This window comes from Odontesthes bonariensis, chromosome 1 (assembly GCF_027942865.1).
Source record: "Odontesthes bonariensis isolate fOdoBon6 chromosome 1, fOdoBon6.hap1, whole genome shotgun sequence".
NCBI classification, from domain to species: Eukaryota; Metazoa; Chordata; class Actinopteri; order Atheriniformes; family Atherinopsidae; genus Odontesthes; species Odontesthes bonariensis.
The window spans coordinates 45,803,230-45,867,117 of NC_134506.1; the positions used below are offsets into that span (position 1 = coordinate 45,803,230).

The 63,888-nt window shown below is 43.6% G+C and overlaps 5 protein-coding genes across 5 annotated transcripts; all 5 read right to left on the reverse strand.

Moving 5' to 3' along the window:
- Positions 1 to 3,230: 3,230 nt before the first annotated feature.
- On the reverse strand, positions 3,231 to 18,117 carry LOC142382562 (uncharacterized). Its single transcript, XM_075468584.1, has 3 exons — positions 17,873 to 18,117; positions 9,113 to 9,481; positions 3,231 to 5,384 (listed from the first exon to the last, which is right to left on the reverse strand). The coding sequence occupies exons 1-3, from the start codon at positions 18,042 to 18,044 to the stop codon at positions 3,736 to 3,738; spliced, it is 2,190 nt and encodes a 729-aa protein (XP_075324699.1). The 5' UTR covers positions 18,045 to 18,117; the 3' UTR covers positions 3,231 to 3,735.
- Positions 18,118 to 23,194: 5,077 nt separating this feature from the next.
- Positions 23,195 to 35,385, reverse strand: LOC142382503 (uncharacterized). The gene is made up of 2 exons (XM_075468435.1): positions 34,855 to 35,385; positions 23,195 to 27,454 (listed from the first exon to the last, which is right to left on the reverse strand). The coding sequence occupies exons 1-2, from the start codon at positions 35,069 to 35,071 to the stop codon at positions 26,103 to 26,105; spliced, it is 1,569 nt and encodes a 522-aa protein (XP_075324550.1). The 5' UTR covers positions 35,072 to 35,385; the 3' UTR covers positions 23,195 to 26,102.
- LOC142382539 (uncharacterized) lies at positions 33,270 to 34,820 on the reverse strand. The gene has a single exon (XM_075468540.1). It carries the CDS (start codon positions 34,784 to 34,786, stop codon positions 34,163 to 34,165), a length of 624 nt encoding a protein of 207 aa, XP_075324655.1. The 5' UTR covers positions 34,787 to 34,820; the 3' UTR covers positions 33,270 to 34,162.
- A 565-nt stretch (positions 35,386 to 35,950) lies between the features above and the next one.
- Positions 35,951 to 42,797, reverse strand: LOC142382534 (uncharacterized). The gene has a single exon (XM_075468526.1). It carries the CDS (start codon positions 42,529 to 42,531, stop codon positions 41,722 to 41,724), a length of 810 nt encoding a protein of 269 aa, XP_075324641.1. The 5' UTR covers positions 42,532 to 42,797; the 3' UTR covers positions 35,951 to 41,721.
- On the reverse strand, positions 42,546 to 53,991 carry LOC142383931 (uncharacterized). The gene is made up of 4 exons (XM_075469789.1): positions 53,743 to 53,991; positions 48,656 to 49,024; positions 42,650 to 42,803; positions 42,546 to 42,558 (listed from the first exon to the last, which is right to left on the reverse strand). The coding sequence occupies exons 1-4, from the start codon at positions 53,912 to 53,914 to the stop codon at positions 42,546 to 42,548; spliced, it is 708 nt and encodes a 235-aa protein (XP_075325904.1). The 5' UTR covers positions 53,915 to 53,991.
- Between the last annotated feature and the right edge of the window lie 9,897 nt (positions 53,992 to 63,888).

Sequence of the window (63,888 nt, forward strand, 5' to 3'; positions counted from 1 at the left end):
AGGAAGTGATGCAATGTCTTACCACAAAGCAAAGCGTCACAGCGTCAATCAATAATACAATATTAATATTGATTGATATTAATGTTTCTGTTTTCTTCTTATGAATGGCCATTCTCTTGATAAATATTGTTTGTAAATCCTAAAATATATGGTACTAGTAAAAAAACAAACCCACCTGTGTTCTGTTTCACTCCTTGAGCCGAATTACTAGTCTCTGATTCTAACCCGTGAACCTACAAATTGCACATTTATCTAGCACATCTAATTCATTACCTAACCTCCATCACAAATACTGGTTACAAAGACATCAGTCTCTTCCTTTAGTAAAAGGCACTCTTCTTCCTGATTGGTGTAGAGTTCCTCTTGTTCTTTGATTTGCGGAGACTCGGGTTCCTCCTGATCCAGACTGGAGTTCTTCTCCTGGTTATAGAGTTGTTGGTCCGTGAAAAGCACCTCACTGGTAAGATGCTGAGGGAGTTCTGGAGAGAGACACAGACACAAGAAAAAGATTAATAATATGATAATAGTTTTATCTTGGGCAACATATCATGAGTTTATATTTTCCATCAAAAGAAGTTCAAATCATATGGACATATGCTGTCAGAGTTAGGAGAAAGAACATCAGTTGTTCAGTCCAGACAGTACTGGGAATACAATGAAATGAAAACGTATCAAGCAAATAGCTCATTTCCATCCATCCATTTTCTATACCGTTGAATTCGTCGATCAGGTCGCGGGGGGGTTAGAACCTATCCAAGGAGTCAATGGGCGAGAGGCGGGGTAAACCCTGGACAGGCCGCCATTCCATCACAGGGCATAGCTCATTTCATTAGAATAAATTCCACATGTGGGGTTTACTGACCAAAATAGCTTTGAACTGCACTGTAATGACACTGCAAGGTAAACTACGTTTAAGGAAATGATGACACCAGTATGTTCCAGCATAACATCTAAAATGTCTCTTGAGTAGCACGTGGTACCTTGTTAAGTTCACCTGCATCATAACAACTAGAACTCCCACTACCTAACCTACTGACAACGACTAAGGTACATGTACCATCCAAGTATTAGTTCAGCTTCAGTAGCCCGTAGGTAACACAGCAAGCTGGTTATCATGTTGTACAGACTAACACTTTGTAGCTTCACCTACTTTGACATGTTAGAACTGTGCCGGTGCTAGATATTCAAATAGTCTGTATTTTCCAATAGAAATTAGAGGGAAACTTGAACTAACTCACTTTTTTTTTTTTTTTTTGGGCCTTCTATGCCTTCAATGGACAGGACAGCCGGAGAGAGACAGGAAGCAAGGGGCAGAGAGAGGGGGAAGACACGCAGCAAAGGGCCATCCGGTGCGGGACTCGAACCAGGGCCAGCCGCAGCAAGGACCACAGCCCCTGCACAGGGGGCGGCCGCCCAACCCACCACGCCACCGACCACCCCAGCTAACTCACTTCTTAACATGATTGCTCCCCACATTCAGTTGTTTTGCCTGAAACTAGTTGGAATCAAACAGGGTAGCAAATGGACTGTACTTGTATAAAGCTGTTTTAGTCTAGGTCCCACTACAGTCGCCACCGATTGGAAGGTGACTGCTCTTTCAGTGGTGAGTGGGATTTTCTCATTAGCCATTACAAGCAAGGGTTCCCTGTAAGCATTACAGGACCGTTTCACGTAGCAGGTTTAGTGAAAACTCTGAGTAGGTTAACCCTGAAATGAGGGAAACCCTGAGTTTTCTGTTTCACAAAGAGAGGTAACTCAACCTCGAGAAATAGGGGTAACTCTAGCCTGTTTCACAAAGAGAGGTAACTTAACCTCTCGGTCAGTTACCGTAGTAACAGACTCTCTGAACCTAACCTGGTCGGGACGAGGTTTTACTCAAGAAACCTTGAGTTTCTTTCTGTCTCCGCCCTCTTTCAGCCACACACGCCATTTGATTTCCTCATTCATTCAGCAGAGTGAGTTCTTCTACTTGTAGAAGTCCATTAGGCACAGTAGGAGGCGACTTTTTCCACCAACATGTCCTTCTGACAACGATCCCGTGGATGAAGGATTACTCAAGCATTACTGCGCAGAGAATTAAATATTCATCGGGAGATGGTTATCAGAGATGTTTTAGCATTTACAGACAATTATCTTTTTCAGCGGCACCATCAGAATTTTGTTGGGACAAAAGAAAAAAAAGAAAAAGAAATATTTGTATGAATAGGCTTAAAAAAGATATATATAGGCCTGTGATAATTTATAAAGGCACTTGTCTCTTGGGGTGGACTCCCTCAGCCACTGCCCTCCGTTAGAGGTGGCGGTGCTGGGCACCACCCGTTTTACGGGCATCTGCCTTCTTTCTGTTGGCTCAGTAGAAGTCTGTGTTAGTTGAAATAGGCTTAATTATTTAACAGAACATGATATAGATGAGAAGACATAGTTTATGTGTGTGAAAACAGCATTATGTTGGGGATAAAATAACTGCAAAGTGAAATAGCCTCTTAATATTTACTTTACAGTGTAAAACATGATCAAAATGAGGTACCTCCATGCCGAGGCCTCACCTGTTTGAACAATGTTTTTATATTTCATCTTAAACTGCCAAGTGCGCTTCTCCCCCACGGGATTGCACCTAAATGAAATAAATGAATGGGCTACCATTCAAGTAGTTTCCCTGTAATATTATTGTGATTGGAAAGGACTACATTTAAACTTACACTTTTGCTGCTGCAGCGGTGTTGCACTTATTTCTAAAAACGTGTTGAAACTCGCCGTATGAGCGCATTAAGATTTCCAATTTGAGGTTGGTGAAAAACGTAGCCCCTCCTCTTCACCATTGCCATAGTGACTCATCGAATCGGGGCTCCATTGATGCTGGCTTTTTAAAGTTGTGGCGCACTCGCAAAACTCAAGGTGAGCCTACTCAGAGTTGATTAAACTCACTCAAATCAGCGTTTCTGGAACCGAAAACTCAGAGTTTTCTATCTCAGAGTAGATCAACTCAGAGATCAGGAATAGACTCAGAGTTTGTTGAACCTGCTTTGTGAAACGGACCCCAGGACGTTTGGGAAGTATGTTTCTTTGACAGGGAGAATAACACCTGAACTGGCAGTAAATGCAGAGCCTATCAAACACAAGAACGAGCAGGCATTCCGGTTTATTTCTGCTATGACGAAGCTTTGTTCAAATTCAGCAGATGGTAAAACACACAAAGGAAGATGAAATTATTTAAAAACAAAACATAAACGTTCTTAGAAATGAGTTTATTAGTATAAAACATTTTACAAAATCACGTTGTTTCTTTATCAATCTGTCAACTCTTAAACATTAAAAAGTTGATGAAATCACAAAATACAAGCAAATAAAAACACAAGATGAAACAATGAGTCCAGTTGGGAGGGAGCAAAACCTGAATGCAAGAGTTCACAATCCATAAATGACTTTACATGTAAAAACACAAAGCGAGACATTAGTAGTGTCAGAACCGTCTTGTAGCCTTTGGCTAGACATCCAAATCATCCATCCTATCAATCATGAGTAACTGGTTGGTCTTTGAAACCCTCCAGATAATTGAAGAGGACTTTTAAAGAAACTATTTTTGTTTTTGTGATACAGTTTATCTGATCTCTTTTGTTGCCCCATCCCAACATTTCATGTTCTCTACAGTCTATTGTGAATAAAGATTTGAATATGAGCTTCTTAAATCATTGCATTCTGTTTTTATGTATATTTTTCACAGCGTCCCAGCTGGATTCAGGGTTGTTCTCTGCATCCATTAAAGTCATTCACGTTATTTTTTACAGATGTTTTAGGACTGTAACCTGTGTGAGTTCTCATGTGATACAACAGAGTATTACTCCGACTGAAACATTTGCCACATGTTTTGCATAGATAAGGCTTCTCACCTGTGTGAGTTCTCATGTGCTGCTGCAGATTACCACTCTCACTGAAACATTTGCCACATGTTTCACATGAGTACGACTTCTCACCTGTGTGAGTTCTCATGTGATGCAGCAGAGTATCACTCCGACTGAAACATTTGCCACATGTTTTGCATAAATATGGCTTCTCACCTGTGTGAGTTCTCATGTGATGCAGCAGATTACCACTCTCACTGAAAAATTTGCCACATGTTTTGCATGAGTACGGCTTCTCACCAGTGTGAGTTCTCATGTGCTGCTGCAGAGTACCACTCTGTATGAAACCTTTCCCACATGTTTCACACGTGTACGGCTTCTCACCTGTGTGAGTTCTCTCGTGATACTGCAGAGTACCACTCCGACTGAAACATTTGCCACATGTTTTGCATGAGTATGACTTCTCACCTGTGTGAAGTTTTATGTGAACGTTTAAGCTACTGCTGCAACTGAAAACTTTACCACATGTAGAACATGAAAACGGCTTCTCACCTGTGTGAGTTCTCATGTGATGTTGCAGACTACCACTTTGTATGAAACTTTGACCACATGTTTCACATGAGTACGGCTTCTCACCTGTGTGAGTTCTCATGTGCTGCTGCAGAGTACCACTCTGTATGAAACCTTTCCCACAAGTAGAACAGGAGTACGGCTTCTCACCTGTGTGGATTCGCAAATGCCTTTTAAGTGTTGACCTTCCAGAAAATCTTTTCCCACAGGTTTTACAAACGTAAGGTTTCTCGCCTGTGTGAGTTCTCATGTGGACATTCAACTGACTCCTTTGACTGTAACTTTTATCACACATTACACATGAATGCGGCTTCTCACCTGTGTGGATTCGGAAATGCATTTGAAGTGTTGACCTTTGAGAAAATCTATTCCCACAGGTTTTACAAACGTAAGGCTTCTCACCTGTGTGAGTCCTCATGTGGACCAACAAACCATTATTATACCTGAAAGCTTTCTTACATATTTCACAAGAATATGGTTTCTCACCTGTGTGCATTCTGCAATGGGCCCTCAACTCAGAGTGATTCATATAGACTTTTCCACAAACTTGACATATTACTGCCTGGTCACCTGTGTCGGCATTAAACTGACTCTCATTGATCACATCGTTACTGTGATTTATGCTTCTCCCACGTCTCTTATTTGGCTTCAGCTTTGCATTTTGAGTTGATTCAGACTCTTCGTCTCTCAAGTTTTTTTCCATTTCTTGTCTCTCAGCTACAGAGGAGTTCTGAGAGAGGAGCTGCTCACTGGTTAGTTCACTTTCCTCATAAGTAGGAGTCACCGATAAGATATCAGTCTCCTGTTTCAGTTCAAGCCACTCTTCCTCTTGAGAGGTGCAGCGTTCCTCCAGCTCTTCTTTAAACTGTGGCGGTTCTGGTTCCTGCTGGTCCAGACTGGAGTTGCTCTCGTGGTTAAAGAACTGCTGGTCAGTAAGAATCTCCTCCTCCTTACAGACATATTGTTGTGAGAGGTCTGGGGGAAAAGGGACAAAACCAAAGGTTAATAACACGATGACAGATGAATCTAAGATCTGACAAGAAACATTTTAGTTTGAAATGTCGACAGTGTTCGACAGATATGTGGTGAACCGTAAAATATGCAAATGAGACTAATTATATGTCCAACTGAGCCTGAAGTTTTGAAGGTCTGATGAGTAAATGAGACCTTCACACAACAGTGCACGTGATCGTACGCTCTTCCTGTCCTTTGAAGCGCTGCGAGTGGCAGGTTACAGGAATAAGGTGCATGAGCAGCCAGCACAGCATGCCGGGTCATTCCTCAGCTCCAGAAGGACGATCATTCGAACCATCAAAAGAGATACAGTGATCTCATTGATAACTGCTTTTAGCTTGATTGACAATCAGAGTCTCAGATATCAGGTTCTGTGCAGGTAACATTTATATAAAAGCCACAGGCTGGTTTAGCTCATGCTTACTGTGACAGACTGCATCAAGACAGCCTCATGACACACAAACTAATAAATAAAGTAAATCAAAGTAAGAAGACACAAAGATTTTGTGAAAGCTTTATAATCTTGTGAGTATGTCAGTTAGATGTTGACCCGTCAATGATGATAATAATAATAATAATAATAATAATAATAATGACGGGTTTCGGTCTGCTCTGGGCTTTACATAACAGTTCCAGAGGTGAAGTGATGCTACATTTCTGCAGCTTGGTCAGTAGTCATGGGTCAGAGCAGCAGTCACACCTCAGGATGATCAGAAATAAAAAAAACAACCTGACTACATGGATCATAAATTACTTCGCCAGCAGAACAAAGTATGTGAGGCCACCTGGCAGTGGGTCTGATGTGGTAGTCCGCACCACTGACGCTCTGCCCTTTTCCTTTAACTCTGTACGCTTTAAACTTCATTTACAACACATCTGTCACCTCCAAAAGCTTCATTGTTGGGTTTGTATCAGTGGGGACTGAACTGGAACTCAGAAGGCTCAACATTGACCGTCAGCTGTTGCACGCTCAGCCACCTTCACATAAACACCAGAAAAACAAAGGGGGCGGTAACAGACTCCCACGGGAAACTATCCCATAACACATCAGTGAACCGGGCGCTGTGATTGGCTGCCACCGCTCCAGGTTGGCATCTGTCTCTATTAGGGGTGGAACGGTACAAAAAAACTCACGGTTCGGTACGTACCTCGGTACGGACCCTACGGTTCGGTACATTTTCGGTATAGTGCTGAAGGAGGCGTGTAGCGAGGTTCGAGCACATGTAATAGATATCTGAATCCTGCCTCTTCTACAGTGGAATATGGGCGCGTAGCAGATGCGATGTAAATTCCAATTGCTTCGGTAATTTTTTTTGCTCTGCATGTATTCGTATCCAGGGGTTGTTGTAACACATTTGGGAGACGTAATTGGTCGGGTCTTTTCATGGTTCTATAGAACGCATCTGACGGAGGTGTGTGGTGGTCGGTAGCTACGCCCCACGTCATGCTATCACGGCTGAAATGTTTCCTCATACCACACAGACAGAACCGGCACGTGTTTAATAAGTTAAACTTACACGTTGTCTCCTTTGTCTGCGGCGCGCTGCTCTCCTTTCTTCCTTCATGAAATGAAGAAGTATCGCCTGCGCTTGATCCTGACTCTCTGTGAGCTCTTCCAGCCTCGATATTAGACGCCTGATGTGATCGTCCATGATTAATATCACCATCATGCAGACCATGAAGACGGTGGCATCCCCGCTCTCCATATTAGCTTCTTTGTGGTGTTTTTTCTTCTCTCGGGTTTTGTTTTGTTCTGTTTAGTTGTTGAATGTGGCGCTAAACGGCTAACGGCTAACACGTCACTGATGACGGATGGCTGCGCGCGGCGCATCAGTCCCGACTCATGTGCAAATGCAGACTGAAACAGCTCCGCTGGGGAAGGACAGTTATCAGAACGAAATTCGAGTAGGACAGTTCTGATAACTGCGTTCCTATAACTACTCTGTCCGAAAGTGTATATCTCTACGGACCAATCAGAGCTTGCATGTGGCAGTGTTTAAATGAGTCCTGAAGGAAACTCTTGCAAAATAACAGTTCCGCGTTCAGAAAACTTCCGTACCGTGTGTATTCTGCGTGGAAATGCGCGTACCGAACCGTGACCCCCGTACCGTGACGGTTCGGTACGAATACATATACCGTGCCGGACCTAGTCTCTATGAGTGTGTGACCCTGTGCGTGTGCATGTGTGTTCAACAGGTGCCAACCTGGATGGGTTAAAGCGGAGGACACATTTTGTGTATTCCCTGTTCACTGACATTGTGCACATTTCCTACCACATTCAAACAAGCTCGGGTTATACCGCTGCTCAAGAAACCTTCCCTCCCTCCAACTCATGTGGAGAACTATCGGCCGGTCTCTCTCCTCCCGTTTCTGTCTAAAACCATTGAAAGGGCGTCTTTAAGCAGGTCACTGATTACCTCTCACAACACAACCTCCTTGATCCAAACCAATCTGGGTTTAAAAGTGGACTCTCCACTGAAACGGCTCTGTTGGCTGTGACATAAGCCTTACAAGAAGCCAGAGCAACAGCTAAATCATCGGTTCTGATCCTGCTCGACCTATCGGCTGCGTTTGACACTGTCAACCATTGTATCCTTCTGTTCATACTCTTTAGCGGGGGCATCACAGGGAGAGCACACTCCTGGTTTGAATCATACCTCACTGGTCGGTCATTCAAAGTATCTTGGCTTGGTCACACTTCTGCAGCGCACCATCTCGCCACTGGGGTCCCCCAAGGATCAGTACTGGGACCTCTTCTCTTTGCCATATAACTCTTCAACTTCCTGCTTCTGAAGAGTGCAGGACGTGTCTCTGCTTCCTCCTGCCGCTTACTGCTTTATTCGCTTTTAAATCATTCTACTTCTTTCTACAAGTCTTGGATATAATTTTATTCTTTTTCTTTTAATTGTATATTTGTAAACGGTATCAGCCCTCCTGTTTACAAAGAGAATCGGACAGAACAATGTCTCCTAACCCTGCAGTATCAGTGAGCTGCACACAGTGTGAGCTACTCTTTGCAAAGGTAGCACAGCTCGAGAAGAGGATTGAAACGCTGCAAGACATTCGTAACAACGAGGAATTTATTGACTCCATTATAGCTCCTGTGCAGGCTGTGAAGCCTTCATGTACTAAAGGATTAACTCAGATCTTTCTGCACGGGATCTCAGCTAATGTGGACATAAAAATTACTGTACAGATTAGACTGAAGGACACAGCAGCGAGGCAAACAACCCCCAGCCCTCCCCCCTCACCAGACCCTTTACTCCACATCACCCAAGGTCTCCAAAGGATGTCTCTATCCCGCCAGGACTCCAGCGACCACCATCTACCAAGAAACGCAGGGCATCCTCCTCTTACATCATCTGTCCTGTCAGCCCAGGTAGTGTGTTAGCTCTGTGTGTTTTTAACTTTTGGACAGAATGTGAACTCCTTGATTCATCCAGAATAAGTAACATTTGTCTTGTGTACCAAACTGCCTTTTGCTAGATTTTGACTGCTAAGTAAGCTTGCTGCTGGTTTAGTTTCACTGTGTGTAACACCATCTTCAGATTATATCTGTGTGTAAGTATTACTGTACATGGTGCTGGTTTTGAGTCTGTTTTCTGTGATGCTGCTGTAACATGTAAAACCCCCTGTGGTGATGAATAACGTCTTGCTGATTCATTATTAAAGTTTTAAAGATGCTTTACCTTTCGCGGTGTTACGGTGACTTTCTGACATGGAAGAGTTGTCTCCATCGTTACTGTGACGCCTCTTCTTTGGCCTCAGCTCTGCATTTCCAGTTGATTCACGCCCACTTCCTTCCTGATCTTGGCTCTGATCATGGAGCTGGACATTTGTTGGTTCTGCTTCACTACGGTCACTTTCCTCATAAGTTAGGGTCACCGTAGGGTTATCAGTCTCCTGCTTCAGTAAGAGCTGCTGTTCCTCATGACTGGTGCAGACTTCCACCTGTTCCTCTTTAATCTGTGGAGGTTCTGGTTCCTCCTGGTCCAGACTGGAGTCCTTCTCAAGGTTGACAGGAATCTCTTCCTCACAGAGATAATACTGTGGGAGCTCTGGAAAGACAAAAGGTCACAAGGAAATGGTTATTTACACCATCACTAAATAACAAAGACTGTAGTTATAAGTAATAAAAAGGGTTCCACAGATATGAGGGTGAAACTTAATGTGAATGAGACTAATTATTTAGGTGCACAGATACGAGAAAATCTTAAGTTTTAACACTCTTAACAGCAGAGATGCAACAATCAACTGGCTGGTGAGCAGAAACGTAGGTTTGTTAGCTTGTTTCAGATACTCAACACCTTTAGCTTGAGTCACATCAAAACAGGTTGAGCATTATTCTGGCTCTAATTTAGCAATAAAATAGCATTTACGGTATTAGCACTAAAACTAATATCAATCTAACTCCAAACTAGCAATCACAAGAGCAACAAGCTAAATTAGCCTAGCATCAAATTAGCATTTTTTTTAACCCAACCTAAGAGCAGAAGCCTCTTAAGCTAACAGAGTTTAACATCAATATTAACACCAGCAGTAGCCTAGCCTAGTCATAAGCATATTTGGCAAGATCCCAATTGACCTGGCCTAATATCAAGATAGCATTAGCACGAGCTTGAGCCTAACCTAATCATAAGCGTGCAAAAAGTTTAGGGGGAATAGATAATGGAAGAAATTAGAAAAAAAGAGAGAAATAAAAAAGGTTTGTCTTTGTTTAAACATATTTTCCATGATAACTGTGAATCTGACAGAGAGGACAAAGTGATAGATAAGCTCAGAACATTAGACAGAAAATATCTTTGGAAGATGTTTTTTGGTAGATTTAATCCCAAAATTCATTGACAGAAATTAGTTTTTTTTTCAGCATCAACTTTTACGTCACTAATAAGAGACCTACATAAGAGAAAAAGAAAAGATCAATAAAGTTGGAGGCCTGGCCTGAGAACAAGGTTTCTAACTAAAGATCAGATATGCAGGCATAGTAAATAATGAATCACAGAGATTAAAAGCTCCAAATGCTTTTTCAGCCATAATGTTCCCAACTTAAGTTTATAAGTTGTTCTCTTTGTCATAAATGCTCGCACCCAAAGAGTATCTCTTCTCAACCCTGATTCCTTCTTCTCTCAGTCAGCCCTGAGAGTGAGGACAGTCCAAACAATACGTTTATCTACAGACTGAGTGATCATTGGCCGGTACTTTAAGAGCACCAGAGATACATATAATGAATTTAGTTTTGTACTAGAGCAATTATTATTAATTCATCCATCTATTTTAACATGCATATGACTGGGAGAGATACCAAAGTACGTAGAGGGCCCATGGCCTATCGCCCATGCAGATCTGCATGCAGATTACTTGGTGCACACTTACGTCATGCTGTTGGGACGGCAAACCCAAACATGACTGTACAGATTAGACTGAAGGACACAGCAGCGAGGCAAACAACCCCCATTCCTCCCCCTCACCAGACCCAGTCCGACCAGACATCAACCGAGAAAACTGTGTGAGTTCTGTGTGAGTTCTGTGTGAGTTCTGTGTGAGTTCAGAGTGAGTTCTGTGTGAGTTCTGTGTGAGTTCAGTGTGAGTTCAGTGTGAGTTCAGTGTGAGTTCAGAGTGAGTTCAGAGTGAGTTCTGTGTGAGTTCTGTGTGAGTTCAGAGTGAGTTCAGAGTGAGTTCAGAGTGAGTTCAGAGTGAGTTCAGAGTGAGTTCAGTGTGAGTTCAGTGTGAGTTCAGTGTGAGTTCAGAGTGAGTTCAGAGTGAGTTCAGAGTGAGTTCAGAGTGAGTTCAGTGTGAGTTCAGAGTGAGTTCAGTGTGAGTTCAGTGTGAGTTCAGAGTGAGTTCAGTGTGAGTTCAGAGTGAGTTCAGAGTGAGTTCAGAGTGAGTTCTGTATGAGTTCTGTGTGAGTTCAGAGTGAGTTCAGTGTGAGTTCAGAGTGAGTTCTGTGTGAGTTCTGTGTGAGTTCAGAGTGAGTTCAGAGTGAGTTCAGAGTGAGTTCAGTGTGAGTTCAGAGTGAGTTCAGTGTGAGTTCAGTGTGAGTTCAGAGTGAGTTCTGTATGAGTTCTGTGTGAGTTCAGTGTGAGTTCAGAGTGAGTTCAGAGTGAGTTCTGTGTGAGTTCTGTGTGAGTTCAGAGTGAGTTCTGTATGAGTTCTGTGTGAGTTCAGAGTGAGTTCAGAGTGAGTTCTGTATGAGTTCTGTGTGAGTTCTGTGTGAGTTCAGAGTGAGTTCAGAGTGAGTTCTGTGTGAGTTCTGTGTGAGTTCAGAGTGAGTTCAGTGTGAGTTCAGTGTGAGTTCAGTGTGAGTTCAGTGTGAGTTCAGAGTGAGTTCAGAGTGAGTTCTGTGTGAGTTCAGAGTGAGTTCAGAGTGAGTTCAGAGTGAGTTCTGTGTGAGTTCTGTGTGAGTTCAGTGTGAGTTCAGAGTGAGTTCAGAGTGAGTTCAGAGTGAGTTCAGAGTGAGTTCAGAGTGAGTTCAGTGTGAGTTCAGAGTGAGTTCAGAGTGAGTTCAGTGTGAGTTCAGTGTGAGTTCAGTGTGAGTTCTGTGTGAGTTCTGTGTGAGTTCAGAGTGAGTTCAGAGTGAGTTCAGAGTGAGTTCTGTGTGAGTTCAGTGTGAGTTCTGTGTGAGTTCTGTGTGAGTTCTGTGTGAGTTCAGAGTGAGTTCTGTATGAGTTCTGTGTGAGTTCAGTGTGAGTTCAGTGTGAGTTCAGAGTGAGTTCAGAGTGAGTTCAGAGTGAGTTCTGTGTGAGTTCTGTGTGAGTTCTGTGTGAGTTCTGTGTGAGTTCAGAGTGAGTTCAGAGTGAGTTCAGAGTGAGTTCTGTGTGAGTTCAGTGTGAGTTCAGTGTGAGTTCAGTGTGAGTTCTGTGTGAGTTCAGAGTGAGTTCAGAGTGAGTTCTGTATGAGTTCTGTGTGAGTTCAGTGTGAGTTCAGTGTGAGTTCAGTGTGAGTTCAGTGTGAGTTCTGTGTGAGTTCTGTGTGAGTTCAGAGTGAGTTCAGAGTGAGTTCTGTGTGAGTTCTGTGTGAGTTCAGAGTGAGTTCAGAGTGAGTTCTGTGTGAGTTCTGTGTGAGTTCAGTGTGAGTTCAGAGTGAGTTCAGTGTGAGTTCAGAGTGAGTTCTGTGTGAGTTCAGTGTGAGTTCTGTGTGAGTTCAGTGTGAGTTCAGTGTGAGTTCAGAGTGAGTTCAGTGTGAGTTCAGAGTGAGTTCAGAGTGAGTTCTGTGTGAGTTCTGTGTGAGTTCAGAGTGAGTTCAGAGTGAGTTCAGAGTGAGTTCAGAGTGAGTTCAGAGTGAGTTCAGAGTGAGTTCAGTGTGAGTTCAGAGTGAGTTCAGTGTGAGTTCAGTGTGAGTTCAGAGTGAGTTCAGAGTGAGTTCAGAGTGAGTTCAGTGTGAGTTCAGAGTGAGTTCAGTGTGAGTTCAGTGTGAGTTCAGAGTGAGTTCAGTGTGAGTTCAGAGTGAGTTCAGAGTGAGTTCAGAGTGAGTTCTGTATGAGTTCTGTGTGAGTTCAGAGTGAGTTCAGTGTGAGTTCAGAGTGAGTTCTGTGTGAGTTCTGTGTGAGTTCAGAGTGAGTTCAGAGTGAGTTCAGAGTGAGTTCAGTGTGAGTTCAGAGTGAGTTCAGTGTGAGTTCAGTGTGAGTTCAGAGTGAGTTCTGTATGAGTTCTGTGTGAGTTCAGTGTGAGTTCAGAGTGAGTTCAGAGTGAGTTCTGTGTGAGTTCTGTGTGAGTTCAGAGTGAGTTCTGTATGAGTTCTGTGTGAGTTCAGAGTGAGTTCAGAGTGAGTTCTGTATGAGTTCTGTGTGAGTTCTGTGTGAGTTCAGAGTGAGTTCAGAGTGAGTTCTGTGTGAGTTCTGTGTGAGTTCAGAGTGAGTTCAGTGTGAGTTCAGTGTGAGTTCAGTGTGAGTTCAGTGTGAGTTCAGAGTGAGTTCAGAGTGAGTTCTGTGTGAGTTCAGAGTGAGTTCAGAGTGAGTTCAGAGTGAGTTCTGTGTGAGTTCTGTGTGAGTTCAGTGTGAGTTCAGAGTGAGTTCAGAGTGAGTTCAGAGTGAGTTCAGAGTGAGTTCAGAGTGAGTTCAGAGTGAGTTCAGTGTGAGTTCAGAGTGAGTTCAGAGTGAGTTCAGTGTGAGTTCAGTGTGAGTTCAGTGTGAGTTCTGTGTGAGTTCAGAGTGAGTTCAGTGTGAGTTCAGAGTGAGTTCAGAGTGAGTTCAGAGTGAGTTCTGTGTGAGTTCAGTGTGAGTTCTGTGTGAGTTCTGTGTGAGTTCTGTGTGAGTTCAGAGTGAGTTCTGTATGAGTTCTGTGTGAGTTCAGTGTGAGTTCAGTGTGAGTTCAGAGTGAGTTCAGAGTGAGTTCAGAGTGAGTTCTGTGTGAGTTCTGTGTGAGTTCTGTGTGAGTTCTGTGTGAGTTCAGAGTGAGTTCAGAGTGAGTTCAGAGTGAGTTCTGTGTGAGTTCAGTGTGAGTTCAGTGTGAGTTCAGTGTGAGTTCTGTGTGAGTTCAGAGTGAGTTCAGAGTGAGTTCTGTATGAGTTCTGTGTGAGTTCAGTGTGAGTTCAGTGTGAGTTCAGTGTGAGTTCAGTGTGAGTTCAGTGTGAGTTCTGTGTGAGTTCTGTGTGAGTTCAGAGTGAGTTCAGAGTGAGTTCTGTGTGAGTTCTGTGTGAGTTCAGAGTGAGTTCAGAGTGAGTTCTGTGTGAGTTCTGTGTGAGTTCAGAGTGAGTTCTGTATGAGTTCAGTGTGAGTTCAGAGTGAGTTCAGAGTGAGTTCAGAGTGAGTTCTGTGTGAGTTCAGAGTGAGTTCAGTGAGTTCAGAGTGAGTTCAGTGTGAGTTCAGAGTGAGTTCAGTGTGAGTTCAGAGTGAGTTCAGTGTGAGTTCAGAGTGAGTTCTGTGTGAGTTCAGAGTGAGTTCAGAGTGAGTTCAGAGTGAGTTCTGTATGAGTTCTGTGTGAGTTCAGTGTGAGTTCTGTGTGAGTTCTGTGTGAGTTCAGTGTGAGTTCTGTGTGAGTTCAGTGTGAGTTCTGTGTGAGTTCAGTGTGAGTTCAGTGTGAGTTCAGTGTGAGTTCTGTGTGAGTTCTGTGTGAGTTCAGTGTGAGTTCAGTGTGAGTTCAGAGTGAGTTCAGAGTGAGTTCAGAGTGAGTTCTGTGTGAGTTCAGTGTGAGTTCAGAGTGAGTTCTGTGTGAGTTCAGTGTGAGTTCAGTGTGAGTTCAGTGTGAGTTCAGAGTGAGTTCAGAGTGAGTTCTGTGTGAGTTCAGTGTGAGTTCAGAGTGAGTTCTGTGTGAGTTCTGTGTGAGTTCAGTGTGAGTTCAGAGTGAGTTCAGAGTGAGTTCTGTGTGAGTTCTGTGTGAGTTCTGTGTGAGTTCTGTGTGAGTTCAGAGTGAGTTCAGAGTGAGTTCAGAGTGAGTTCAGAGTGAGTTCTGTGTGAGTTCTGTGTGAGTTCTGTGTGAGTTCAGAGTGAGTTCTGTGTGAGTTCTGTGTGAGTTCAGTGTGAGTTCAGTGTGAGTTCAGTGTGAGTTCAGTGTGAGTTCTGTGTGAGTTCAGTGTGAGTTCAGTGTGAGTTCAGAGTGAGTTCAGTGTGAGTTCAGTGTGAGTTCAGAGTGAGTTCAGAGTGAGTTCAGAGTGAGTTCAGTGTGAGTTCAGAGTGAGTTCAGAGTGAGTTCAGTGTGAGTTCAGAGTGAGTTCAGAGTGAGTTCAGAGTGAGTTCAGAGTGAGTTCAGTGTGAGTTCAGTGTGAGTTCAGTGTGAGTTCTGTGTGAGTTCAGTGTGAGTTCAGTGTGAGTTCAGAGTGAGTTCTGTGTGAGTTCAGAGTGAGTTCAGAGTGAGTTCAGTGTGAGTTCAGAGTGAGTTCAGAGTGAGTTCAGTGTGAGTTCTGTGTGAGTTCAGAGTGAGTTCAGAGTGAGTTCAGAGTGAGTTCAGAGTGAGTTCAGAGTGAGTTCAGTGTGAGTTCAGAGTGAGTTCAGAGTGAGTTCAGTGTGAGTTCAGAGTGAGTTCAGAGTGAGTTCAGTGTGAGTTCAGTGTGAGTTCAGTGTGAGTTCAGTGTGAGTTCAGAGTGAGTTCAGAGTGAGTTCTGTGTGAGTTCAGTGTGAGTTCAGTGTGAGTTCTGTGTGAGTTCTGTGTGAGTTCTGTGTGAGTTCAGTGTGAGTTCAGTGTGAGTTCAGAGTGAGTTCTGTGTGAGTTCAGAGTGAGTTCAGAGTGAGTTCAGAGTGAGTTCAGTGTGAGTTCAGAGTGAGTTCTGAGTGAGTTCAGAGTGAGTTCAGAGTGAGTTCAGAGTGAGTTCAGAGTGAGTTCAGTGTGAGTTCAGTGTGAGTTCAGAGTGAGTTCAGAGTGAGTTCAGTGTGAGTTCAGAGTGAGTTCAGAGTGAGTTCAGAGTGAGTTCTGTGTGAGTTCAGAGTGAGTTCAGTGTGAGTTCAGAGTGAGTTCAGAGTGAGTTCAGTGTGAGTTCAGAGTGAGTTCAGAGTGAGTTCAGTGTGAGTTCTGTGTGAGTTCAGAGTGAGTTCAGAGTGAGTTCAGAGTGAGTTCAGTGTGAGTTCAGAGTGAGTTCTGTGTGAGTTCAGTGTGAGTTCAGTGTGAGTTCAGAGTGAGTTCTGTGTGAGTTCAGTGTGAGTTCAGAGTGAGTTCAGAGTGAGTTCTGTGTGAGTTCTGTGTGAGTTCTGTGTGAGTTCAGAGTGAGTTCAGAGTGAGTTCAGTGTGAGTTCAGAGTGAGTTCTGTGTGAGTTCAGAGTGAGTTCAGTGTGAGTTCAGAGTGAGTTCAGTGTGAGTTCTGTGTGAGTTCAGAGTGAGTTCAGAGTGAGTTCAGAGTGAGTTCAGTGTGAGTTCAGAGTGAGTTCAGAGTGAGTTCTGTGTGAGTTCAGAGTGAGTTCAGAGTGAGTTCAGAGTGAGTTCAGAGTGAGTTCAGAGTGAGTTCAGAGTGAGTTCAGAGTGAGTTCTGTGTGAGTTCAGAGTGAGTTCAGAGTGAGTTCAGAGTGAGTTCTGAGTGAGTTCAGAGTGAGTTCAGAGTGAGTTCAGAGTGAGTTCAGAGTGAGTTCTGTGTGAGTTCTGTGTGAGTTCAGAGTGAGTTCAGAGTGAGTTCAGAGTGAGTTCAGAGTGAGTTCAGAGTGAGTTCTGTGTGAGTTCAGAGTGAGTTCAGAGTGAGTTCAGAGTGAGTTCAGAGTGAGTTCAGAGTGAGTTCTGTGTGAGTTCAGAGTGAGTTCAGAGTGAGTTCAGAGTGAGTTCAGAGTGAGTTCAGAGTGAGTTCTGTGTGAGTTCTGTGTGAGTGCCTGAAACCCTATTTATATTCCTCTGAGCTTCCGCCTTTCTCACTCACGGTTGTGTCAGTTTGGGAAAAGGCTTGAAAGTGGCTTTGAACTGGGAGCAAACGGCAGGAAAACAGCTGTGCTGCTGCTCCCTCCTGTTCCCCAGCTGGGAGGACTCGTCCCTTCTCACTGAGACTCAGGCTGCTTCTGATTATTCAGCTTCACTGGGATGCTGTGTCAGCCAGAGGCATGATGGGAAATGTGTGCTAGCTGTGCTACGTACAGCAGCCGTGAAAATTTCTTGCGGTTTTCCCTTTGGCAAACTTCCCTGGGTCTCACACAGATGGGATATGTTTGTAAAATGGCCGGAATTCTCCTTTAATAGTTATCATCAATGTTTAGATTTAAACTCATTAAACAATTTGATTATTTCACTAAATCATTTAACTATTTAACTGCAGCAGATCTATGAAACAATTAATGTGCTTTCTTAATAAAGCAGCAAAGAGGTTTAAATAAGTTAGGGCATTAGGAGAATAACAAAAACACAGCTGCAGTGAGGCTGAGTCATAACAAGACAAGTCAAGGTTTGTTTTTATGGCGCATTTAAAAACAGTGAGCAGAGAGTAGCTTGGTGAGAGCTTGGGTCGAAGTTATCACTTTTATGTTATTTAACCTGAGATTTACTCCAAATGCCACCATGAATGTTGTCAGGTTGTCCCACATGAAGCCTGGACAGGGAGAAGACGCCCTGTTTTACCACAGCATGAAAACTTGTGTGAATATGAGAAACAACTGAATGAAGTCAACAAACGTAACTAGTCCTCTCCTCTGTGGACGGGACCATACAAGGTAGCAGAAGCAAGAAAAAACTGAAAATAAAAATGGAGTTTTAACATGCAGCTGCAGCCGGATGTGTCACACCGTCAGATGTCCGGCTGCTTGGTTCTGCTGGACCACAGGTCCGTAAAATGAGCCGAGTTATGCGTGGAGACTGCATCCGTACAGAGAAGTGGAATAAAAACTTTGTTTTTCAATGAAATTTGTGAATAATCGCGATCTCAATGTTGATTTTTTTTTTTTTTTTTTTTTTTTTAATGCTCGTGATTATCATGGCAGGCCTCGAGCGGAGGATGTAAAAGCCGTTCAGGCTGACAGAAACAGCGGATTCAGGATGAGGCCCGTTAAAGCCCAACAGAACCGGAGCGGAGCTCAGAGCTGCAGCCCTGTTCCTCCACACAGCCTTACTTACCCACTCTGTGGAAGTTTATTTGCGGTTTCCAGCTGATATCCAGCAGTCTGCGCTGACGGCCGATCTCTTCCTCGTACTGGACGATGGTTTTCTCAAACTCTGAGAATATTTCTTCGGCGGCAGCAGTTAGTCGCTGGCTGATAAACTCTCTCAGATGCTGAACTGAAGACATTGTTGCTGCACACACTCAGATATTCAGCTCAGACACGCTAACACACCGTCCAGCAGCTGAGTCCCACACAGAGAAAACTCTTCTTCTTCTTCTTTGGAGGCTTTATGGGCGAGTAGCGCTCAGTTTAGGCGCATGTCTGCCCCCTACTGTCCTATAAGAACCAGAGTTTTCTTTCCCTTGGTCTCTGGTGGTAACGTGTATGTCTGATGTACGTGCGTGTGTGTGCATAGCCAATCTAGATTCTGTCAAATAATCCTGTTTCCTTTAGATAGGTGAAAATCATACTCTGTCTAATACAAGTTAAAAAATTAACTAGACTGATTGCCTTACCCTGACTCCTAATCTCTTGGAGAATTTGTCTCCTCTGAAGTACATATTTACCACAATGAAGTAATGCATGTTCCACTGATTCTGGCTCCCTGCAATGCTCACAGAGGCCTGATGGGTGCTTCCCTATGCGGTAAAGATTCTTATTTAAACAAGTGTGACCTATTCTGAGTCGAGTAATTACTCTCTCCTCCTTAGTACCTCTGATTGCTGTCCTTCCCTTTAAACCCACAGTTTTCTGAAAAATAAACAGATGCCTCCCCTTCATAGCCCTTTCCCAATTGCCCTGCCATTCCTTAATAAAATAATCTTTAATAAGAGACTTACTTTCTGCTCTACTGATAGCGACGTCCATAAATGGACCGTCCAGAGAAAACTCTCTCTCTCTCTTTTCGTTTTTTTTTGTGGCGGTTGGCAAACAACTTAAGGAAGCATTACCGCCACCAAGTGGTGAGGAGTGTGATCACATGGCAATTTCCTATTTTTTTATATATATATATATATATATATATATATATATATATATATATATATATATATATATATACACACACATCCACATATACACCCATATATCTGCACATTTACATAGACCTTACTCATATACACACATATATATACTCTTACATATTTACATATACGAAATTCTATTATAAAACTTATATTGTTTTAAATAATAAAAAATAACCTGATATCCTCTGCTTCCTGATTCTTTTTGCAATAGATAGATAGATAGATAGATAGATAGATAGATAGATAGATAGAAAATGAAAGCTCTTAACATTACTACCGGATGTTACGTTTCCCTGCTCAAACATACCTCTATCCAGGGCTCATAAAAAAGCTTACATAACTTTATTGGGGTTTATAAGGGCAGCTGGACTTCTTCTTGGATCTTGAAGACATTTAAAAAGATAAATAGTCTTGTAGACCATGAATAGGTGAGAATGACTGAAATAACACGGATGCTGGTCAGGTTGACTGTCTGCTATTCGGCTGATACTCTCCACCATGTAGTTTAGGACTGAAGAAGCCTTTCAGATGAGAGAAGAAACGTCTTCAAGAACAAATACAGCTGTCCTTATTCAAGCTCTGGGGATTACCATGAGCTGGATGACTGGGACTCTACACCAACTTTACACCCTACATAATACTCCTATGGAACAAAAGAAACATAATGATCAATAAAAAAAAGTAAAATCTAATTTATTCTTATAAATAGTTTGTTCGATTAGAAAAATAACTATTTCTGAAAATGTAATGCTATTGATTACCATAATGTAGTGTGTATGTATATATATACATACACACACATGTAGACCCTATCATGACTGATATCAACATGAAGCAGCTGTTCTTGTGTGCAGGTGAAATGACACATAAACACCAGAGATGACATAACAAGACAGTTGCGTTAAATAAAACCTTTTATTTGGTGTTAATAGTTCTAAAAGTGCAAGTGGGAGCACTGACAGAGCTGGTAAGTGTTTGAGTTTAACAACACAGAAGTCACTTATGATTTTGTGAAGCACATAACATTATTATTTATCTTTTATCATCATTATTGGACACAGATTGAATCCATGCCCCTCTGGTACAACATGAGTCATTGATAGTGTAAGAAATGACAAACTTATGAATTACAAAACATCGTCATTGGTAGCTTAGTTGGAAAGAACTGTGGAGTATGTACGAAAGGAGTATTAGATTTTTGATAGGGGCAACATATGATGTATTGCCAACTCCCCAGAACCTAAAACTCTGGGTAAATGGAGGCCCGTTATGCTCGTTATGTTCAGGTACTGCAACTCTAAGGCATATTTTGTCAGGTTGTAAGGTTAGTCTGTCACAAGGCCGGTATACATGGCGACAAGACCAAGTATTAAAAGCTTAGCTGCAGGTATTGAAGATAAACGAAGGCAGGTAAACTTAGAAGGGTCTAAGCTGAAGAGAGTGGCAATTCAGTTTGTTCAAGAGGGGGAGAAAGTTAATAAGACGATAAGGAGGCACGGCAGCTTGGAGGATGCTTGTGATTGGGAGATGCAGGTAGATTTAGGAAATAAGCCTGTTGTTCCCCAGGAGATAGCCTCTACAAATCTAAGGCCTAATATAGTCTTGTGGTCTATGAGTAGAATAAGAGTCTATTTCATAGAGCTGACTGTTCCTTGGGAGGAATTAGCAGCTGAAGCATTTGAATGTGTGGGCGGCCGTGGCTCAGTCGTACAATAACCAGAAGGTTGGCGGTTCGATTCCCAATCTCGCCACTCAAAAAAAGATTGGTGGAACTGACAGCTGGAGGGGTGTCAGTCCACCTCCTTGTCATGGCCGAGGTGCCCTTGAGCAAGCCATCGTACCTCCATGCTCCCCGGGCACTGAATGGCTGCCCACCGCTCCAGGTTGGCATCTGTCTATAAGTGTGTGACCCTGTGCATGTGTGTGTCAACAGGTTCCAACCTGGATTGGTTAAAAGCGGAAGACAAATTTCATGTGTATCCATGACCAATAAATCGGATCTTAATCTGAAATTTTTTTTTTTTTTTTTAATGGAAAAAGCTTAGGTATGTGGAGTTGGGGGCAGAAGCAGAGCAGCGAGGATGGAAAGTTAGAATCTGTCCAGTGGAAGTAGGATGTAGAGGATTTGTTGCAAAGTCTGTTGTCTCATTGTTGAGGGAGCTGGGTGTAAGTGGACAGAGTGTGAGGAAAATAGTGAAGGAAGTGTCAGATGAGGCAGTAAAGTCCAGTCAGTGGATTTGGATTAGAAGAAGCAATAGCAACTGGGGGCCCAGCAGGGGGAGCACTTAGGGTAAACAGACTCTTGGAAGAAGCATAGAAGAAGTTCAAGATATTTAAGTGGAGGCTATGGCCCATGTGAGCCTTTTGAAACGAGGCGGCCATTTTGGGTGAATTGGCCTTGAGTGAGTTGTATGGCCTTGTTTCTGCTGGAATTTTTAGTAAATGTAGGACTGTTTAGGTGAGTTTTTTCTGCTGAATCTGCTTGTGTGTCTTGTCCTGCCTCCACCTCTGGCACCCTCTATACTTTCATTACCCCCTACCCGAAGCAGGGTTTGAATCCCATTCCTACTTATCTTTACCTCTTCTATTTCTACCCCCTACCCAAACCAGGGTTTGCATCCCCACCCCACTGTGACTGATGTGCAGTTGGTGAGAGGCTGAGGTAGCTTGTGGCTGTTGGTTGTTGAAGATGGTTGTTGTGGTGTGAGGAGCAGTGATGGCTGGCATTAGGGGGGTGACTCTGGGACACCAGTGGTCATTGTCTAGCCTTCAGGAGGTGTCGTGGGCCCAACTAGACGAAAAACTGATGAAAGGAGGTGATGACCCCAATGACATGTTGGTCAGCACTGCTCACTGATCTATATAGGACTATAGGGAATTATTCACTAAGTCTAGTCCATTTTTTTTTCTTTAGCACAACTTTCTTGTGTTCATCTTAAAAAAATACAACAAAAAAATATATATCAAATTCTGACAATGAAAAAGGGGCTGCACAGTGGTGTGGGGGTTAGCACCGTCTCCTTAGCAGAGGGTTCCTGATTCAAATCTTGGCTAGGTTCTCCCTGTGTACTCCTGGAATAGGCTATGTTGCCCAGGGCTTTAAGCCCCATGTTACGTCACCCAAGGCTAACAGATCCAAGATGAGGGACCAGACAAAGAACAGCTCACAAGAACCCCTATGATAAAAAAAATAAAGATGGAAAACCTTCTTTTGCCCAGACACGGGTCACCAGGGCCTCCCCTGGAGCAAAGCCCAGAGGTGGGGCCCGACAGCAAGCGCCTGATGGCCGGGCCTGTGCCCATGGGGCTAAGTAGGGCACAGCCCGCAGATACAATGTGAGTCACCCGTCCGACGGGCTGACCACCCATGGGAGGTGCCAAGAGGGTGCAATGTGAGTTGGGTAGCAGCTGAAGGCAGAGACCTTAGCAGTCTGATCCTCGGCTACTGAAGCTGGCTCTTGGGACGTGGAACGTCACCTCTCTGCTGGGGAAGGAGCCTGAACTGGTGCGCAAGAATGAGCGTTTCCGGCTAGATATAGTCGGATTCACCTCGACGCACAGCTTGGGCTCCGGAACCAGTCTCCTTGAGAGGGGTTGGACTATCTTCCAATCTGCAGTTGCTCGAGGTGAGAGGCGCAGAGCAGGTGTGGACATACATATTGCCCCCCTGCTGTGCGCCTGTACATTGGGGTTTATCCCGGTGGATGAGAGGGTAGCTTCCCTCCGCCTTCGGGTAGGGGGACGGGTCCTGACTGTTATTTTTGCTTATGCACCAAACAGCAGTTCAGAGTATCCACTCTTTATGGAGTCCGTGGAGGAGGCACTGGAGTGCTCCTGTAGGAGACTCCCTTGTTCTGGTGGGGGACTTCTATGATTGTCATGGACTGTCCATAAAGAACACCATGTTCAGGCACAAGGGTGTCCATGTGTGCACTTGGCACCAGAACACCCTCGGCGACATTTAAAAGATCGACTTTGTGGTTGTATCGTCGGACTTGCGGCTGTATGTCCTGGACACTCGGGTCAAGAGAGGGGCGGAGCTTAAGTTAAGTTAAGTGACTTTATTTATACCCGAAGGTAGATTTGGTCCTCCGCTTTTAACCCATCCAGGTTGGCGCCTGTTGACACACACGCACAGTGTCACACACTCAGATACAGATGCCAACCTGGAGCGGTGGGCAGCCATGAAGCACGCGGGGAGCATGGGGGTACGGTGCCTTGCTCAAGGGCACCTCAGCCGTGACAAGGAGGTGGACTGACTCCACTCCAGCTATCAGTTCCACCAAGCGAAAGTGGGAATCGAACCGCCAACCTTCCGGTTATTGGACGACCGACTCTAATCAATGAGCCAGAGCCGCCCCACCGATCAGTTGTCTCCGCTGGTGGGGGAGGAAGCTGATCAGACCCGGCAGGCCCAAACATTTTGTGAGGGTCTGCTGGGAACGTTTGGTGGAATCCCCTGCCAGAAGGAGCTTTAACTCACATCTCCGGCAGAGCTTCAACCATGTCCCGGTGGAGGTGGGGGACATTGAGCCCGAATGGGCCATGTTCCGTACTTCCTTTGTTGAGGCGGCTGACCGCTGCTGGGGCCGGAAGGTGGTCGGTGCCTATCATGGCGGGAGATCCCGAACCCGCTGGTGGACACCAGTGGTGATGGAAGCCGTCAAGCTGAAGAAGCAGTCCTATCTGGCTTTTTTGGCCAGTGGGACTCTGGAAACAGCTGATGGATACCGGCAGGTCAAGCAAAACGCAGCCTCGGCGGTTGCTGAGGCAAAAACTCGGGCTTGGGGGGAGTTCGATGAGGCCATGAGGAACGAATTCCAAACGGCCTCGAAGAGATTCTGGTCCACCATCCAGCGGCTCGGGGAAGCGGTGCACCATCAACACATGTATGGTGAGGGCGGGGCTCTGCTGACCTCAACTGGGGACGTTGTGAGTCGGTGGGGGGAATACTTAGAGGACCTCCTAAATCCTACCGACACGCCTTCCGACGAGGAAGCAGAGTCGGGGAGCTCAGATGTGGGGCCTCCCATTTCTGGGGCTGAGGTTGCCACGGTGGTGAAAAAGCTCCTAGTGGCAAGGCCCAGGGGGTGGATGAGGTATGTCAGTAGTTCTTCAATGCTCTGGACGCTGTAGGGCTGTCTTGGTTACACACCTCTGCAGCATCACGTGGACATTGGGGACAGTGCCTCTGGACTGGCAGATCGGTGTGGTGGTCCCCCTCTTTAAAAATGGGGACCGGAGGGTGTGTTCCAACTAGAGGGGGGTCACACTCCTCAGACTCCCTGGTAAGATCTAGCCGGGGGTACTGGAGAGGAGGATCTGTCGGATAGTCGAATCGAGGATTCAGGAGGTGCAGTGTGGTTTTGGTCCTGGCCGTGGAACAGTGGTCCCTGTGTGTGGGGACCCTCCAGGACCCTGCTACACCCTCAGCAGGTGCATGGGAGTTCGCCCAACCAGTCTACATGCGTTTTGTGGACTTGGAGAAGGCGTTCGACCGTGTCCCTCGGGTAGTCCTGTAGGGGGTGCTCCGGGAGTACGGAGTGCCAGAGCCCTTGATAGGGGCTGTTCGGTCTTATATGACCAGTGTATGAGTTTAGTCCGCATTGGCGGCAGTAAGTCGGACATGTTTCCGGACATGTGAGAGTTGGACTCCGTCAGGGCTGCCCTTTGTCACCGATTCTGTTCAGAATTTGTATGGACAGAATTTCTAGGTGCAGCCAAGGAGTTGACCGGGTCCGTTTTGGCAACCTCAGAATCAGGTCTCTGCTTTTTGCAGAAGAACAGTCTTTTCCTCTCAGGCTGTCTCTAAGATGAACAGCTAAAACCGAACTCAAATATCAGTAACATCACCTGTAAAATATCTGTATATACTGTTCATACTGTGCACACTGCACATTTATATTTATTATTTCAGCCATGTAATATGCATCGTTGCAATCTACTTAGCTTTTTCTACATGTACATAGCTTCCATTTTCTGGTCAGTCTATGCTTATTTGTTCTTTTGGTTCGTACCGAGAGAGCAAAGTTAAACCGGAGTCAAATTCCTCGTGGCAATAAAAGCAATTCTGATATTGATGCAGTTCCGTTAGTGTCGTGGGGCCTCGACCTTCAGCTCTCACTGGAGCGGTTCTCAGCCGAGTGTGAAGCGGCTGGGATGAGAATCAGGACCTCCAAGTCCGAGACCATGGTCCTCAGTTAGAAAAGGGTGGAATGAGACCTTTCCCCAAGTAAGTTCAAGTATCTCAGGGTCTTGTTCACAAGTGAGGGCCGAATGGAGCGGGAGATTGACAGACGGATCGGTGCGGCGTCCGCAGTGATGTGGGCTCTGCACCGGCCCGTCGTGGTGAAGAAGGAGCTGAGCCAGAAGGCGAAGCTCTCGATTTACCGGTCAATCTATGTTCCTATTCTCACCTATGGTCACGAGCTGTTGGTAGTGACCGAAAGAACGAGATTGCGAATACAAGCGGAGACTATGTCTCTCGGCTGGCCTGAGAACGCCTCGGGGTCCCCCCAGAAGAGCTGGAGGAAATGGCCGGGGACAGGGACGTCTGGGTTTCTCTGCTCAAGCTGCTGCCCCCGCGACCTGACCCCCGGAGAAGCAATGGATGGATGGATGGATGGGTGATCTATGTAATCATAAAACGTAAGACAAGTCGCTGTGGGACAAATGCTATTTAATGTGAATTTTAACTGCAGAGCGGCTTTGAACAGCAGAAGATGAACCAGCAGCAAACACAAGGACAACATCATTTAACAGTTAATAACCAAAAGAAGACCGACACTCATTTGAATTTGGAGCTGACTCCACCAGGTTTTAGAGCAGACTCAACTAAACTCTACAGCAGAGATCTTTTGTCATTTGGATTAATGGGTTTTCAGAGTTTATCCAAGCCAGCCCATTGGTGGCACCCACTGATTGGCAACCTGTGTTCATCATGCACTTTGACCCAGTGTTTGCACAGTTTGTATGATCAGGAGGATTCCCCAAAACATGACCTATTTTTGTTTTGTGATACACAGTTTATCTGATCTCTTTTGTTGCCCCATCCCAACATTTGATGTTCTCTACAGTCTATTGTGAATAAAGATTTGAATATGAGCTTCTTAAATCATTGCATTCTGTTTTTATATACATTTTACACAGCGTCCCAGCTTGAATTATGGTTGTTCTCTGCATCCATTAAATTCATTCACATTATTTTGTACAGATGTTTCAGGACTGTAACTTTCTTCCTGCGTGAGTTCTCATGTGATTCAGCAGACTACTACTGTGACTGAAACATTTGCCACATGTTTTGCATGAATACGGCTTCTCACCAGTGTGAGTTCTCATGTGATACAGCAGACTACCACTCTGACTGAAACATTTGCCACATGTTTTGCATAAATATGGCTTCTCACCTGTGTGAGTTCTCATGTGATGCCGCAGAACTCCACTCCGACTGAAACATTTGCCACATGTTTTGCATGAATACGGCTTCTCACCTGTGTGAGTTCTCATGTGATCCTGCAGAGTACCATTCTTACTGAAACATTTGCCACATGTTTTACATAAGTACGACTTCTCACCTGTGTGAGTTCTCATGTGAAGCACCAGACCTCCATTCTGACTGAAGCATTTGCCACATGTTTTACAAGCGTGAGGCTTCTCACCTGTGTGAGTTCTCATGTGCCGCCCCAACACACCACTTTGATTGAAGCATTTGCCACATGTTTTGCATGAATAAGGCTTCTCACCTGTGTGAACTTTTATGTGAGTGGTTAAGTTACTGCTGCTTCTGAAAACTTTGCCACATGTAGAACATGAAAACAGCTTCTCACCTGTGTGGATTCGTGAATGCATTTCAAGTGTTGCCCTTTTAGAAAATCTTTTCCCACAGGTTTTACAAACGTAAGGCTTCTCACCTGTGTGAGTCCTCATGTGGACCAACAAGCCATTAGTATACCTGAAAGCTTTCTTACATATTTCACAAGAATATGGTTTCTTACCTGTGTGAGTCCTCATGTGACACAACAAACCATTTTTTCGTCTGAAAGCTTTCTTACATATTTCACAAGAATATGGTTTCTCACCTGTGTGCATTCTGCAATGTGCCCTCAACTCAGAGTAACTCATAAAGGCTTTTCCACAAACTTCACATTTTACTGCCTGGTCACCTGTGTCGGCATTAAACTGACTCTCATTGATCACATCGTTACTGTGATTTATGTTTCTCCCACGTCTCTTATTTGGCTTCAGCTTTGCATTTTGAGTTGATTCAGACTCTTCATCTCTCAAGTTTTTTTCCATTTCTTGTCTCTCAGCTACAGAGGAGTTCTGAGAGAGGAGCTGGTCACTGGTTAGTTCACTTTCCTCATGAGTAGGAGTCACCGATAAGATATCAGTCTCCTGTTTCAGTTCAAGCCACTCTTCCTCTTGAGAGGTGCAGCGTTCCTCCAGCTCTTCTTTAAACTGTGGCGGTTCTGGTTCCTGCTGGTCCAGACTGGAGTTGCTCTCGTGGTTAAAGAACTGCTGGTCAGTAAGAATCTCCTCCTCCTCCTTACAGACATATCGTTGTGAGAGGTCTGGGGGAAAAGGGACAAAACCAAAGGTTGATAACACGATGAGAGATGAATCTAAGATCTGGCAAAAAACATTTCAGTTTGAAATGTCGACACTGTAAAATATGCAAATGAGACTAATTATATGTCCAACTGAGCCTGAAGTTTTGAAGGTTTGATGAGTAAATGAGACCTTCACACAACAGTGCACGTGCTCGTACGCTCTTCCTGTCCTTTGAAGCGCTCTGAGTGGCAGGTTACAGGAATAAGGTGCATGAGCAGCCAGCACAGCATGCCGGGTCATTCCTCAGCTCCAGAAGGACGATCATTCGAACCATCAAAAGAGATACAGTGATCTCATTGATAACTGCTTTTAGCTTGATTGACAATCAGAGTCTCAGATATCAGGTTCTGTGCAGGTAACATTTATATAGAAGCCACAGGCTGGTTTAGATCATGCTTACTGTGACAGACTGCATCAAGACAGCCTCATGACACACAAACTAATAAATAAAGTAAATCAAAGTAAGAAGACACAAAGTTTTTGTGAAAGCTTAATGAGTGTCTGTGTTTTTAACAGTGTCTGCTGACATTTTCTCAAATTTATTTATTATGGGTGCCAATGCCGAAGGCATTAGACACACATATTAATCTGTTGCCAGACTCTTATTATTTTGCCGTTTCCGTCATGTCAAGCACCGATGGTCAGACCGGCATAAAAAGCACACCGATGCGTGCTCACGACCTCGATCGACCTTGTTTAGCCCGAATATGCCCTATTTTGGAGGCGTCATAACCAATGTTCCCTCTAAGCTGCTCGTATATTCTCAGCGCACAAGAAAATCTATGCAGCGCATAAAATAAAATTAACCATAAACGTATTGATTAATATCTAATATTAGACCTAATCTCCATCCATCCATCTTCCGCTTATCCGAGGATCGGGTCACGGGGGCAGCAGCTTGAGCAGAGACCTAATCTAATCTAATTAATTCGACCAATAATGTGTTTTTCTGTACCATCTTTCAATGTAACGCAGTGAGTGACAGGTGTTCAGCCAATGATACGATACGGTTTACTTACGCTAAGCAGCCAATCATAGCATTGATAGTGCTTGCATATGTGCCTTGCCCATACGCTCCGTGCAGGTTAGCTAGCTAACAACAGTGCAGTGGAAGTTGGACTACCTCGAGCGTCACATTCAGCAGAAAAGTCATTTGAAAGCTGTTGGAATAGTGAGAAGACTCAAAATGGGACAGGGTATTGGTACATTATTGCGGGAGAGCGCAAAAGACAGAGAGAAAAGGAACGAGCTGTCACACAAAACAAAATCTGTCCCCGTGCATGTTTAAGTTCTCATTGACAATATTTTGTCACTTGCCATCAAAATGAATGCATCAATGCTGTCAGTTCAACAAATCCACAATCACATGACAAAGTATATGAGTATACCAGAAAGCTGGCGAAGCAAAAACTATGCCTTTGAATTTGTGAACTCAATCAATGAGATAATGCAGAATAAGACTGTGTGCAGTGTTAAAAATGCACCCTGGCATACCCTGATAGTAGATGAGAGCACAGACATATCAGTACACAAAATGCTAGTCATATATATTAAATACAGGGAGGAAAATTATGTTAACTATAAAACTGTGTTTGGTGGCATCCTCCAGCTGACAGCATGCACTGCTCACATATAACATATAACATACTACACATCTCATGAACAACAAGATTTTTGTATTTTTCATTTTAAGTGGACCAAATCGCTTATATGAAAAGTAAACTAATGAAAATTGCGGCTGTGATTTGATTCTTTTAATAAGCAAATGTAACTTGCTATGATCCAAGGTTTTGAACAGGTGTGATACAGGTGTGTGGCCACAGCGTGCACATCTGATGCTGCTCACAGTGGTCGTCAGTGTGCTCAGGGAGCTTGTGTGTTTGCCAAAACACATGAAAAATTAGAGGGAACATTGGTCATAACTCAGCTATACAGAATCACACAGACATCATTCAAAGTTTATATGTGACAGAAGACTCTCGGCTTTAACTGAACTAAAGGATTTGTTGATACATTATACAGCTTTGACACAATGGCAGTTTACGTTTTAGGAAGACTAAATCTCTGCTGAGGTGGATCTCCCACTCAAATCCTCACTCAAAATTTATATGAAAAAAAAATTCCTCGAACAAATGTCTCTCATGTCCAAAATATCTCACAGATCTGGACAAATTTTTACTTCAAAACGTAGGTATTTTTGTCTTCTTTCACCCAAAGTCACACTCATTGAGCTCTGCCTCACAGATTTCTCACAAATTGCCTCACAAAATTATTTTGAAACTGCCATAAAAAACGAGCCACACGTGGTAGCCAAATGAAAATTACACCACTGGCTTCTGCCGTCTTTTGGAGCGCTGACGGTTAAAGAATTATTCGGATATGACTTTTACTTTTCGGACAGCGACCATTTGTTCCAGACATTTAAATCATTCAGCTCATTCAAATCATCATTGTAGTTTATTATTATTAGGGACCGAGCAGTGAAACTGCAAGGACCCTATTGTAACTGAAGGAGTTATTATTATTCTTTGCAAAAGGTACTCGAAAACTCATGAAATTCGGCAGGGACGACCTGCCAGTCGACGACATGGCAAATCTGGACTTTCTATTTTTGGGAGTCGCTCATTCACTCTGTAGCGCCCCCTATGATATTTACCACCGAGGTGGTGAAAAAGCTCCTCGTGGCAAGGCCTCTCCAGCACCTCCAAGACCGAGACCATGGTCCTCAGTTAGAAAAGTGTGGAACGCTCTCTCCGGGTTGGGAATGCGACCTTTCTCCAAGTAAGTTCAAGTATCTCGGGGTCTTGTTCACGAGTGAGGGCCGAATGGCGCGGGAGATTGACAGACGGATCGGTGCGGCATCCACAGTGATGCGGCATCTGCACCGGCCCATCGTGTTAAAAAAGGAGCTGAGCCAGAAGGCAAAGCTCTCGATTTACTGGTCAATCTACGTTCCTACCCTCACCTATGGTCACAAGCGAGTAGTGACCGAAAGAACGAGATGGCGAATACAAGCGGCCGAAATGGGCTTCCTCTTAATCCTTATATTTGATCAAGTAACGCTACACTCTACATCCTACTTCCAATGGACAGATCCTAACTTTCCATACTCACTGCTCTGCTTCTGCCCCAACTCCACATACCTAAGTTTTTTCCTTTCATATGCTTCCACACCGTGGATGATTAAATCATTTAAAAACAAAAAAGAAATGTTCTTAGAAGTGAGTTTATTAGTAGAAAACATTTTACAAAACCATGTCGTTTCTTCATCAATTTGCCAACTCTTAAACATTAAAAAGTTGATGAAATCCCAAAATACAAGCAAATACAAACATAAGATGAAACAATGAGTCCAGTTGGCAGGGAGCAATACCTGAATGCAAGAGTTCACAATCCATAAATGACTTTACTTGTAAAAACACAAAGGGAGACATCAGTAGTGTCAGAACCGTCTGACAGACTGTAGCTGCACATCCAAATGATCCATCCTATCAATCATGAATGACTGGTTGGTCTTTGAAACCCTCCAGATAATTGAAGAAGACTTTTAAAGAAAAACTAACTGCACAGATATACTACATCTGATGCAGAGAAGCACTTCTATCTCTTTTTTCTAAGCTGTTCTGAATAACGAGTGTCATTAAATTGACAAGTGACACAAGAGAAAGGTACGTACATAATCCTTTCTCTCTCGCTCTCAGCTGTCCACTGTGCCACAGTGACCCATTTCCCAACTTTGTGACCAACACTATGTAATTCAATAGACAGACACCTCACAAAGAGCCTATAAACCAAACTTGAAGGCACTCAACGACATTCCCAGCCATCATATAAATGCAACAGGTTTTCTTCCTGATAGTATTGTGAGAAGACGGAACAGCTCTAATCTTAACGAAAATGATTGACAATTTCAACCCAATTCTTACAAATTGGGTACAGGGCACAGCCCGCAGATGCGATGTGGGTCACCCTTCCGACGGGCTGACCACCCGTGGGAGGGCCAAGGGGGTGGAGTGCAATGCGAGCTGGGTAGCAGCTGAAGGCAGAGACCTTAGCAGTCTGATCCTCGGATACTGAAGCTGGCTCTTGGGACGTGGAACGTCACCTCTCTGCTGGGGAAGGAGCCTGAGCTGGTGCGCAAGGCTGGGTGTTTCCGGCTAGATATAGTCGAACTCACCTCGACGCACAGCTTGAGCTTCGGAACCAGTCTCCTTGAGAGGGGTTGGACTGTCTTCCAATCTGGAGTTGCTCGAGGTGAGAGGCGCAGAGCAGGTGTGGACATACATATTGCCCCCCTGCTGTGCGCCTGTACATTGGGGTTTATCCCAGTGGATGAGAGGGTAGCTTCCCTCCGCCTTCGGGTAGGGGGACAGGTCCTGACTGTTGTTTTTGCTTATGCACCAAACAGCAGTTCAGAGTATCCACTCTTTCTGGAGTCCGTGGAGGAGCCACTGGAGTGCTCCTGTAGGAGACTCTCTTGTTCTGGCGGGGGACTTCTATGATTGTCATGGACTGTCCATAAAGAACACCATGTTCAGGCACAAGGGTGTCCATGTGTGCACTTGGCACCAGGATACCCTAGGCAACATTTAAATGATCAACTTTGTGGTTGTATCGTCGGACTTGCGGCTGTATGTCCTGGACACTCGGGTTAAGAGAGGGGCGGAGTCGTAAACTGATCAGTTGTCTCCGCTGGTGGGGGAGGAAGCCGATAAGACCTGGCAGGCCCAAACGTATTGTGAGGGTCTGGTGGGAACGTTTGGCGGAATCCCCTGTAAGGAGGAGTTTCAACTCCCACCTCCGGCAGAGCTTCAACCATGTCCCGGTGCAGGTGGGGGACATTGAGTCCGAATGGGCCATGTTCCGTGCTTCCTTTGTTGAGGCGGCTGACCGGAGTTGTGGCCGGAAGGTGGTCGGTGCCTGTCGTGGCGGGAGATCCCGAACCCGCTGGTGGACACCAGTGGTGAGGGAAGCCGTCAAGCTGAAGAAGCAGTCCTATCGGGCCTTTTTGGCGGGACTCTGGAAACAGCTGATGGATACCGGCAGGTCAAGCAAAACGCTCCCTCGGCGGTTGCTGAGGCAAAAACTCGGGCTTGGGGTGAGTTCGGTGAGGCCATGAGGAACGAATTCCAAACGGCATTGAAAGAGATTCTGGCGCAGCCAAGGAGTTGACCGGGTCCGTTTTGGCAACCTCAAAATCAGGTCTCTGCTTTTTGCAGAAGAACAGTCTTTTCCTCTCAGGCTGTCTCTAAGATGAACAGCTAAAACCGAACTCAAATATCAGTAACATCACCTGTAAAATATCTGTACATAATGTTCATACTGTGCACACTGCACATTTATATTTATTATTTCAGCCATGTAATATGCATCGTTGCAATCTACTTAGCTTTTTCTACATGTACATAGCTTCCATTTTCTGGTCAGTCTATGCTTATTTGTTCTTTTGGTTCGTACCGAGAGAGCAAAGTTAAACCGGAGTCAAATTCCTCGTGGCAATAAAAGCAATTCTGATATTGATGCAGTTCCGTTAGTGTCGTGGGGCCTCGACCTTCAGCTCTCACTGGAGCGGTTCTCAGCCGAGTGTGAAGCGGCTGGGATGAGAATCAGGACCTCCAAGTCCGAGACCATGGTCCTCAGTTAGAAAAGGGTGGAATGAGATCTTTCCCCAAGTAAGTTCAAGTATCTCAGGGTCTTGTTCACAAGTGAGGGCCGAATGGAGCGGGAGATTGACAGGCGGATCGGTGCGACATCCGCAGTGATGCGGGCTCTGCACCGGCCCGTCGTGGTGAAGAAGTAGCTGAGCCAGAAGGCGAAGCTCTCGATTTACTGGTCAATCTATGTTCCTATTCTCACCTATGGTCACGAGCTGTTGGTAGTGACCGAAAGAACGAGATTGCGAATACAAGCGGAGACTATGTCTCTCGGCTGGCCTGAGAACGCCTCGGGGTCCCCCCAGAAGAGCTGGAGGAAATGGCCGGGGACAGGGACCTCTGGGTTTGTCTGCTCAAGCTGCTGCCCCCGCGACCTGACCCCCGGAGAAGCGGTAGATGGATGAATGGATGGATGGATGGATGGGTGAGCTATGTAATCATAAAACGTAAGACAAGTCGCTGTGGGACAATTGCTATTTAATGTGAATTTTAACTGCAGAGTGGCTTTGAACAGCAGAAGATGAACCAGCAGCAAACAATAAGGACATTATCATTTAACAGTTAATAACCAAAAGGAGACCGACACTCATTTGAATTTGGAGCTGACTCCACCAGGTTTTAGAGCAGACTCAACTAAACTCTACAGCAGATATCTTTTCTCATTTGGATTAATGGGTTTTCAGAGTTTATCCATGCCAGCCCATTGGTGGCACCCACTGTTTGGCAACCTGTGTTCATCATGCACTTTGACCCAGTGTTTGCACAGTTTGTATGATCAGGATTCCCCAAAACATGACCTATTTTTGTTTTGTGATATACAGTTTATCTGATCTCTTTTGTTGCCCCATCCCAACATTTGATGTTCTCTACAGTCTATTGTGAATAAAGATTTGAATATGAGCTTCTTAAATCATTGCATTCTGTTTTTATGTACATTTTACACAGCATCCCAGCTGGAATTATGGTTGTTCTCTGCATCCATTAAAGTCATTCACATTATTTTGTACAGATGTTTCAGGACTGTAACTTTTTACCTGTGTGAGTTCTCATGTGATACAACAGACCATCACTCCGACTGAAACATTTGCCACATGTTTTGCATAAATATGGCTTCTCACCAGTGTGAATTCTCACGTGCTGCCGCAGAACTCCACTCCGACTGAAACATTTGCCACATGTTTTACATAAGTACGACTTCTCACCTGTGTGAGTTCTCATGTGCTGCTGCAGAGTACAATTTTTACTGAAACATTTGCCACATGTTTTACATAAGTACGACTTCTCACCTGTGTGAGTTCTCATGTGATGCACCAGACCTCCTCTCTGACTGAAGCATTTGCCACATGTTTTACAAGCGTGAGGCTTCTCACCTGTGTGAGTTCTTATGTGCCGACTCAACGTATCACTGCGACAGAAACATTTGCCACATGTTTTACAAGCGTGAGGTTTCTCACCTGTGTGAACTTTTATGTGAGCGGTTAAGTGACTGCTGCATCTGAAAACTTTGCCACATGTTGAACATGAAAACGGCTTCTCACCTGTGTGGATTCGTGAATGCAATTCAAGTGTTGACCTTTTAGAAAATCTTTTCCCACAGGTTTTACAAACGTAAGGCTTCTCACCTGTGTGAGTCCTCATGTGGACCAACAAACTACTATTATTCCTGAAAGCTTTCTTACATATTTCACAAGAATATGGATTCTTACCTGTGTGTATTCTGCAATGGGCCCTCAACTCAGAGTAACTCATAAAGGCTTTTCCACAAACTTCACATTTTACTGCCTGGTCACCTGTGTCGGCATTAAACTGACTCTCATTGATCGCATCGTTACTGTGATTTATGTTTCTCCCACGTCTCTTATGTGGCTTCAGCTTTGCATTTTGAGTTGATTCAGACTCTTCGTCTCTCAAGTTGTTTTCCATTTCTTGTCTCTCAGCTACAGAGGAGTTCTGAGAGAGGAGCTGCTCACTGGTTAGTTCACTTTCCTCATGAGTAGGAGTCACCGATAAGATATCAGTCTCCTGTTTCAGTTCAAGCCACTCTTCCTCTTGAGAGGTGCAGCGTTCCTCCAGCTCTTCTTTAAACTGTGGCGGTTCTGGTTCCTGCTGGTCCAGACTGGAGTTGCTCTCGTGGTTAAAGAACTGCTGGTCAGTAAGAATCTCCTCCTTCTCCTCACAGACATATTGTTGTGAGAGGTCTGGGGGAAAAGGGACAAAACCAAAGGTTAATAACTCGATGACAGATGAATCTAAGATCTGACGAGAAACATTTTAGTTTGAAATGTCGACACCGTAAAATATGCAAATGAGACTAATCATATGTCCAACTCAGCCTGAAGTTTTGAAGGTTTGATGAGTAAATGAGACCTTCACACAACAGTGCACGTGCTCGTACGCGCTTCCTGTCCTTTGAAGCGCTGTGAGTGGCAGGTTACAGGAATAAGGTGCATGAACAGCCAGCATGCCGGATCATTCCTCAGCTCCAGGACGATCATTCGAACCATCAAAAGAGATACAGTGATCTCATTGATAACTGCTTTTAGCTCAGAAGCGGCCGAAATGGGCTTCCTCTTTATCCTTATATTTGATCAAGTAACGCTACACTCTACATCCTACTTCCACTGGACAGATTCTAACTTTCCATACTCACTGCTCTGCTTCTGCCCCAACTCCACATACCTAAGCTTTTTCTTTTATATGCTTCCACACCGTGGATGATTAAATCATTTAAAAACAAAACAGAAATGTTATTAGAAATGAGTTTATTAGTAGAAAACATTTTACAAAACCATGTTGTTTCTTCATCAATTTGCCAACTCTTAAACATAAAAAGTTGATGAAATCACAAAATACAAGCAAATACAAACAAGATGAAACAATGAGTCCAGTTGGCAGGGATCAAAACCTGAATGCAAGAGTTCACAATCCATAAATGACTTTACTTGTAAAAACACAAAGCGAGACATCAGTAGTGTCAGAACCGTCTGATAGACTGTAGCTACACATCCAAATGATCCATCCTATCAATCATGAATGACTGGTTGGTCTTTGAAACCCTCCAGATAATTGAAGAGGACTTTTAAAGAAAAACTAACTGCACAGATATATTACATCTGATGCAGAGAAGCACTTCTATCTCTTTTTTCTAAGCTGTTCTGAATAACGAGTGTCATTAAATTGACAAGTGACACAAGAGAAAGGTACGTACATAATCCTTTCTCTCTCGCTCTCAGCTGTCCACTGTGCCACAGTGACCCATTTCCCAACTTTGTGACCAACACTATGTAATTCAATAGACAGACACCTCACAAAGAGCCTATGAACCAAACTTGAAGGCACTCAACGACATTCCCAGCCATCATATAAATGCAACAGGTTTTCTTCCTGATGGTATTGTGAGAAGACGGAACAGCTCTAATCTTAACGAAAATGATTGAAAATTTCAACCCAATTCTTACAAATTGGGTACAGGGCACAGCCCGCAGATACGATGTGGGTCACCCTTCTGACGGGCTGACCACCCGTGGGAGGGCCAAGGGGGTCGGGTGCAATGCGAGCTGGGTAGCAGCTGAAGGCAGAGACCTTAGCAGTCTGATCCTCGGCTGCTGAAGCTGGACCTTGGGGCGTGGAACGTCACCTCTCTGCTGGGGAAGGAGCCTGAGCTGGTGCGTGAGGCTGAGCGTTTCCGGCTAGATATAGTCGAACTCACCTCGACGCACAGCTTGAGCTCCGGAACCTCCTTGAGAGGGGTTGGACTGTCTTCCAATCTGGAGTTGCTTGAGGTGAGAGGCGCAAAGCAGGTGTGGGCATACATATTGCCCCCCTGCTGTGCGCCTGTACATTGGGGTTTACCCCGGTGGATGAGAGGGTAGCTTCCCTCCGCCTTCGGGTAGGGGGACTGGTCCTGACTGTTGTTTTTGCTTATGCACCAAACAGCAGTTCAGAGTATCCACCCTTTTTGGAGGCACTGGAGAGTGCTCCTGCAGGAGACTCCCTTGTTCTGGCGGGGGACTTCTATGCTCGACATGGACTGTCCATAAAGAACACCATGTTCAGGGTGTCCATATGTGCACTTGGCACCAGGACACCCTAGGATCGACTTTGTGGTTGTATCGTCGGACTTGCGGCTGTATGTCCTTGACACTTGGGTCAAGAGAGGGGCTTTTACTGCGCTGCTTTTACTCTGAGCCAATCACCGCGGTCTTTGCTCACACGTTGGTCATTGGTCAATATGGCCAATCAGGCACAGTCTTAAGGCATTTCAACGGTGTTGTTAGGGAAGAGCAGTGGGGAAGCCGAACGAGGGCCTTGCGGGATCGCTTAAAGACGGAGCTGGTGAGTCTGAAGCGTTAGCATTAGCCGCTCCCATTCATTTCTATGGGCCCCGTTAGCCTCGCTTAGGTACCTGACTCGTCGGGTTCAACTACAATTTATTGTTACACTAAACCACTGATCGTGTCCACGTTTGTGTAGTATGTAATGCTGTATTGTATGTACATGTGCAATTGTTGTGTGGTGTTTATGAATGCACTTAAGCACTTTAAATCTCACTTTGCACTTTACATTTTTCATGTATTTTAACTACAGCTAACAACCTTATGAACTTCTCTGATGTATTTATTGAGTATTATAGTGCAACCCGTGCTATTTAATATGAACTTGTGCACACTGACATTGAGGATGTTCATTTAATGTACATTATGATTTATTAGGAACTCTGGTGCTTTGTCACAGGCCAGGTTCCAATGTTGATGGCGAGCTAAAGGAAGGCCTAGCCTAGAGACTCTGCATCGTCCTCTCCTGCCGGGCTGGTAGGGGGCTCCTCGTGCCCAGACACACAACTCTCGCCCCACACTCTACCTCGGGCCTTTGGCCACATGCACACAGCACTTTAACATCCTTCAAGTCTATCAATGGTGTGATGAGAGTATGGAGGCTCTCCAGGACTGTTTTGACACCACTGACTGGCTGATGTTTCGGGAGGCAGTAGATGGGGACATCAATGAGTATACAGACACTGTTACTGATTACATTCACCACTGCATTGATGATATGGTTCCCAAGAGGGCTGTCCGGTCCTTCCCCAATCAGAAGTCCTGGGTTGATACAGCGGTCCGGGCCAGCCGCAGAGCAAGGTCTGCCGCCTTTAACTCAGGGGATCCTGATCAGTACAGGAAGGCCTGATATGACCTCTTGAGGGCCATTAAATCTGCTAAACGGACCTAGAGGTCCAGGGTGGAGTCCAGCTATCATGGCTCTGACCCCAGGCGCATGCGGAGTGGACTACAAGCCATCACAGAGTACAAAGGGAGGGGCTGCAGTGAAACCCAGTTCTCTGCACTACAACCAGACGAGCTGAACGCCTTCTATGCTCGTTTTGAGAAGGAAGGTGACCCCCCTGTAGCGGAACTACCTGATGACCGTGACAGCAGTATGCCTACTCTGTCTGTAGCGGAGGTGAGGCAGTGCCTCAAAAAGGTCAACCCTCGCAAGGCCCCGGGCCCCGACGGCATTTCAGGTAGGGCCCTCAGGGGGTGCGCTGACCAGCTTGCAGGGGTCTTCAGTGACATTTTCAACCTCTCCTTCAGCCTATCCGTACTCCCCACCTGCTTCAAGAGGACCACCATTGTCCCTGTGCCTAAGAACACTAAAGCCACCAGCATGAATGACTATCGCCCGATAGCATTGACCTCTGTCATCATGAAGTGCTTCGAGCGGCTGCTCAAATCATTCATCTGCTCCTCACTGCCTCCCACCCTGGACCCGATGCAATTTGCATACCGGTCCAACAGGTCTACAGATGACGCCATCGCCCTGACAGTGCACACCGCGCTCTCCCACCTGGAAAAGAGAGATTCGTATGCGAGGATGCTGTTCATTGATTACAGCTCAGCGTTCAACACCATTATCCCGCCCAGACACGTCTCCAAGCTTGCAGACCTGGGACTAAACAACTCCCTCTGCAAATGGATCTACAGCTTCCTGACGGGGAGGCCACAGGTGGTGAGACTCGGTGACCGCACTTCAGCTGCAGTGGTCACAAACACTGGCACCCCCCAGGGTTGTGGCTCAGCCCCCTCCTGTTCTCCTTGTTCACACATGACAGTGTGACAACGCACAGTTCCAACCTCATCGTGAAGTTTGCTGATGACACAACCATCGTGGGCCTCATTACTAACAGTGATGAGTCAGCCTACAGAGAGGAGGTTGACACACTAACAACATGTTTTCAGGAGAATTACCTCTCTGTCAACATCAGCAAAACTAAGGAGATGATCGTGGACTTTAGGACGCGGCAGGGGGTGGAGCATGCACCTCTCCACATTAACAGATCTGAAGTAGAAAAGGTCAGCTGCTTCAAGTTCCTTGGGATTAATATCAGCCATGATCTCACCTGGTCTGCCCACACAGACAAAGTGGTCAAAGCTGCCCGGAAACGCCTCTACTTCCTGAGGAGACTCAAGAAGTTTGGCATGAACCCAGTCATCCTCACCAATTTCTATAGGTGCACTATAGAAAGCAGCCTGACTGGTAGCATCTCAGTGTGGTTTGGGAGCTGCAGAGCCATGGACCGTAAGGCCCTACGCATCATTGGTAGGAAACTCCCAACCCTTCAGGACATCTACCACACACGATGTCTTCGTAGAGCTGGCAGAATCCTAAAAGACTGCCACCACCCATCCTTCAGACTGTTCACCATGCTGCCTTCTGGTAGGCGGTACAGAAGCATCCGATCTCGCACCCGCAGAATGCAGAACAGTTTTTTTCCTAAGGCCATCAGGCTTCTAAATGGACTATAATGCACTCTCATCACTTACACACTCGACACTTACACTTATACTTTACACACTTTATACTTTACACATGCCTACCTCCCCTGCTGATTGCATAACATTGTATTTTTTTTTATTTTTCCTTGTGTTATAGTTAGTATAGGTCTCAGATTAGCATAGGCTATTATGTGTATTATATGTACAGTACAGCTCTTGTAATTAGCGTTAAAATGTATATTGCATATTGTAGTATCCACATTGCCTATCTATTTCTACTGTCTTGTAACTATTCTTGGGAGAGTACTTATGACATGACATGTTACGGCATGTTATGTCTTCTTATGGTAGCTGCTGTACGGTGTCCTGTCCTAAGAATTTCAGTGCCCAGTCCGACTCTGTTGTTCTGTGTATCTGACAATAAAAGACTTGACTTGAAGTCAAAACTCAGAAGTGGGTTTTTGGACTTTATTCACTAAACTGTGGGCAGTTGGGAGGGTATTTGTGTTTTTGTGTTGAAATGGACTTTGATATTTGCACTGTGAGTTTTAAACTGCAGTTGAGTTGTGATTCCTATGAATTGTGTTTAAGAATCGAGTTAAATTATTTCACTGCTACTTTGAATGGCCATTTACTTGCATTTATTATAACTGTACATACAAGCACTTTGTGGGAAAATTATTTCTTCCTAAACAAAATATATATGGTACCAACAAAAAGCAAATTTCAGTCTCCTGTTCCTTCCTCCGAGAGTCGAATACTAGATCTCTGATACTAGCCTATACCTATATGCTCTTCATACTATTTATTTTCATATTATTAGCATACCTGCTACAGGTCTCCTTTGTCTGCGGCGCTCTGCTCTCCTTCCTTCATGAAACCAAAAAGTATGGCCTGCGCTCCATCCTTCGTCTCGCTCTGTGTGCTCTTCCAGCTTCGATGTTAGACGCCTGATGTGATCGTCTATGATTAATATCACCATCATGCAGACCATGAACACAGTCGACTCCCCACTCTCCAGATTAGCTTTTTGGTGATGGTTTTTTTCTTCTCTCCTTACTTTTTGCAGGTTTTGTTTTGTTTTGTTGTCAAGTGTGGCGCTAAAGTAACACGTCACTATTGCAGCGCTATTTAATGTGAATTATAACCGGAGCACGGCTTTGAACAGCAGAAGATGAGGACAACATCATTTAACAGTTAATAACCAAAAGAAGACCGACACTCATTTGAATTTGGAGCTGACTCCACCAGGTTTTAGAGCAGACTAATCTTAACTCTACAGCAGAGATATTTTTGTCACATTTGGAATAATGGGTTTTCAGAGCTTATCCAAGCCAGCCCATTGGTGGCAACCTGTGTTCATCATGCATTTTGACCCAGTGTTTAAACGGGTTTGTATGATCAGGAGGATTCCCCAAAACATGACTGATCTCTTTTGTTGCCCCATCCCAACATTTGATGTTCTCTACAGTCTATTGTGAATAAAATATTCAAATATGAGCTTCTTAAATCATTGCATTCTGTTTTTATGTACATTTTACACAGTGTCCCAGCTGGATTTATGGTTGTTCTTGGCATCCATTAAAGTCATTCCCATTATTTCTTTACAGTTGTTTCAGGACTGTAACTTTTTACCTGTGTGAGTTCTCATGTGCTGCCGCAGACTACTATTAATATTCTATATTAACATTTGCCACATTTTTTGCATGAATAAGGCTTCTCACCTGTGTGAACTTTTATGTGATCAGTTAAGTTACTGCTGTAGCTGAAAACTTTGCCACATGTAGAACATGAAAACGGCTTCTAACTTGTGTGAGTCCTCATGTGCCGCCCCAACACACCACTTTGACTGAAGCATTTGCCACATGTTTTGCATGAATAAGGCTTCTCACCTGTGTGAACTTTCATGTGATCGGTTAAATTACTGCTGTAGCTGAAAACTTTGCCACATGTAGAACATTGAAAAGGCCTCTCACCTGTGTGAGTTCTCATGTGCCGCCCCAACACACCACTCCGACTGAAACATTTGCCACAAATTTCGCATGAAAATGGCTTCTCACCTGTGTGAGTTCTCATGTGCCGCCCCAACGCACCACTTTGACGGAAACATTTGCCACATGTTTTACAAGCGTGAGGCTTCTCACCTGTGTGAACTTTTATGTGATCGGTTAAGTTACTGTTGGAGCTGAAAACTTTGCCACATGTAGAACATGAAAACGACCTCTCACCAGTGTGAACTTTTATGTGAGCGGTTAAGTTGCTGCTGTAGCTGAAACCTTTCCCACATGTTTCACATGAGTACGGCTTCTCACCCATGTGAGTTTTCATGTGGACCAACAAACCATTATTTTGTCTGAAAGCTTTCTTACATATTTCACAAGAATATGGTTTCTCACCTGTGTGCATTACGCAATGGGCCCTTAACTCAGAGTAACTCATAAAGGCTTTTCCACAAACTCCACATATTACTGCCTGGTCACCTGTGTCGGCATTAAACTGACTCTCATTGATCACATCGTTACTGTGATTTATGTTTCTCCCACGTCTCTTATGTGGCTTCAGCTTTGCATTTTGAGTTGATTCAGACTCTTCGTCTCTCAAGTTTTTTTCCATTTCTTGTCTCTCAGCTACAGAGGAGTTCTGAGAGAGGAGCTGGTCACTGGTTAGTTCACTTTCCTCATAAGTAGGAGTCACCGATAAGATATCAGTCTCCTGCTTCAGTTCAAGCCACTCTTCCTCTTGAGAGGTGCAGCGTTCCTCCAGCTCTTCTTTAAACTGTGGCGGTTCTGGTTCCTGCTGGTCCAGACTGGAGTTGCTCTCGTGGTTAAAGAACTGCTGGTCAGTAAGAATCTCCTCCTCCTCACAGACATATTGTTGCGAGAGGTCTGGGGTAAAGGGACAAAACCAAAGGTTAATAACTCGATGACAGATGAATCTAAGATCTGACGAGAAACATTTTAGTTTGAAATGTTCGACAGATATGTGGTGAACCGTAAAATATGCAATTGAGACTAATTATATGTCCAACTCAGCCCAAGTTTCGATGAGTAAATGAGACCTTCACACAATAGTGCACGTGCTCGTACGCTCTTCCTGTACTTTGAAGCACTGAGTGGCAGGTTACAGGAATAAGGTGCATGAGCAGCCAGCACAGCATGCCGGGTCATTCCTCAGCTCCAGAACGACGATCATTCGAACCATCAAAAGAGATACAGTGATCTCATTAGCCCCTTTCACACTGCGACCCGCTACCTTAGCAGGTCCAAATTGCACCTTCGACCCGCGTCGAGCAATGTGAACGCTTGGCGTGTTGGTGACCCGTGTCGCCTGAAGCCGAGTTCAGGGGGCGTTGCCTAGTGGCAGAGCGTCACAAGAAACACATAAAATGCTGGGCGTGTACAATAGCCGCTTTCGGACAGAGTAGTTATAGGAACGCAGTTATCAGAACTGTCCTGCTCGAATTTCGTTCTGATAACTGTCCTTCTGTTTCAGTCTGCATTCGCACGAGTCGGGACCTGATAGGGACTGATGCGGCGCGCGCAGCCTTCTGCGTCAGTGACGTGTTAGCCGTTAGCCGTTTAGCGCTACATTCATGAATGAAACAAAACCAGTAAAAGTAAGGAGAGTAGAAAAAACACCACCAAGAAGCTAATATGGAGAGCGGGGAGGCCACCGTGTTCATGGTCTGCATGATGGTGATATTAATCATGGACGATCACATCAGGCGTCTAACATGGAGGCTGGAAGAGCTCACAGAGAGAGTCAGGAGATACTTTTTCATTTCATGAAGGAAGAAAGGAGAGCAGAGCGCTGCAGACAAAGGAGACAAAGTGTAAGTTTAACTTATTAAACACCCGCCGGTTGTGTCTGTGTCTATGAGGAAACATTTCAGCCGTGATAGCATGACATGGGGCGTAGCTACCAACCACCAAACACCTCCGTCACATTCGTTCTATAGAACCATGAAAAGACCCGACCTCGGAGAAGGAGCTAAATAGTTATAGGAACTAAGGGAGATAGCCCCGAGTTCCTGTATGTCCGAACACGGGAGAAAACGGCCCCGCGGATTAAAAGGTTATTAGAACTGCCAAAGGTTCCTACAGTCCGAAAGCGGCTAATGACGTAGGCAAAAGCCATGCGTCGGAGGTAGGGTTAAATACACCTTGAGGACTCGTTTTTGCAATTGTATATGCAGTTCATGGAGATGTTATTTTACGGGGTGTGGATGGTTACAATGTGGGATGCCGCCGAAGAACATATGCGGAGAATACAAGAGCACTATAGTCCCCGACATGTGGCGGTAAATAACGTCCTCTGCTCGGAGGCTGAGGAGCTCGCGGACCTCCTTGTCTCCCTAGTTGGTCATATTAAAAAATGTCTCGAACTTGATGTAAAACAGAGTAAAACTTGTCCTCACCTGTTGCTGTTGTTCTGAATCAGCTGTCCATTCTGTCTTTTAAACTCCTCATGTCACGCCAAGCCCATGTCCGACCCACGTCGATTGCGTTCACATCAAACTCGGTAAAAAGACTAGGGTCCGACGCGGGTCGAAAGGCGAGTCGAGTTGACACGGCAGCCCGGGTCGGCAGTGTGAACGCAACAGGGGACACGCTAAATTCGCGGATTAAACGCGGGTTATTCGGCAGTGTGAAAGGGGCTATTGATAACTGCTTTTAGCTTGATTGACAATCAGAGTCTCAGATATCAGGTTCTGTGCAGGTAACATTTATATAAAAGCCACAGGCTGGTTTAGATCATGCTTACTGTGACAGACTGCATCAAGACAGCCTCAAACTAATAAATAAAGTAAATCAAAGTAAGAAGACACAAAGATTTTGTGAAAGCTTTATAATCTTGTGAGTATGTCAGTTAGATGTTGACCCGTGGTGAACTTTGAATACCATCAATAATAATAATAATAATAATAATAATAATAATAATAATGATGATGGGTTTGGTCTGCTCTGGGCTTTACATAACAGTTCCAGAGGTGAAGTGATGCTACATTTCTGTAGCTTGGTCAGTTGTCATGGGTCAGAGCAGCAGTCACACCTCAGGATGATCAGAAATAAAAAAAACAACCTTACTACGTGGATCATGAATTACTTCGCCAGCAGAACAAAGTATGTGAGGCCACCTGGCAGTGGGTCTGATGTGGTGGTCCGCACCACTGACACTCTCCCCTTTCCCTTTAACTCTGTACGCTTTAAACTTCATTTACAACACACCTGTCACCTCCAAAAGCTTCATTGTTGGGTTTGTATCAGTGGGGACTGAACTGGAACTCAGAAGGCTCAACATTGACCGTCAGCTGTTGCACGCTCAGCCACCTTCACATAAACACCAGAAAAACAAAGGAGGCGGTGACAGACTCCCACGGGAAACTATCCCATAACACATCAGTAAACCGGGCGCTGTGATTGGCTACCACCGCTCCAGGTTGGCATCTGTCTCTATGAGTGTGTGACCCTGTGCGTGTGCATGTGTGTTCAACAGGTGCCAACCTGGATGGGTTAAAAGCGGAGGACAAATTTTGTGTATTCCTAAATCATCGGTTATTATCCTGCTCGACCTATCAGCTCTGTTTGACACTGTCAACCATTGTATCCTTCTGTTCATACTCTCCAGCGTGGGCATCACAGGGAGAGCACACTCCTGGTTTTAATCACACCTCACTGGTCGGTCATTCAAAGTATCCTGGCTTGGCCACACTTCTGCAGCGCACCACCTTTCCACTGGGGTCCCCCAAAGCTCAGTACTGGGACCCCTTCTCTTTACCCTATACACCACCTCACTGAGCCAGATCATCCCATCACATGGCTTCTCATACCAATGTTATGCTGATGATACCCAGCTCCTCATGTAATTCCCACCTGACGACCACACGGTCACAGCACCAAACTAAAACTATTTCTCTGACATCAAAATGCCTGAAAGCCCATCACCTCCAACTGAATCTCTCTAAAACTGAACTGCTTTTCTTCCCAGCCAAACCAAACATACACCACAGCATCTGGATCCAAACTGAATCTCTATCTCTTGCTCCATCAAAGGTAGCCAGAAACTAGGGTGTCGTGATTGATGAGTAGGCTAAGTAGGCTTGCTGCTGGTTTAGTTTCACTGTGTGATAACAGCCCTCATTGAAACTAGTTTAAGCCAAGAGTGGCCAATATTTTCTCTTTATCTGTGGGAGGGGTCTGCATGACCCAAGTTCTTTTTAGTCAGCCCAGGTAGTGTGTTAGCTCAGTGTGCGTTTTAATTTTTGGAGGGACTGTGAACTCCTTGATTCATCCAGAATAAGTAAGTAACATTTTTCTTGTGTACCAAACTGATTTTTGCTAAATTTTGACTGCTAAGTAGGCTTGCTGCTGGTTTAGTTTCACTGTGTGATAACAGCCCCCATTTAAACTAGTTTCAGCCAAGAGTGGCCAATATTGTCTCTTAATCTGTGGGAGGGGTCTGCACCCAGATAGCATGCGGATGTGGGCCACTTGAGGCAACGATCCGGCAATGTAGGCATTCTTCTGGCCCGGACAAAACAGATGTGAGCCTAAATTGGACCATGTAGTAAATGCTACATTTGGGCCAAATATCACAAAACGAATACGGCCCAGCTTTGGCTGATCTATGGCAAGTTATCAATAGCCGCTTTCGGACAGAGCCGTTCTAAGAACGCAGTTATCAGAACTGTCCTACTCGAATTTCGTTCTGATAACTGTCCTTCTGTTTCAGTCTGCATTCGCACATGAGTCGGGACCTGATAGGGACTGATGCGCCGCGACCAGCCGTCTGCGTCAGTGACGTGTTACGTTAGCTGTTTAGCGCCACATTCAACAACAAAACAGAACCCGGTAAAAGTAATTAGAGAAGAAAAAACACCACCAAGAAGCTAATATGGAGAGCGGGGAGGCCACCGTGTTCATGGTCTGCATGATGGTGATATTAATCATGGACAATCACATCGGGCGTCTAATATCGAGGCTGGAAGAGCTCACAGAGAGAGTCAGGAGATACTTTTTCATTTCATGAAGGAAGAAAGGAGAGCAGAGCGCCGCAGACAAAGGAGACAAGTGTAAGTTTAACTTATTAAACACCCGCCGGTGTCTGTGTCGTATGAGGAAACATTTCAGCCGTGATAGCATGACATGGGGCGTAGCTACCGACCACCAAACACCTCCGTCAGATGCGTTCTATAGAACCATGAAAAGACCCGACCTCGGAGAAGGAGCTAAATAGTTATAGGAACTGAGGGAGATAGCCCCGAGTTCCTGTATGTCCGAACACGGGAGAAAACGGCCCCGCGGATTAAAAGGTTATTAGAACTGCCAAAGGTTCCTACAGTCCGAAAGCGGCTAATGAGGCAGGACAGAGGAGCAGCTGCAGGTCTGAGAGGTTCAGGAGGTCCTTCGTCCCAACAGCCATAAGGCTTTTTAACAGTGACTGCTGACATTTTCTCAAAATTATTTATCTATTTATCATTATTATTGTTTTAATATACAATCACTGTAAATATTCCATTTTTTTTTGTAGCTACTTGACTAATTTGAATTCCCCCACTGGGGGATGAATAAAGTATTTTTCTATTGTATTTCCAACATATATTCCCTGTAAGCTGGTTGTGTCATCAACAGATTGTTTAGTCTAAAAATGTCATTCCCAGCTTGTTCAGCCTCACATTTTCCTTTCACCCACAGACCGTGTGTGTAACACCATCTTCAGATTATATCTGTGTGTAAGTATTACTGTACATGGTGCTGGTTTTGAGTCTGTTTTCTGTGATGCGGCTGTAACATGTAAAACCCCCTGTGGTGATGAATAACGTCTTGCTGATTCATTATTAAAGTGATGGTTCGGAGTAGATTCACCCTGGGGTCATTTGAACCGTGATATACAGCCAAGTAGCCCACCCGCAGTTTTTTTGATATTGGCTGAACATCAGCTGAGTTACCGAGTTATCCCGAATAGCTCAGTACAAGCGCTAACGGACCCTGGCAGTATCTCCAAAATTACCACACTAAAATCACATGCCATGACACCAAACTTCTACAGTAGTACAAATATGGTCTGTACTCACAAAGCGATGCATTTGGAAGTTTGTACATAGTCCAGGAGTTTATTATTATCAACACAAGCCTGATAGCTTCTCTGCTGCTAAAGCTGGGTCGACGTCACTTCGTTGATCTGGGAGCTTCAAAGTAAGATGAGGGTTGATCTACTACTGTAGACAACAAAGCAAGGCTGCTCAATTTCTCCATTGATAAAATAAATTCACAACTCTACAACATAAAAATTCATAAAAAACCATGTAGAATATAGCATATACTTTGTTGTCTACAGTAGTAGATCAACCCTCATCTTACTTTGAAGCTCCCAGCTCTCTGAAGTGACGTCGACGCAGCTTTAGCTGCAGAGAAGCTATCAGGCTTGTGTTGATAAAAATAAACTCCTGGACTATGTACAAACTTCCAAATGCATCGTTTTGTGAGTACAGACCATATTTGTACTACTGTAGAAGTTTGGTGTCATGGCATGTGATTTTAGTGTGGTAATTTTGGAGATACTGCCAGGGTCCATTAGCGCTTGTACTAAGCTATTCGGGATAACTCAGTAACTCAGCTGATGTTCAGCCAATATCGAAAAAACTTCGGGTGGGCTACTTGGCTGGATATCACGGTTCAAATGATCCTAGGGTGAATCTACTCCGAACCATCACTTTAAATTTTTAAAGATGCTTTACCTTTCGCTGTGTTACGGTGACTTTCTGACATGGAAGAGTTGTCTCCATCGTTACTGTGACGCCTCTTCTTTGGCCTCAGCTCTGCATTTCCAGTTGATTCACGCCCACTTCCTTCCTGATCTTGGCTCTGATCTTGGAGCTGGACATTTGTTGGTTCTGCTTCACTACGGTCACTTTCCTCATAAGTTAGGGTCACCGTAAGGTTATCAGTCTCCTGCTTCAGTAAGAGCTGCTGTTCCTCATGACTGGTGCAGACTTCCACCTGTTCCTCTTTAATCTGTGGAGGTTCTGGTTCCTCCTGGTCCAGACTGGAGTCCTTCTCAAGGTTAACAGGAATCTCTTTCTCACAGAGATAATACTGTGGGAGCTCTGGAAAGACAAAAGGTCACAAGGAAATGGTTATTTACACCATCACTAAATAACAAAGACTGTAGTTATAAGTAATAAAAAGGGTTCCACAGATATGAGGGTGAAACTTAATGTGAATGAGACTAATTATTTAGGTGCACAGATACGAGAAAGTCTCAAGTTTTAACACTCTTAACAGCAGAGATGCAACAATCAACTGGCTGGTGAGCAGAAACGTAGGTTTGTTAGCTTGTTTAAGATACATCAGATTTACATAATCTTTTAATTCTAAGCTGCTAAAACAATCATCTGCTCCTCAGCAGGTGTTAAAACTCGTGACATATCACACTGTGTCTTTATTTATGGAACAAAAACTAAGTGAACCCCTGATCCAGCAGATTGTTGCAGCAGCTTCAGCAGCAATAAGTTGAAGTAACGGTTTCCTGTGTGACACGACGCTGAAGTTGGCATCCGAATCGCCAGCCTCCGATTCGCGAATTAAAGGGGTGGGCATAAAGGGCCATTTCACTGCATTTTGATCGACCAAAACAAGGCCCTGTATGGAAACTACATTACTTACACTGCTCAAATCTGTATAGAATTATTCTAAATAGGCTATAGATTCATTAAAACCTTTTTTGGGATTTGTGAAACCTTTTTCTGATTTGTGAAAATTCAGAACAGGGCCATTTTACTGCTTTTTCGCATTCTGATCACCCGGAACTGAAATAATACTGAAATAATTCTATCCAGATTTGAGCAGTCTAACTAATGTAGTTTCCATACAGGACCTTGTTTTGGTCGATCAAAATGCAAAAAATGCAGTGAAATGGCCCATTATGCCCAGCCATTTAATTTGCGAATCGGATGCCAACTTCAGCGTCGTCTGTGTGACGTTATCAGACTCTCACATGGTTGTGGAGGAATCTTGGCCCACTCTTCTTTCCAACGCTCATTGAGGTTTGCAGCATTGGTTCATGCTCAGATTATTATAGGTGCCAATGCCGAAGGCATTAGACACACATATTCTTCTGTTTCCGTAATGAATTTTGGTTTGCTACTAGCGGGGTGAAGTTGGTTTTATATTCGACATTCGCCTATTTTCCGGCTGTGTATTTGTAATTGTCACGAAAACCACACCAATTAGCCTCAGAATGGTATTAATTTGTACAGAAAACTAAGACTAACATACCACAGGCTTTATCAACTCACCAAAGTAAGCAAGTCTGGCGAAAGATCAGAGTAAAGGCTCCGAATATACTTCTAAGTGAACTATGGCAGCCGGAGCGCTTAGGGACCATCGTAAAAGTGCAGCGCCTTTTTTTGTTCTCACTGGATATTCAACCAATGAACACCAAACCACTTCTGATGTGTTAGTGGACTCATTGTGTATTTCCCACACCCTTTATTATCAAGGAAAACCTTTTAAAAAAATTTTAAAAAAGCATAAGTAATCAGTGTATATGATTCTTTCATATTTATGGCTTTTATTTTGGAATAGCTCTCTTGTTTTTATGGATATCAATAGCAAACCACTTCTGGTGTATTCATGAACTCATTGTGTACTTCGCACAACCCTTACTTTTAATAAAATCCTTTTAATTTTTTAAAAAAGGAATAAGTACCGACCGATTAGTGTTCTTAATCTAGATTATAAATTATTTACATCCATTCTGGCTCGCAGACTAGAAACAATTTTACCTGATCTCATCCACTTAGATCAAACTGCAGAGACAAACTCTGGATAATATACGAAGAACATTACACATACTAGACCAGACAAACAAAGACAAAACTAAAGATTTTGGGAAATGATCAAGTTATAAACTCAACATTTTAAAAACACAGGTCATGACTTTAAACTGTAGTGCCCCAAGAAATTTACAGAATAAACTTAATCTCAAATGGGAAGCCAATTGAATAAGATATTTAGTCATTGATTTGACCAAGGATCTCTCAAAACTATCACAGGCAAATTATGGACCATTATCCTCAAAAATAAAATCGGATTTGCACAGATGGAACCTCATCCCCTTTCTCAGTTTGAATTCAAGGGTAGGTGCAGTCAAAATGAATATCCTCCCCCGCCTATTATACATCTTTAGGACTTCCTTGTTTAAGAAATTATTACTATGCCTCACAACTTATTCCCTTACTGCACTGGTGCAATGGGCCAGGTGGAAAGAATTAGAATCTGGTTTGAACACTACATTTCCCCTTGAAGCCACAATTGCTGATAGAGGACTGGCAGCTAAATTGGAAAACATAAACAACCCCTAGATTAATCAAACACTGAAAATATGGCAGAAAGTAGTTAAAGCTTGTGGAAACCAGAGGATGCTAAAACTTTTTAGATGGTGTATCCTGGGTCGAGAAGGGTCTCACAACCTACCTCTCCTTTACACATAAAGGTGCAATACAAAGCATGGGTGTCGCACCCGTGGGGGATGGGGGTGTTTCAACACCCCCACTTTTACAGCAAGATGATTTCATCCCCCCCACATTTTCCAAAGGTAAACCCGTTTGCCCCATGGATGTATTATATTAACGGTTTGCCCACCCTCGTAGTGCACCAACATACAATGTGTTTTAAAGACTCTGTACCCTCTTTAGAATAATTCCATCCAGATTTGAGCAGTCTAACTATTGTAGTTTCCATACTGGACCCAGTTTAGGGCGATGAGAATACAAAAAAAGCAGTAAAATGGCCCTGTTCTGCATTTTCACAAATCAGAAAAAGGTTTCACAGATTACAAACAAGGTTTTAATGAATCTACAGCCTCTTTAGAATAGTTCCATCCAGATTTGAGCAGTCTAACTATTGTAGCTTCCATACAGGAACTAGTTTAGGGCGCTCAAAATGCAAAAAATGCAGTGAAATGGCCCTTTATGCCCATCCATTTAATTCACGAATCGGATGCCAACTTCGGCGTCGTGTTTCTGGGCTTGATGTGGCGCTCATGTGCCCCCCCTGGAACCCCCCCACATTTAAAATCACTGCTCCACCCCTGATACAAAGTTTTCAGTGTTTAAAAGCCAAGCGTGATCTACAACAAAATGATTTTTTCAGATTCCTCCAAATTCGTGACTATATCAACCAAAAATGTAAAACTACAGACTTCTTCAGAGGCAAACCATTTTCATGTGTTCTGGGGATGCCCCAAATTGAACCAATACTGGAGAGGCATCCACAACACATTAAATACAGTGTTTAAGTGTCAAGTTCCCTTCAATTTTGAAAATCTGTATCTGGGTCGTGTTGTGTGTGTGACACTAAGGAAGGACATAAAGCTGCTTCAGGCCCTTTTGGCTGCAAGTAAAAAATCCATCACCAGAAAGTGGTTAAATCCAACACCACCTATAATTAATGATTGGCACGGAACAATTCTGGAAATATTCAAGATGGAAAAGTTGACCTAACCGTTTGAGCACCCAAAAAGATAAGTTTGACCAAATTTAGGAAAAATGGATTGAATTCATAACTCCAACTCGAGCAGACTTTATATGACCCCTCTGAAGTATTTATTCATTCATTTACCACCTTCCCCTGGATGAAAATCAAAATAAGTAGGCTCCCTCACTAAATTGTATATAGTTGTCATATTAAGACTGTTAGTCTGATGTTTACCAAATGATAGCCCCAGGTATGCAGGCTGTAGACATGTGGGGAAAAGGGAGGGTCGAATGTGTGAAAGAAAAGGAATGTGTGCTGGAGATGTCAGAAACCCTTGTGGGCTTATAAGGAAACCTCATCTTGTCATTAAAACCCAATGATAACAATTGTAATAGAAAATGTTTACAGGTTAAAACTCAACTTCATGAAAAATATGAATGGATCATATACACTGAATACTTATGCCTTTTTGAGAAACTTGAAAAGGTTTTCCTTAATAATAAAGGGTGTGGGAAGTACACAATGAGTCTAAGAACACATCAGAAGTGGTTTGGTGTTGATATCTATTAAAACAAGAGAGCTATTACAAAATAAAAGCCATAAATATGACTGATTCATATACGCTGATTACTTATGCCTTTTTTAAAAAAAAAAAAGTAAAAGGTTTTCTTTGATAATAAAGGATGTGGGAAGTACACACTGAGTTCATGAACACATCAGAAGTGGTTTGGTGTTGATATCTATAAAAATAAGAGAGCTATTACAAAATAAAAGTCTAAAATGGAATTAACTATGCACACTGAGTAAATGTTCTACCTAAAATGATTTTTCTGGAAACTAAAAGGCTGTGAAAGCTTTATAGCGGGTTAACAAAAAAAAAAAAAAAAAAAAAAAAAAAGGCGCTGCACTTTTGCGACGGTCCCTAAGCGCTCAGGCTGCTGTAGTTCACTTAGAAATATATTCGGAGCCTTTACTCTGATCTTTCGCCAGACTTGCTTACTTTGGTGAGTTGATAAAGCCTGTGGTATGTTAGTCTTAGTTTTCTGTACAAATTAATACCATCCTGAGGCTAATTGGTGCGGTTTTCGTGACAATTACAAATACACAGCCGGAAAATAGGCGAATGTCGAAATAAAACCAACTTCATCCCGCTAGCAGCGATGGTCCGACCGGCATAGAAAGCACACCACTGCGTGTGCAACGACCTCGAAAAAGTGGGACAATTGTGGATGGGAAAATGCATTGAAAAGCACATTTTGAGCCCATTTTGGCGCCCGTTAAAGCCCAACAGAACCGGAGCGGAGCTCAGAGCTGCAGCCCTGTTCCTCCACACAGCCTTACTTACCCACTCTGTGGAAGTTTATTTGCGGTTTCCAGCTGATATCCAGCAGTCTGCGCTGACGGCCGATCTCTTCCTCGTACTGGACGATGGTTTTCTCAAACTCTGAGAATATTTCTTCGGCGGCAGCAGTTAGTCGCTGGCTGATAAACTCTCTCAGATGCTGAACTGAAGACATTGTTGCTGCACACACTCAGATATTCAGCTCAGACACGCTAACACACCGTCCAGCAGCGGAGTCCCACACAGAGGAAACTGGCGGCCGGCTGCGGTGTTCGCTTCCGGTGTCACAGGGTGGAGTTCCGGCAGAGGAAACGGACCAGTTTAACGTTCCGCCTGTTTTACAGCAAAATAAATAGAGCTGCAGGAAGAATTCATAGAAATGAAAAGAGATAAAGAACTAAAATTTTCAACAACATGACTTCAGTTGAAATTAATTAACAGTTAGTCTTTCTGCAAGTTCTGCCAAACACGAAATGAATACATGAGCATAACTTTATTGGGGTTTATGAGGGCAGCTGGACTTCTTCTTGGATCTTGAAGACATTTAAAAAGATAAATAATCTTGTAGACAATGAATAGATGAGAATGACTGAAAAAAAACAGTTGTTGGTCAGGTTGACTGTCTAAAAATCTAATTTATTCTTAAAAATGGATAATATGCAAGTTTGTTCGATAAGAAAAATAACTTTCTGAAAATGTAATGCTATGAATTACCATAATGTAGTATATATATATACATACACACACAAGTAGACCCTATCATGACTGATATCAACATGAAGCAGCTGTTCTTGTGTGCAGGTGAGATGACATATAAACACCAGAGATGACATAACAAGACAGCTGCGTGAAATAAAACCTTTATTTGGGGTTGATAATTCTAAAAGTGCAAGTGGGAGCATTGACAGAGCTGGTAAGTGTTTGAGTTTAACAGCACAGAAGTCACTCAGGCTTTCACATTTTACATGGCAACGAAAAAACAAATAATAAACCTTGATTCAAACTGTGAGACTGAACCAGCAGATGGCGCTCACTAAACACAAACCAAAGGCTTCAGTGAGTTGTCACATTCTACACGTGTCTGGACACAGTAATAGATAAATGAAATAAAAACAAAAATATCTATAGCATAAAGAAAATTAATGAAACAAAAAACTTTCACATTGCTCGGGTTATACCGCTGCTCAAGAAACCTTCCCTCCCTCCAACTCATGTGGAGAACTATCGGCCGGTTTCTCTCCTCCCGTTTCTGTCTAAAACCATTGAAAGGGCGTCTTTAAGCAGGTCACTGATTACCTCTCACAACACAACCTCCTTGATCCAAACCAATCTGGGTTTAAGAGTGGACTCTCCACTGAAACGGCTCTGTTGGCTGTGACAGAAGCCGTAAAAGAAGCCAGAGCGACAGCTAAATCATCAGTACTTATCCTGCTCGACCTATCGGCTGCGTTTGACACTGTCAACCATTGTATCCTTTTGTTCATACTCTCCAGCGTGGGCATCACAGGGAGAGCACACTCCTGGTTTTAATCACACCTCACTGGTCGGTCATTCAAAGTATCTTGGCTTGGTCACACTTCTGCAGCGCACCATCTTTCCACTGGGGTCCCCCAAAGTTCAGTGCTGGGACCTCTTCTCTTTGACATATACACCACCTCACTGGGCCAGATCCTCCCATCACATGGCTTCTCATACCAATGTTATGCTGACGATACCCAGCTCCATCTGTCATTCCCACCTGACGACCACACCGTCTCAGACTTTCTCCCTGACATATCAAAATGGATGAAAGCCCATCACCTCCAACTGAACCTCTCTAAAACTGAACTGCTTGTCTTTCCAGCCAAACCAACCATACACCACAGCATCTGCATCCAAACTGAATCTCTATCTCTTGCTCCATCAAAGGTAGCTGGAAACTTGGGTGTCATGATTGATGAACAGCTGACTTTTAAAGATCAACTTACCTCCGTTGCTCGATCGTTTTGCTTTGCATTTCTAAATATAAGAAAGATCAGGCCGTACCTAACCCAACACGCCACCCAGCTCCTGGTGCAGGCCATGGTCTTCTCCCGCCTTGACTTCTGCAACGCCCTCCTAACTGGTCTCCTAACTGGTCTCCCAGCCTGTGCTGTGAAACCACTGCAGATGGTCCAGAACCCACTTATTATTTAGATGATTAAATAATAAGTGAGCCAAATGTACAAAATAACAAATAGCCCCAAAAATGTTGGTTCTCGGCTGGCCTGGGAACGCCTCGGGGTCCCCCCAGAAGACCTGGAGGAAGTGGCCGGGGACAGGGACGTCTGGGTTTCTCTGCTCAAGCTGCTGCCCCCGCAACCCGACCCCCGGACCAGCGGAAGATGATGGATGGATGGATGGATATAAATTCTGGGGTGAAACCAAATTTCTGCAAGACAAAAAAAAGGAAGTTCCACTCCACCCTGTCGAAGGCCTTCTCTGCATCCAATGAGATAATCACTTCTGGGGTGGTCGAACTGGGAGCACTAATGATATTTAAGAGCCTCCTTGTGTTATGAAATGAGTCCCTTCCCAGCATGAAACCGGTTTGGTCAGTTGATATTATCTTTGCCAGGACCTGCTGTAGGCGCTGGGCTAGAATTTGACAGGATCTTTAGATCCACATTTAAGAGAGAAATGGGCCTATAGCTACCGCACATAAGAGGGTCTTTATCACTCTTAAGGAGGAGAGAAATAGAGGCCTCCGACAGGGTTGGAGGCAGGCGGCCCTCAGCAAAGGATTCATTATACATTCTCTGGAGGGCTGGAGCAATGGTGGCTGAGAATAGCTTAAAAAACTCAACAGTGAACCCATCAGGGCCAGGAGTTTTACCATTCTGAAGTGACATGATCGCTTCCTGTACCTCCCCTGCAGAAACTGGATCCCCCAGCTCCCTACACAACTCTCCATCCACTCTAGGAAAAACAATTTTATCTAGAGGGTTGTCTCCGTCCCAAACTTCTGAAGGACATTGTGAAGAGTAGAGGTTAGAATAGAAAGAACAAAATATCTTATTAATCTTGACAGGATCTGAGGTAACTTCACCTGATGCGGATTTGATCTTTGGGATCAGTCTAGATAGTGTGGCAGCACGTGCCTGATGCGCTAGCAATCTTCCTGCTTTGTCCCCAGTCCCAAAGAAATGCTGTTTAGCGAGGAATAACTGCTTCTGAGTTTTATTGGTGGATAATAAATCAAATTTAGACTGAAGCTGAAGGCGTTCTTTGTAAAGGGCAGGGTTCGGAGCTGTAGCATACAAATTGTCAATTTTAAGAATCTCCCTGGTGAGTGTCAGAACCGTCTTGTAGCATGTGGCTGCACATGGTCTTTGAAACCCTCCAGATAATTGAAGAGGACTTTTAAAGTATTTTAGGTGCTAAAGAAAAAATGGACCAGACTCAGTGAGTAATTATGGGTGCCAATGCCGAAGGCAACAAGAATTGTTGACAGACTCTTATTCTTCCGTTTCCGTCAGGAATTTCGGCTCGCTACTAGTCTAGTCTATTTTAGAGGCCTTATAACTCAGCCATAAAGCATAACACAGACCTCATTCAAAGTTTATATGTGACAGGATACTCTCGGCTTTAACCGAACCAAAGGGTTTGTTGATACATTATACAGCTTTGACACAACGGCAGTTTACGTTTTAGGAAGACTACATCTCGGCCGAGGTGTCTCTCCCATTCAGATCCACACTCTAATTTCAATAATGCACCAATTCCTCGAACAAATGTCTCTCATGTCCAAAATATCTGCGCGATCTGGACAAATTTTACTTCAAAACGTAGGCATTTTTGTCCTCTTTCACCCAAAGTCACACTCATTGAGCTCTGCCACACATATTTCTTACAAATTGCCTCTCCATTTCCATTATAAAGGCCTAAAGTCATCAAATTCAGGTGAAAAATTATTTTAAAACTGCCATAAAAAAACGAGCCACACATAGTAGCCGAATGAAAATTACACCGCTGGCGTCTGCCGTCTCTTGGGGCACTGACGGTTAAAGAATTATTAGTGTGTGCACATATGTCAGTTTGCTCTCTGTTTAACACAGACGAGCCGCAGCTGGTTCCGTCTCCGAGGCAAACGCCTTGTTAGCCTACTCTGTTCTAGGACTGCTTATGAGGGCAGAGCCAAGATGGATGCCCTGTTATAACAGCTTAATGTTATTAATCTGATCTGCTTTTCTACTTTAAACACACTTGATACTGATTACTGCATTAATGCCATAAGGAGGCTCATTTGTAGGAGGGGGCAGGTCAAAGCCATTAGATCTGACATTGGAACTAACTTCATAAGTACGCAGCGTGAATTGGACGGTCAAATAAAGATGACCAAAGAAAAGGTTGAAACAGAAATGAACATCTTTGGAGAAAAAGAGCAGGTCAATCAGATGAAGATGGAAAATGAAAAAGAAAGACATCTGATTTTAAGTGAGAAGCAAAGACTGGAAGAGGAACGATCTGAGCTGAATACAAGAGAACAGCGACTCTTGAATGAAATCAAATCAACAGACTCTCAGAATGAAATTCCAACAACTCAAAGATCTCATCCTTCAGTTCCAGACTCAAAGAGGCAGATTTGAAGGTGTTGTTGACACGTTTGTGTTGAAGCAAAAAGAAAGAGAAAGCAAAGACAAACAAGAGCGCATCCACCTAGTAAACAAAAAACCCCAAATGCACTCACAAAACCATGTCTGTTCTGCAACAAAGCCCACCTCATGACTATGTGCGAAAGTTTCAAAACAAAACCAAATAACGAAAAAGTACAGTTCATGAAAGATAATGGATTATGCTTTGGATGTGTGCAAAAGGGATATCTAAGGAAGGATTGTCAAGATAGCCTGCAATGTGAAACTTGAAACCGAATGCATCCAACCATCTTGCACATACCAATCAAAGGAAATCAATAAAAACCATCAAAATGGCTGTAACACAGATAGTGGGTGGAAGTTTGAAAATACCCACAATGCAATGGGAAATGCATTGAAAAGCACTTACCGAGGCCATTTTGAAAATGCCATAAAAGCTGTATTTTAAACAGGACGTTGATAAAAATGACATAGCTGTCTACAGCAGACATGTCTTATGAATTTTTGTTCTCGCAGAGGCCCAAAATTCAATGGGAAAATCAATTGAAAAGCACTTGACAAGCCCCAAAATGCATTTTGAAAATGCCATAAAAGCTGTATTTTAAACAGGACGTTGATAAAAATGACATAGATGTCTACAACAGACATGTCTTGTGAATTTTTGTTCTCGCAGAGGCCCAAAATTCAATGGGAAAATCGGTTGAAAAGCACTTAACAAGTCCCAAAATGCATTTTGAAAATGCCATAAAAGCTGTATTTTAAACAGGACCTTGATAAAAATGACATAACTGTTATGTCCACTTAGGACTTTTGGGCCTCGCTTCTCGATTGAAAAGCTCTTCACGAGACAAAAGACCCAAAAACTGACCTATTTTGGAGGCCTCATAACTCAGCCATATGACATCACAGAGACCTCATTCAAGTTTATATGTGACAGGAGACTCTCAACTTCAACTGAACTAAATGGTTTGTTGATAGGACGGGCAGTAGATTGGCACCCATCAAAATTTCTTCAGAAATTTTCGAGTTCCCTATACTCCCTATATAGATGAGTGAGCAGTGCTGACCAAAAGGTGAGAACCTCCTTTCATCAGTGTTTTGTCTAGTTGGGCCCACGACACCTCAAGGAGGCTAGACAATGATCACTGGCGTCCCAGAGTAACTTCCCTAATGACAAACCAACACTGCTCCTCACACCACAACAACATCTTTTTTGGGTTTTTTTCACAACCACCAGCTACTCCAGCCTCTCACCAACTGCAAACCAGTCAGAGTGGGGTGGGGATTCAAACCCTGGTTCGGGTAGGGGGTCATGAAAGTATAGAGGGTGCCAGAGGTGGAGGCAGGACAAGACACACAAGGAGATTCAGCAGATAAATTCACCAAAACAGTCCTACAATCACTAAAAATGCCAGCAGAAACAAGGCCATACAGTCCAACCTAAAATGGCCACCTGGTTTCAAAAGGCTCACATGGGCCACACCCTCCATTTAAATATCCTGAATTTCTTCTTTGCTTCTTCTAAGAGTCTGTTTACCCTAAGTGCTCCCACTAATGGGCCCCAAGCTGCCATTGCTTCTTGTAATCCAAATCCACTGACTGGACTTTACTGCCTCATCTGACACTTCCTTCACTATTTTCCTCACACTCTGTCCACTTACACCCAGCTCCCTCAACAATGAGACAACAGACTTTGCAACAAATCCTCCACATCCTACTTCCACTGGACAGATTCTAACTTTCCATCCTCGCTGATCTGCTTCTGCCCCCCCAACTCCACATACCTAAGATTTTTCCTTTCATATGCTTCCACACACAGAGGAAGATGAAATCATTTAAAAACAAAAAAGAAATGTTCTCAGAAATAAGTTTATTAGTAGAAAACATTTTACAAAAAGCACTTTCTATCTCTTTTTTCTAAGAGACCCATTTCCCAACTTTGTGACCAACACTATACAATTCAGTAGACAGAAATTTCACAAAGAGGCTATAAGCCAAACTTCAAGGCACTCAACAACATTCCCAGCCATCCCATCACTGCAACAGGTTTGCTTCCTGATGGTATTGTGAGAAGACAGAACAGCTCTAATCTTAATTACAATGATTGACAACTTCAAACCAATTGTTACAAGTTTGCACTTTGAGAAATCTAAATAAAAACGAAATAAAATCAGTTTCAAATCATAAATAATTTTATTTACAACAGAACAAAAACATATATATCAAATCCTGACAATGAAACAGGGGCTGCACAGCTGGGTTTGTCTGCTCAAGCTAATGCCCCCGCGACCTGACCCCGGAGAAGCGATAGATGGATGGATGGATGGATGGATGGATGGATGGGTGAGCTATGTAATCATAAAACGTAAGACAAGTCGCTGTGGGACAAATGCGATTTAATGTGAATTTTAACTGCAGAGCGGCTTTGAACAGCAGAAGATGAACCAGCAGCAGACAATGAAGACAACATCATTTAACAGTTAATAACCAAAAGGAGACCGACACTCATTTGAATTTGGAGCTGACTCCACCAGGTTTTAGAGCAGACTCAACTAAACTCTACAGCAGAAATCTTTTGTCATTTGGATTAATGGGTTTTCAGAGTTTATCCAAGCCAGCCCATTGGTGGCACACACTGTTTGGCAACCTGCGTTCATCATGCACTTTGACCCAGTGTTTGCACAGTTTGTATGATCAGGAGGATTCCCCAAAACATGACCTATTTTTGTTTTGTGATACACAGTTTGTCTGATCTCTTTTGTTGCCCCATCCCAACATTTTATGTTCTCTACAGTCTATTGTGAATAAAAGATTCGAATATGAGCTTCTTAAATCATTGCATTCTGTTTTTATGTACATTTTACACAGCGTCCCAGCTGGATTTATGGTTGTTCTCTGCATCCATTAAAGTCATTCACATTATTTCTTTACAGATGTTTCAGGCCTGTAACTTTTTACCTGTGTGAGTTCTCATGTGACACAACAGACCATCACTCCGACTAAAACATTTGCCACATGTTTTGCATGAGTACGACTTCTCACCTGTGTGAACTTTTATGTGAGCGGTTAAGTTACTGCTGCATCTTAAAACTTTGCCACATGTAGAACATGAAAACGGCTTCTCACCTGTGTGAACTTTTATGTGAGCGGTTAAGTTACTGCTGCATCTTAAAACTTTGCCACATGTAGAACATGAAAACGGCTTCTCACCTGTGTGAACTTTTATGTGAGCGGTTAAGTTACTGTTGGAGCTGAAAACTTTCCCACATGTAGAACATGAAAACGGCTTCTCACCTGTGTGGATTCGTGAATCTATTTTAACCTTGTAAGACCCAGATATAGAAAAACACCCAAAAATTTTTTTTCAACCATTAAGATGTTGTTGTAGGAGGCCTTTGATGCTGAAAATGATGTGTTTTTAAAAAAAATATGTTTTGTTAAGTTTTTACGGAAACGTTGTAATATTGCAACGTTGGGCTCAATGGGGAGCAGAATCTCCTGCATTTGCACTCATTGTCTGAACAACAATACAGAACTAAGGATTCTTTTGCAGGGTTTTGCTTTTGTCCCAGAAAAGTATAACATGAAAAATAACCTCAGTCATGTTGTTCTGAACAGTCATTTATTGCAACAACAATAACTTAGTAGAGTAGAGTAATAAAGATAATTGTGCAAAGAACATTCTATGAGTTGCAAAAAAATGTGCAAAAAAAACATACTAGGTCAGTTGAGGCAGACAAGATTAACATGACCAGGAGAGAGTGTTGACAGATACATTTATGATATAATATAGAGATATAGAAGTAAAAGAAATGAGACATATTTCAAGTCAGTATTTCCATAGTGTAATCAATAGTTCCATAGTGCAGTGATTGGACAATAAAACAAACAAAGAAACACACACACACATACCTACTTAGGCCACCTTTGTGGTCGGATGACACAACTCCCTACCTTTGTGGACACCACTTTCTGAATGGTTTAGAGAGAAGCTGCCAGCATTTTGAGATGTGGAGTGATGCCCTCATTCCCAAAATCACTTGATATTTTGGATTGAAGCATATTTTTTCCAGTCTGACTTCTAATCTGCACTTTGGGGACAAATCTTATTTAAGACACTTTAGGGGACTTGGGCTGTACACAGAGTCTGATAGAAGTAATCTTTGGGGTCTTATTTTTGCAAGCCAGGTTGTTGGAGCTATTTATTTATTTATTATTAGTTTTTTGTATTGTTTAGTTAGTATTTGGATTTGATTACTTGGAATTGATTTACTTGAATTCTATGTGATTAAATTTTTGCTAGTATTCTGTTTATTGTTATGCTGTTTTCTTGTTTGTGTGTATTTATTTCATTTGGGCACCAAGGGATATATGTAGGGCATTGGTAATGGACCAGAATACACCTGCACTCCACACATCTATGGTGTAGCACTGGTCTTTTGATTGTTTTCATGACTTGAAGAGTTGGTGTGGACTTCTTATATTCTTGTTATTGACAAATGGCCACAACACAGAGATTCCAAACCCTAAGATACGCCTCAGGGGAGTCATTTGAGTTTAGGGGCAGAGCTTCCTGACATTGTGTTAATTTTCAGTGAATCAACAGAAAGCATATGAAGATGGTTAAAGGCAATAAAGTTTGAAGAGAATGACATTTGTTGCAGCCTCACTGATCTTTAATTAAAATCAAAAGGGCACTTACAACAACATTTGTAAGTGCCCAACATTCAAAACTTGAGGGACTCTCCAGCTCTGAAACTTGTACCAGTGTACAGATTTTAACAATTGTCTTTTAACACATCTCTCTTTGCTTATGTTAAGTACATAAAAGAAGCCCGGTGAGGCTAAATAAATGTAATAAACATTTTTTTAAACATAAAATTAATCTTTTTTTTAAACTAATTTTAAACATTTCATAACTTCAAAATGTCTTGAATAACTGAACATTGTTTAGCTTACCTTTTAGATGGTTATCTTATGAACATGGTAGACAAAAGACAGGTAAGTATTTAAGTATTCTGCCTTTTCAGGGCAGTAATTCTGTTTCTCACATAGTTTTTTACATCAGTCCATGTTCGTTCCTTCAGTGTCTCGGGTTCATTTTGCAGACAAAGCATGCAGTCACGCTTGGCAGAAACTGTGAATGTTCTGATGAATTTCATCAGGTGTTTCTCCACAGAACGAACTTCTCCTGATTGCCATTTGCGTCTGCTGCGTTTTTCTGCTGGTTCTGTGAAGAAAAGAATAAATGCAGCTTGTATGTATGTAATAATACTGTAAGACATGCAAATAAAGCCATCATCATGAAGATTTTTTCCCTTGTGGTAGCCTTAAGGGAAGGGGGAGAAAAAAGCCTTGTGAACTCCAAACAGGTGGCTCTGTAACACAGTGGATTGTTATCAGTATATTTTATTACTGGAAGGTCAAAGCTATCATTATGCTGTTAGTATTTTAAGTGTAAGATATGTTTTTCGGAGTTGTCTTCCAGTTTGAATGCTGCTTTCACAGCATGTTAATGGTTTAGAAAGTGAAGCAC

Bases quoted from the DNA above. Each gene is read 5' to 3' on its own strand.
- LOC142382562 (XM_075468584.1), bottom strand. From the start codon at position 18,044: ATGTCTTCAGTTCAGCATCTGAGAGAGTTTATCAGCCAGCGACTAACT. The intron at 9,482-17,872 runs GTAAGTAAGGCT...TTGTCTTTCCAG, and splicing joins AATAAACTTCCACAGAGTGG to AGCTCCCACAGTATTATCTC. The intron at 5,385-9,112 runs GTAAAGCATCTT...CTTTTCCCCCAG, and splicing joins TCACCGTAACACCGCGAAAG to ACCTCTCACAACAATATGTC.
- LOC142382539 (XM_075468540.1), bottom strand. From the start codon at position 34,786: ATGAGGACTCACACAGGTGAGAAGCCTTACGTTTGTAAAACCTGTGGG.
- LOC142382503 (XM_075468435.1), bottom strand. From the start codon at position 35,071: ATGGAAAACAACTTGAGAGACGAAGAGTCTGAATCAACTCAAAATGCA. The intron at 27,455-34,854 runs GTAAGAATCCAT...CTTTTCCCCCAG, and splicing joins CCATTGCAGAATACACACAG to ACCTCTCACAACGATATGTC.
- LOC142382534 (XM_075468526.1), bottom strand. From the start codon at position 42,531: ATGGAAAAAAACTTGAGAGACGAAGAGTCTGAATCAACTCAAAATGCA.
- LOC142383931 (XM_075469789.1), bottom strand. From the start codon at position 53,914: ATGTCTTCAGTTCAGCATCTGAGAGAGTTTATCAGCCAGCGACTAACT. The intron at 49,025-53,742 runs GTAAGTAAGGCT...TTGTCTTTCCAG, and splicing joins AATAAACTTCCACAGAGTGG to AGCTCCCACAGTATTATCTC. The intron at 42,804-48,655 runs GTAAAGCATCTT...CCTTTACCCCAG, and splicing joins TCACCGTAACACAGCGAAAG to ACCTCTCGCAACAATATGTC.